We start from the raw sequence: 70,489 nt of genomic DNA, 5'->3' as shown, positions 1-70,489 counted from the left end.
CCTGGGAATCCATTTCCCAACTATTTATAGCCATTTCTGCATTATTACCAATCGTATGAGAATCGTCCATAGCTAATTATTATGCCTTTCATAAGGAATCGATTGGTTCTATTCTAACTGAATTAGGTTTGGTTGTCAACCATGTCCCATTTAGTTTCTGGCTTTCTTGTTTCTTTCAATAGAGGCTATCAGCTTGTGGTCTTTTTCAATTTCATTATCTCATTATTTGAAGTTTCTGGGTTAATTGAAAATCGAATGTTACAAGAATACATTTATTTAATAAGCTATTTATCATATTTGATTATTTGAGACAAGTGTTCTTGGATTGATAGAATTGTGCTTTCGAGCTTTTTTTATTCTTATGATATGGCCTACAATAAATACTATTGTTAGAGCTAATAATTACTTGTTACCCATGTACTATGCAATGGTTGGATTCTATACTATTATTTAAGAATTTCACTGAGCTAGTTTTACCCATAAATCAAATTTTAATTTGGTTGTGAAATGACTAAAACCATTTTTTAATAAAATAAGTTATTATATTATAAGTATGTTTCTATCTTTTTACATTTTTATATTAAAGAAATAAAACCCACATATAATAAGGTTTGAACTTGAGCCCATAAACTTTTAAACTTTCAATTTTACCTTTTAAGCTAAAGCTTCAATTTATTCTTTCTTACAAAATTTTAATAAATGTATTGTATACTATTTTTTCTCACACACATCATGAGTGTGTCATGATCATGTTTGTAGAGTTTGAGCCTTTTAGCCTACAAATTCCTTTTATCTTGAAGCTTGTGTTCTAGAGATGACATTTTAGGAGAGGCAACCACGAAAATTGTAATGTTAGTCTTCATAAATTGTAAATGGATATGAAAAATACCTTATTTTAAAAAAGGTTAAAATATGCTTTTAGTTATTGTACTTTTTTTATAGAAATTGAGAATTAGTTTTTATATTTTAAAAGTTAAAAATTCAATCATCCTACATTTTCAGTTTAAAAATCTTAGCCCAATTATCATTTTCGTTGGTAGTTTCTTTCAAAATTTGTCAACTTAGCATGTTTATTTTCTATTAAGCATATGTCACATAATATGAAGATAGCTTAGTTCATGTGCCAAATTGATAAATTTTGACGAAGAAAATTAACAATGGTAATGATTGGAGTGAGATCAACAAAGTAAAAAGACTTAGCTTTTAATTTTTTAAGTATATGGATTAAATCTCAAATTTTGTTAAATTAGAATGATTGAGAAGAGATTTTAATGAAAAAGAAATATTACAAAAAATTGAAAGCAAGCAAGGCAACATAATCAACCTGTGAAATTTGTGAAAGGTTTCTAGAAAAGCTTTAACCAATGGTGGAATACAAACAAAAGGAAAGGATTAAAAGTACTTTTAAATTAAGGTCTTCGGGTTGCGCGTTGCCAAGTGTCGCTTAAGTGGGCCCCAATGTAGTGACAATTCAAAGCTACAATTTTTAGAGCCTTACAGCCGTCTCATCCCCCCACGCACGATTTTTATCTTTATCTTTTTCAAAATTTTAGAGGAAAATTTGATTACGGTGTTTTATCATATGAGTGAAATTTTATTTAATAAAATTTAAATTTTGAAGTAGGTAAATTCTTATTATATGTGTATTTCGTTAGATTTTATATAAAAATATAAAAAATTATAATAATATTTTTTCTTTTGTTAATTTAATCCAACTTTTAAATACTAATATATTTCATTGAAGTATCGGATAAAAGTAAATAAATGTTAAAATTAGCTTTTACTATTTATATTATTTTTATTTTTAATTAAATTTAATTCTTAATCTTTTAAAAGAGCTAAATTTAATCAAATTTTAAAAAAGATTCGAAATGATGTTAAAATTTTAAATACGTTAGCCTCCATGATAATGGACATATACTTAATGCTAATGTTTTTGAAATTTTATGAACTTTTGTATTTTATTTTAATTTTTATACTTTTAAATTGTTATTTGTTGACGTGATATATAAAATAAATGATGTTATGTTAGGATGATGTACATTGTACATTAGACTATAATTCAATTGTTACGTTGACAACGTTAAAATTAATGTTTTAGTCGTAACTTTTGTTAAAAAGAGAGATTTGACTTTTCTAAAAGATTAAGAATTAATTTTAACTAAAAAACTCAAATTAATAAAAAAATATAAATATTGAGAAGTTTAAATAAAAATATAAGAAGCATTTAAAATAAAAAAGAAAATAATAATAATGTTAAAAAGGTAGAGAGAGTTAGAAATACAGGTGTCCACTACATCATTATGACAAACACGGGACCTTACCTACCTTATCTAAGATAGCTTGGAAACGCTGGCCTGGACTTTGGTTTTTCTTATTTTAACAAAAGCAAACCCAATGTGTCGAACCAAAAGGTTATATGCGTGGCAGATGACGGTCTTGACCAATTAAATATAAGTCAAGACGTCGCAGCATGATAGTTAATGGACCCGAGGAACAGTGGGAGTTTGGCTCATTGACGATACTTTTGGAGTGAATCGTAAGTTTGGAGGGGTACGGTTGAATTGCTACCTTAGGATAAAGAATATGGTTCCATGCAATATAAGCTTTGGAAGGACTGATTTAATCTTTTATAAGCAAACGAGAAGCGAGAAAAGAAGACTAGTGATGAAGTAGGAAGGAAATGGATTTGGACGACAACTCCAGGAATCTTGTTCAAGCTTTGACAAATGGTGATCCCGAGAAGATTTCAACATCTAGATTTTCTTCTCTTTTGGCTTCTAAAGATCGTGATTATCTTCTATCCTCAACTACTCAAGATGACCAGGTTAGTTTTCCTTTCATGGAAGGAAATAAAGAACATATCTAGCATCATCATCATCTTCTTCTTCTTCTTCTTCTTCTTCAGTATCTATTATTATTTTTTAGCTGTAAACTTTAAGTTGTGGTCAGACATGAAAGCACGCAGCCACCTTTTGGTCTAACTCACTTATGGCTTCACGGTAATTTGTACTCTTTCATCATCATAGATCCATTTCTTTTCTATCTTCTTCTTTACCCAAGACTTCTTTCTGGAATTACATAGACCTTCCAGAATATCTTTGCTAGAACTATATATATATATATCATTATTTGGTATTATTCTCAAAATATTTAACTTTATTTATTAGCAACATATTTCAGGAAATTCTATAGGGTTTTAAAATGGAAAGACCCACCTGCTAATACTTTGTTATATATATATATGTATTATGAGGTCCAGCAAACTAGAATTTGGTTATGGTATAATCATCTGGGTATATTATAGCACCAAAGAAAGAATGAAGAAATATATGGGATTTTGTTTGGTAGAACATGTTTAATTGAGTAGATCTTATGTTATTTGTGGTTGTTAAACTCGACAATGATTTGATTTAGTTTTGAAGGGAATTCTTTTTTAGGGGTCTTTTATGTATTTATGACAATTAGGTGATGATCACATTAAATAATTAGATGAAACTGAGAAGTGGAGCATTGTAAGTTCATAAGATGAACAATCTAAGTCGGTTACCTTTCTTGTCGGGAATTCAAACATGTTGGAACACCATTGGTGGTGAAGAGATCTTGTTGTTTTATGTGGGGGGTTATGAATTTTGTTTGTCGGGAAGGGAATTAGAACGGATTCTTAGCATTAATGTGGGATGCATACGTGATAATGTTCAATATATCGATATATCGGCAAAAACTATCGGAAATATGTCGGTGTTCGTCCTTTTAAATTTCTAAGATACTTCTTATCGCGACAAAAACATGCCAAACATGCCTGCCCTCGTCGAATATAGGTTCCCCCCACAGCGGTTGTGCTGCGAACATGTGGCACTATTGTTCTTCGCTTTAGCCTAACAACAAAGCTAGCTATTGCCATTACACACATGGCGTATTATCCTTACAACATTTGAAAGCAGGTGGCACGTCGCTTTCACAAATTTTTTTGTGGAATAGATTGGTATACATATTTCCTTACTGAAAATGTATGTAGGATTGTCCTTTGTGGTGGCTTGCGACGAAAAGGGTATTTGAGGAATAAGCTTGACTTTTCATTAGTAATTGAATGGTTCCATTTGACCTTTACCATTACTGGTTATAGCAGGTGAAAATTTCGGATCTTGAGGGCAAGGCGATTGGACTTTACTTCTCAGCTAACTGGTATCCACCATGTAGAAATTTCAATAAAGTATTGATTGGCGTGTATGAGCAGCTGAAGAGCAATGGGTCTAATTTTGAGATTGTATTTGTGTCATCTGATGAAGATTTGAGTGCCTTCAACAGTTACCGAGAAAGCATGCCATGGCTTTCAATTCCATTTTCTGATTTGGAGACAAAGAAAGCCTTGAATCGAAAATTTGAAGTTGAAGGCATTCCTTACTTAATCATTTTGCAGCCTGATGGTTCAACTTTACATGACGGCGTAGAACTAATTTACAGATATGGTATTGAAGCCTTCCCATTTACTGAAGAAAAATTGGAAGAACTGCGAAGGGAAGAGAGGATGAAGCATGAGAGTCAGACCTTGACCAATTTATTAATAAACCCTGGAAGAGACTATCTTTTGGATCAAACCATGACTAGAAAGGTCAGTGCTTATACCTCATTTCCATATTATAAATTTGCTTTGTTACTCATCGACTATAGTGAACAATATATACATACTTGTGGCATTGATATCCATCTATGGTAATGAAGAAAGCTCTCTTGAATTCTTTATAGCCTAAGTTGATACAAACATTTATTGAGCATTTAGAAATTGACAAGAGTATTATTTCAGGTTTGCTACCTGAGTAGCCCCGCTTGTAGATCATTTTGTCCTTTTACCCTTACATTTGCAAGGTATCCGCACCCAACAATTGGATTCCCATTCACATCTGAGGCAAGGGCGAGACTGTGTTAATCACCAGCATAATGAACCCTCACTTGTGTGGCCGAGATGGATGCATGTTTTGAGATCAATCTATGTATGTTGAGGCTTGATTCAAGCTTATGTATTTGTTTTGCAGGTGCCAGTTGATTCGCTGATAGGTAAGACAGTTGGGCTCTACTTCTCAGCACAATGGTGCTTTCCATGTGCTAAGTTCACTCCCAAACTGATATCCATCTACCACAAAATCAAGCAAAGTTTGGAAGGAAAAGGTGGCGGTGAGGATTTCGAAATAGTTTTTGTGTCGAATGATCGTGACCAAAGTAGCTTTGACTCCTACTACGGTACCATGCCATGGCTAGCGTTGCCTTTTGGAGAACCAATAATTAGAACCCTTGCAAAGTACTTCGACGTGCAAGGCATTCCATGTTTGATAATCATAGATCCCGACGGCAAAACAGTGACCAAGCAAGGTAGAAATCTCATAAATCTGTACCAGGAAAATGCATACCCTTTCACTTGTGCAAAACTGGAGTTGCTGGAGAAAGAAATGGAGGAAGAAGCCAAGAGATTACCCAGATCTAATTATCATGCAGGTCACCGCCATGAGCTTACTTTGGTATCGGAAGGGAATGGAGGGGGGCCGTTTATATGCTGCGATTGTGATGAGCAAGGGTCTGGTTGGGCTTACCAGTGTCTGGGGTGTGGCTACGAGGTGCACCCAAGATGCATGAGAGCTGTTGACCCTGCAACTGCTGCCTCAGTTCAACACACCTGATCTTTCATATAGGCTAAAATGTTGCTAATTCAGCTTTCATATATGATATTGTAGCTAATGCCATGAAGATCACATTTAAGAGTAACATCATAATCCTTTATAACTGATCAATAAATATATTGTCGACTCAGTTTGCAGGTATATTGGTTTTCTTTTTTTTTTTTTTGGAAAATGAAAAATATGAAACGGTAAAACTTAAAAAACTTAATGAATTAAATACTTTGAAAAATCAAAATTGGAAACAAAAGGAAATTAATTGCTGTAGAATTTGGGGTGGAAAGCGGCCATTCACATGGCAATGGCCCATAGACATCAAATTGCAAAAGGCTCCACATAATAAAATTTGTACACGTTATGGGGGGGCTGTCGTGGCAGCTTCATTTTTGTACTGGTAGATATAAGACATGTGAAACTTCTTTGAAGTTTCCATATTTCTGGATTTTTCCTTTTTATTTATTTATTTTAAGATGTATATAGATTGGCTTTTCGTTTTTTATATCTGCAAACGAGCAATTTTTTCTTGCTAAATGATCAAAATAAAATTTAAAAATAATTTATTTAGAAAAACAATAAACATTATTATAATTATATTTTTATCATTTAAAATTTTATATAACTTTTTAAAAATAAAACAACTAAAATATTATAAATTTATTAACATCAACTAATAATATATGAACTTATTGCACCACATATGCATTTAATATATGGGAAATTATTATATTATATTGAATTTATTTCACTCATAACAATATGAGTTATGATGTGTTTATTTATTTATTTTAATATAATTTAAATTATCGATATATCTCAATATTATTTTAATATTATAATTACAATTATTTTAATTTCACAAAATTAATGTAATTTAACTAGCAACACCAAATTTAGTAAAAAAAACTATTATATTAATCTATATTTACTTCTCTAACCCATCACCTAAATTAGTACTTAACTGTAGTTAATTGAGTAATTATATTATGTAATAATATTTTGGAGTTGGAATATGCTACGATGCTAACCTCATCTTTATAGCCACGTTGCATGATATTAAAAAAAAGGGGAAAACCTATTTCTCCATCAATACAATTAGTATGAAAATGACAAGTCAAGTAAGACATTGAATCCTACATATAATTATCTATAATTTTTTTTAACTCATAAAATTATTGAATCTCATAAATGATTTGTCACTTAGTGCTTAATTTCTCCATTTCTTTTCACAGTTCTAATCTTTTACTTGCTCAAATAGAACTGTCCAACTCAAACTAGAGATATCTTGTCATTTTGGGTAATTTTCTCTCATTCGCATTTTCCAAAACATAATCGAGGTAAGAATCGAGTGTTTCAAACCTTTGCAAATTTAGATTCCATCACTCGCCATTCACAAACACGGTTGCTTGTTTGGATCTGAAATAATGTTTCCAAGTTTTTTCTTTTCTTTTGATCTGCTCAACTATTTTATCAGTGTAGACTATACTGATATATGTTTCTGATTCGTTTTCTTCTTAATGTTTATAAAATTTTAATCAGCTTTGAACTTGAAGATGGGTGCTGAAAAGAATTTCATTGACATGGAGGAGGGAACTCTGGAGATCGGAATGGGTAACTTATTCATTTTACATTCGTAGCCTAAAATCTGAATTCTGGCCATTGCCTAATTTCAAGTTTTTTTTTTTAATCTATCATCAATAAATTTCATGATGTTGGAGTCGTTTTGTTTTTAATCTTTTAGTTGACTGGTTATGTAATATGTTTAAATTCATGACATATGTTCGTAATCGTTCTGTGGATTAAAACATACTTTAAGTCGGATATTTTAATTCTTTAATTTTTTAAATTAAACAACTACTTTGTGTTTTATGGTTAATATGATCTAAGGCTAGTGGGATGCTATGGTGAGAATTTATTGTTATCCAATTGGTGTGAAGATTATCTAGAAGATTAAATCGGGGGTTTATGGTTTGCAGAGTATAGAACTGTGTCCGGTGTTGCTGGACCATTGGTCATTCTTGACAAAGTTAAGGTAGGTTTGCTCTTTTATCCCATGATGGTTTTACCTTCAGGGTTAATAGCTAGTTGTTTGATTGTAAAATGCTAATAATTTTGATATGCTTCAGGGTCCAAAGTATCAGGAGATTGTCAATATTCGTTTGGGTGATGGAACAACTCGACGAGGTCAAGTCTTGGAAGTTGATGGAGAGAAAGCAGTTGTGCAGGTATTTTTCCTTGCATTGCAACCTAGAATTCTTTGCACATAGGAGATGATTCATGGCATATTTTATTTAATGATAATCCCAATATTTGATTGTTGTTACTTGTTTTAAGTCCATATTAATGGATCAGGAAATGTGGAGGGGAACAGCATAGTGATAGAAAAGATGCATTTACCATTTACTAAATCCAATAATATAATTTCTGTGAGATATAAACTCCTGAGAGCATTTGGCAACAATTGGTTTGGACTGACTTTAAGTCCGTACTGTGGCATCTTATACTTTTCCCCTTTCTCCATTACCAGGTTTTTGAAGGAACATCTGGAATTGACAACAAATACACAACTGTGCAATTTACAGGAGAGGTAATAAGTCCGCTTTTCTTTGGTGCTATGGGTTTTATTTTACCTAGGCTTGTAAAACTAGGATGGCAGATAGAATGGTTGCCGTTATAGAATCTTTTGAAAGTTAGTGTATTGGAATATTAGTTTTCACCTTGTTCTGTTTGATGCAAAGTATATGTGCTTGTAGCTGTCTCGTAACAATTTTATAGTTAAATATGAATGATGTTGAGCTTTCTAAAGTAGAGAAATTCTCTGAACACACATTAGTTGCATCTTCAATCATCTTTGTCTGTGATTTTTAACTTTTAACAAAAGGGAGGTCAGTTTAGTTATCTTTATGACTGTTGATTGTTGAGCCACTTCTAATGTATGTTTTGCAGGTTTTGAAAACTCCTGTGTCATTAGATATGCTAGGGCGCATATTTAATGGCTCTGGAAAACCCATTGATAATGGACCTCCTATTTTGCCCGAGGCATACCTAGATATTTCTGGTAATGTGTTAGGCAAACTGTCTATTCTAGTCATTTATAGGTGAGAAAGTTTATTTTACCAGTGTTAATTTATGTCCTTTTTCTTTCTCAGGGAGTTCCATCAATCCTAGTGAGAGAACTTACCCTGAAGAGATGATTCAAACAGGCATATCAACAATTGATGTGATGAACTCAATTGCTCGTGGACAGAAGATTCCTCTTTTTTCTGCTGCTGGTCTTCCTCATAATGAGATAGCTGCTCAAATTTGTCGTCAAGCGGGTCTCGTAAAGCGATTGGAAAAGTCTGATAATCTCCTTGATGTATGTCTACATTGCAGCTTACTGTGGTATTAATAAAGTTTGCCTTGATTGTGTGCTTGATGTTCATGGTTTATTTTGTGGATGTCAATGATTTTTGTTTTTGTCACTTAAGTGAGCTGATACACATTCTTTTTGGAAGCTAGATGCCTGTTTATTTCTCTTATTCCACTTTCAGATTTTTTATTGTCCTGTTCTGTGGATTGACTTTTAGGATCAGGAAGAAGATAATTTTGCCATTGTGTTTGCTGCCATGGGGGTGAACATGGAGACAGCACAATTTTTTAAGAGAGATTTTGAGGAAAATGGATCTATGGAGAGAGTGACCCTTTTCTTGAACCTGGTACTTTCCACTAATTAATCTCATTCTCCCTGCATTTTTCTTTTCCTGCAAGTAATTCAAGTTAAGTATATTCATTTCATTTTGAGTTTTTTTGCCCCATTGAAGATGACTTTCTCTATGAGTATTGATTTCAAGAAATTAGTCCCATTCCTCTCCTTTTTTTTTCCTAAAGAAATTATAACTGGTCTATTTAATGTGTTTTACAGGCCAATGACCCCACTATTGAACGAATTATTACACCTCGAATTGCCCTCACAACTGCAGAGTATTTGGCTTATGAATGTGGGAAGCATGTTCTGGTTATATTGACAGATATGAGTTCTTATGCAGATGCTCTTCGTGAGGTACATATGCTTTATAGCTGTTATTGGAGGATATATATGTGGTACACAATTTCTTTGTCAAATTACTGACAAAGAGCATTATGTTGGTGCTTTTTGAACATCTCTCTATTTTTAACTCAAATTTAGAAGGCAAACTGTTATTTCTTAAGACCTTTTTGGAGCTAGAAATGACTTCAGAAAGTGAATGTAATCCATTTTACAGGGACTTTTGACTTAAATCTGACAAACCTCTGAAATGATGCTCTGTTAGAATGTCATGTATGCAAATGCTGGATTCATATCATTCATCATGTTTTGTGTGTGCCTATAGGTATCTGCTGCTCGTGAAGAAGTCCCTGGAAGGCGTGGGTATCCTGGTTACATGTATACTGATCTGGCAACAATTTATGAACGTGCAGGGCGTATAGAAGGAAGAAAAGGTTCCATCACCCAAATTCCCATTTTGACCATGCCTAATGATGGTAAGATGCACCTTCAGCTCAATATAGCATTCGTTTAAGTTTGAAAACTGGCTATCTGATATTATATTCGGTTGATTATCATCTGTGAACCAGATATAACACATCCTACACCAGATCTGACTGGTTATATTACTGAAGGGCAGATTTACATTGATAGACAACTTCACAATCGACAGGTAACTGAAACAATATTCATTATCGTTTTAATCATGGGCGTTGCTTTAGAATCTATTGATACACACAATAGTGATTTAGATATTGTCAATGATGTTGAATTGACATGAAGTCAAGTATATTAATGGAGTTTTAAATTTCCAAATAGATTTAATTTTGATAGGAGATGCCTGTGCTCAAGTTTGAACAATATGCCTAATTAATTATTTTCTGAACAGATATACCCACCAATTAATGTACTCCCTTCACTCTCTCGATTAATGAAGGTATGGCTATTACTTATTTTCATTTCATCAATTCATCTTGTATGGGAAAACCTACCTCCTTATTATGAGTTGACGCATAAGTTAAAGAGTTTGTGCTAAGCTTTTCCTTCTGTTATATATGTTTCAGAGTGCTATTGGTGAGGGGATGACTCGTAGAGATCATGCTGATGTGTCCAACCAGGTATGATTGAGAAGTTCTAAAATGAAATAAGGGTCCCTCTAGCTTAAGTAGTATTATTATTATTCATACTGAAACCCTCCTAACCTTGATTTCAGCTCTATGCAAATTATGCTATCGGAAAAGATGTTCAAGCAATGAAAGCTGTAGTTGGAGAGGAAGCACTCTCTTCTGAGGATCTGGTTTGCATCTCTCTATCTCTCGGTTTCGCATGCATGGGAAAGCTACTTCAAATATAAAGCTCTATATTAAGAATTGCATTTTGATTTTCTGTATTGTTATCAATGATACAGCTTTATCTGGAGTTCCTAGACAAATTTGAGAGAAAATTCGTGACTCAAGGTGCTTATGATACTCGCAACATCTTCCAGTCGCTTGATCTAGCATGGACTTTGCTTCGTATCTTCCCTCGCGAACTTCTCCATCGTATACCTGCAAAGACACTTGACCAGTACTACAGTCGCGAATCGTGAATGCAAGAAGCCGAGCTGGTAAAGCATTTGCCTTTGCTGCATGGCCTTAACCCAGTACTCCGTCTTGGTGAATGGCTTCATTGCGGTGCGCTACATTTGTTTCATTTCCTTTTCAGATACAGTTCCAATCAAGTTCATGCTCTGTGATTATAATTTATTTTAGCGGTTGGGTATTCTTTGTTTTGAGAACACAACCCATAAGCTTTTTCGAGAACATCATTTTCAGCTTGTTATTCTCATTCAAACCTGTTGTTAAGAGTTGGATTGCCAAGGAAAAGACTGGTTCTGTTTTAAGTTAAGATCTGGCAATGTTGGATGCAATTAGAGGTGTTTATGGGTTGTGTCATATTAACACAATTTATAGTTGTTCAAGTCTGTCTCAGCTCAAAATATGGGTTTAAATTTTTTTTAAACTCGACGATATTTATAAATAGCTAATTCAATCGAAGCTCATTTTAGGTTTGCGAATATTATTTTTTAAAGATTTTTAAATTATATTTATATTATTTTGAATTTAATATTTAATATATTTTTTTAATTTTAAAATGTTATATAGAGGTATCTTAGTTTTAAATAGTAATATTATTTACTATTATAGATTTGATTTATATCATAAATTACATAATATATAAAAATAATATAATATAGTATATTATAATTTGGGTTGGGTTTGGGCTTTGAATGTGCAAGCTTGTACCCAGTTTATATTTTAAGTGGGCCTAAATTTTTTGTTTAGTATATTTTCTCAAAGTTTTTCAAATTTTGATTAGACTTTTAGATTTGGGTGGATGACTCATTCTCATGAACAAATCTAAATATATCAATGTTGGAGTTGGTGATTTGTAAAATTAAGTCTAAATAAAAAATTTAAGTATATAATTATATCAAATCAAATTTAAAGTTATATGATTGCACTTGATATTATGTATTTAAGTTCTATGGTTTTTCTTTTCTTTATCTTTTTGGTAATAAGAACTTTAATACTAGAAAAAATCATGTTACAGAAGAGAAATGAGCTCATGAGGGAATTGCAAGAACCTGCTTAGAGGGCACATGCTCCTCTTAGTATTCTTTGCTACCCAATCGGGACCTCGTAACAAAAACGACTAGCGTAAGAGAAAATGACATTACAACGTCCTGTTAGCTAATGAGAGATATCATCTCGAATAGCAACAAATTCCCACAAAGGTTGGCATTTTCCTTTTAAACAATTGATAACAGTTTGGTTATCGGATTCAAGGATAATGTTCCGCCATTGTTGAGTTTTTGCCAACATTGATCCTAACCGAATAGCAAGAGCCTCGGGCACAAGAGGAGATCTAGCAAAGATCAAGGCGTTTGCACCTGTAATGAATAAACCATCGCTACCACGGGCAACTGCAGCCAAACTAGCAATTTTGCTTCGCTGATCAATGGCAGCAAAAACGTTTATTTTAATAACACCATGCGGAGGTGGGCTACTGACATCAATTTAATGACCAAAGACCAATATCTACTTTAACAAAAGTCTTATTGCTTTTGGTCTGATGGAAGAAGAATATTGACATATAATGCTGATGTTGGATATCGCCAAGATGATAGATGTAAATAATCCTTTCAACTATTAAAAAAGATAATTGACATGAAGATTGATGATTTTCCTCGCACATAATTGAAGAAATAAAAAATACGTCTTATTGCTTTTGGTCTGATGGAAGAAGAATATTGGCATATAATGCTGATGTTGGATATCGCCAGGATGATAGATGTAAATAATCCATTCAACTATTAAAAAAAACAACTGACATGAAGATTGACGATTTTCCTCACACATAATTGAAGAAATAAAAAATACATGGGAAAGGTACTTGAGAAGAAAAGCAATAAGGAAGCAACGTGTGGAAGCAACCACATCTATGTCCAAGCAAAAAAGGAAGCAACGTGTGGAAGCAACCACATCTACGTCCAGACAAAAAAGGAAGCAACGTGGAAGCAACCACATCAGGACAAAAAATATCATCAAATCAAAGATGAGACATCATCCTTATAAAAAAAACTATGCGGGATTCAAATGAAATTAAATAGAGTTCAGAATTTCTCCTATAAAAGGAGATGGAGGAAGCCTAAGAAGGGCATTGAAGTTAGTTTTGAAATATTTCTCTAAGTTACTTCTCATCCACCATCCTCCCCTATTTTGTAAAACATTTCCTTTACTACTAGTTTCATTCTGTAAATTTGTATTACCATCTACTGTCTTCGTAATCTCCCTGTGACTAAAGATTTAATTACTAGTTTTTATTTCGGCATGATTTCTAACCATAAAGGCTAGACATAGATGTGGTTGCTTCCACACGTTGCTTCCTTTGTCTTTTCTTTTATCCTTCTTGGATATTATATAGATTCATTTCTTTAATTTCATCCAAATTTAATGAATCAATTAATAATCTTGGCGAGTTCCAACTTTCCCATGTATTTTTTATTTCTTCAATTATATGTGATGGAAAATCGTTAATCTTCATGTTAGCTATCTTTTTTAATAGTTGAACGGATTCTTTACTTCTATCATCCTGGCAATACCCAACTCCAGTATCATGTGTCAATATTCTTCTTCTATCAGCCCAAAAGTAATAAAATTTTTGTTGAAGTAGATATTGGGTTTTGGTCATTAAATCTATTGTTTCCATAATCTCCCTGTAAAAGATAGAAGTAAAGAATCCGTTCAACTATTAAAAAAGATAGCTGATATGGAGATTGACGATGTTCCATCACACATAATTGAAGAAATAAAAAATACATGGGAAAGTTGGAATTCACTAAGATTGTCAATTGATTCATTAAATCTAGATGAAATTGAAGAAATGAATCTAGATAATACCCAAGAAGGATAAAAGAAAAGATAAAGGAAGCAATGTGTGGAAGCAATCACATCTATATCCAGACAAAAAAGGAAGCAATGGAAGCAACCACATTTATGTCCAAACAAAAAAGGAAGCAACGTGGAAGCAACCACATTAGGACAAAAATTATCATCAAATCAAAGATGAGAAATCATCCTTATCAGAAAAACTGTGCAGAATTCAAATGAAATTAAACAAAATTCAGAATTTCTCCTATAAAAAGGGATAGAGGAAGCCTAAGAAAGGCATTGAAGATAATTTTGAAATTTTTGTCTAAGTTACTTCTCATCCACCATCCTCCACTATTTTATAAAACATTTCCTTTACTACTCTTTTCTAGTTTCATTCTGTAAATTAGTATTACTAAACATTGTCTTGAGCATTTAGGAACTCAGAAAAGTTCCTCCAAGCGTCACTCCAAATTTGTATGGGTCAGTATTTTATGCCTTCAGACGTCCATAAATTTTGGCTCCTCCATATTTCCCAACATATCCAAGCTGCCAGACTTGTGGCCGAGAAAGACCCAAAATTTGGAAATTGCTCATTAACCTCAATCCACCAGTTAAAGAAGCTAGAGAAACCAATATTTTTGGGATCATAGTGAAGCAAAGATGCTCTCCAAACCACTTTCGCAATTGGACTGTGAAACAAAATATGCTCAAGAGATTCAACCTCATTGTCGCATCTTAGACACTCATTTGGCAAAGCTCGATAACGCCGGAACAGATTTTCGTTGGAGGCAACGGCATTATTACAAGTTCTCTATATGAAATTCGGGTACCTTGAATATTCCATATCGAGTTCCAGTTTGAGCTTTGTCTATTACTTCTCGAATGAGATACACATTCTTCATTTCTGTGCTTCAGCTTTCTCAAAAGATTATACCCAGGTTTAACTGTGTATTTGCCATCTTTGGTAAAGTTCCAAACAATCTTGTCATCGATTGACGATGGTCCTATAGGATAGCTCTAATGGCTTTCACTTCATGCTCTGTAAATAAAGAAAGAAGTAGGTCATGGTTCCATTGACTATGGTGATTAATCAGGTCACGAGCCAGTGAGACATCAACCCCTCGTTGGAATTGTTGTTGCGGTTTGTAACTTGTGAGAGATGGAACCCGCTTATCTTCCCAGATCAAGATATTCGAACCATTTGAGACATTCCATCGCAATCCTCTGTTAAGAAGAGTGATACATTCATGGAGACTTTTCCATGCCCATGACGATGCTTTCGAAATCGAGGATGTGAGCATTGTGGTTTCTGAAAAATACACAGCCTAACTGGGTTTGACAAGAGTCTCGAAGCTTGCTTGGCTAGGAGGGCGTCGTTGAAATCATGAAAATCCTGAAATCCCATACCTGCTAGTTTGTCAAGTTGTGATTTTAACCGGACCTTCACTTAAAAAAAAAAAAGAAAAAAAGAAGAAGCTATAACCATATAAAATTAATAAAAAAATTTGAATATGGACACATGAGTGTCTAAATTTGAATGGACTTGGACAACATTTGTTCAGGTTCATCTGAAATTTGAAAAAATTATGCTTTTCTATTAATTTATATATTTTTAAAAATTTTTAATTTTTATTTATGCTTATCACATAAACCTATCACATGTTATCATGAGATTAGTTGTCATTGCTACGCAAGTACAAACTAACAGAATTAATGCGAAGTTACTAAATTGTGTGATGGAATACAAGCTCACATGCGAACTAAGCTAAAAAAACAGTTTAGATACCAACTAGGTACTTTAGGACAAGTACATATTAACCTATTATTTTTTCTATAATTTTGTTTAATGATCTAATTTATTTTTAGTCCTTTTGTTATTCTAAAATTAAAATTAAATTTTTTTATTTTAATTTGACATAATTTAATTTTTCTACTTTTATATAATGTTACTAATAAGTTTAAATTGATAATATTATTAATTCCTATGGTTAAAATGGCTATGAGAGTTTTTTTTTTTTTTTAGTGTTTTCGATCACACAATTAAATCCATGTGAAATACAATCTATCATACGATTAACAATGCTTTACAGAGCTTTCTTAAGGAAAAAGGGAGAGGGGTCTGGCAAGGGTGCAAGAGTAAGCTGGCAAGCTATTTGCCTTCCAAACTCTAAGGGGGTCTAGGTCTAAAACATCTTGCACTTCGGAATAAAGTGTACAGAGTTCAAAACTTCTGGGCGCATCTTGCTCAAGCCGGTTCACTCTCTGGGCAGCAAGGGTGGACAAATATATCTTGAAACGAAGAAATGCATCTACTGCAGTTTCATCCTTCTCATAGGCATTGTCTTGAAGCTTAAAAGGACTAATTTTGCAGTTAATAGTGCTTTAAGGAGATAGAATACTCTAGATAAAATGGAGAATTTTCCTTTTAGGACTCTTTATGATTTATAAAATTTTAAACTAGTAATAATAAAATTACACTTTGCCCCCAAAAATATAAAATTATAAATATATAGATTATTAAATTGATGAAATTACATTTTTACTATCGTAAATATATACAATTTAATTTCGTCCTCTAAACAAATTTTGTCTTCACCCCTGGCATATGTTACAAAGCTGTTGTTGTATGTAGCATTTTAAGACACAAGCAGATAAAGGTTAATTGGCATAGAATTGTGTCTACTTTTAACTTATCAAATTCTTTTATCCATTTACCGTTATCTTCCAAATATATTATTACTTTGGATCATAACTAAAAGTGTCTATGGACTGGGTCAGACCCAACTAAAATTTTAGGCTCAATTGGTATATTTAGACACGAAAAATGAGTTTAAATTTTTGTCTAAACTCAATTCAGATTATAAATACTAAACCCGGGTCCAGTCCATATTAATTTTTTGAAAAATATTTTATTATGTAAAATGGTTTTTTTTAAGGGAACACAAGATCAAGCTTCAAAGATGAGTGCCGAAAATATTTCTTGAAATGATCTTTAACAACAGTAGAAAAATGGAAATTAGTAGAGGGTTCAATGTTGCTTGACAGAAAAAAAAGGCATGTCTTCATTGAAAAATAAGATGGAAGCAACGCAAATATCATCGATTAAATTTCTGAAGAATGAAGAAGAAATTCACATCACAACATTTCAGTTTTTTCTTTCTGCAGTTTCGATGACCATTACACACAAAGTTTACAATATTTCTTCAAACATCAATTCAGCAATTACATTTGATATGTTAAGAGTAATGAGTATGGGCTCAATATTGTGACTAGCTATACACTGTTCAACTACCTCCTAATTTATCGCAAAATTAAAATCACCAACAAAAATAAAAATCTTATTGAAACAAAAATCAAAAGAAATAGAGAGAAAAAAAAAGCGTTGAATAGAGACGAGAGTATTGGACGGCAAACTTGGGGAGTAATTTAGAGATATTTCCTATTTTTTTCAATATATATATATATATTAACTTGCTCAATCCTTACCAATGTGATCAATTATCAACCTATCTAGTCACTAAGAATTTGAATTTAATCAACATTCTACTACTATGGGCAACACAACAAGAGGGAATGAAAATTATTTCTATTTTGAGCATCACGAGATTCAAATTTGGAATCTATGGGTAAACTAAGGTCTTATTATTGAACCAATAAATTCATTCTTGCCAATAAACTAACAAGAATAAAATATAACCTATTTGTTAATTGCCAAATGAAGAAATAAGAATAATAAAAATTCAAAGGAAGGGATTTGAACAGAAAACCTCAAACAAACATCCAAAACATTTAACCACTGAAACAAATTATTTTACATGATATTATTAGACCTAGAAATTATAAAATTTAGAGTGTTACATCCATCAAGCTATGAACATGCTTTACTCTCTCATCACTAGGGGCTTTCTTAGTTCCATAGGCAGTCATTGCCTTGGTAATAAAACGAGGGGATTTGCTAGGTTCGAGTAATTTTATTGAAAAAGGTCGCGGCCTCTAAACAAAAGATGGCAGAAAGGAACCATGGGAGCTAAGGCAAGTGGTTTTGGGGATGAAAGGAAGATGAGAACTAAGTGGCTTAGTTAAGAAATTTGTGATGGTAGCCATTAAACTCCCTTTAGGAGTTCTCTCAGTTCTTGAATAGACTTGATCATGGCATAAGTCGGGTTCAGACTGAGTCAATACAAAATTTTAGTTCTGTTTTCTAAGCTTGGGCTAGGTCGAGTTGAATCCGGATTGAGTCAATACAAAATTTTAGGACCGTTTTTTATGCTCAGGCTTGGTTCGGCCTGAAAAATAGAACTAAAATTTTACCCAAGCCCAACCCATATTAAAAATACTAACTTGAGCCCGGTCCGTCCGTATTAATTTTTTATTATTATTTTACATAAAAAATTTAAAAAATATAATACATCAAGTACACTAAAAACATTAAAATAAATGTTTCCCAACAAATTGAAAATAAAGATAGTTACAACTTAGCAAGCAAATACTCTAAGATAGTAACAAAATTAATAATAAAATAAAAGTTATACAATATCCAAACAATAATAATAAAGTAATTGTAATATAATAGTAAAATGATAGTAAAACAATAGTAAAACAACAGACTTGGGTTGAGCTCGAGCAAAAAAATCTTACTCGAGGCTTGCTCATTTAGAAAATGGGCCTTATTTTTTGTCCAAACTCATTTTTTGAGCTTATATTTTTGCTCAAATCCTCTCATATTTGGAGCAAATCTTCAAGTTTGGACGGATAAACAAACTTTTTAGATTGTTTAGGAACAAAAGTGAAAATGGGATTAGGATGTGATCTAAAATTCTAATCGATCAAATATGCTAACCACACTCGTTTTTGGTTTTTTCTTTTTGGGGTCACTTTATCTACGTATTTCGGTCTTTTCATGTCTTGTATTATAATTGGGTACGATGTTTGAGCACTTTTGAGTATGGTTGCCCTTTGTGCAGTAGCAATCATTTTAAGGTTACTATTCAGACCCGAGAGTTTAGATATCTAAAAATCTCCTAGACGGCAATCGATTGGGCTTCATCTACTGGAAAAATAAAAATCGGTTGGACCTGTATGAAATGAACCATTTGGGTTTAGTTTCTAGTTGTAACTTTGAAACTCAAGAAAAATTGCAGGCTTGAGGGTCAAAGTTCATAACACCACCTTAAATTGTTATAACCAATGTATGAGCATGTTGCAAACCATGATTCCAGGGAAGTTGAAGTTCACAACGGCTCAAGCAATTGACATGACTATCTCTTGATTGGAGAGTAAATCACATTGTATAACAAGTAGTTGTTACTGATCAATTCTACTATCAGAATGTACACTGTAAGACTGAGCAGCCAAGGTTGCTATCCCAAAAATTGGCCTCTGGTCAAATTGTATGCCAGCAAAGTTAGTCAGATGCACCAATGAGCATCAATTGGGTGGTTTTGTTTAAGGATTTGAGATTTGGTGTTTGTATAAAATATTATTTAATATTACAATCTTATTTTAATAATAAAATTTAACATTGATCAATAAATGCTTTTTTAAGAGTAATAAATGTTTTATAGTATAAAATATTAGTATTTTAATAATATAAATATAAGGATATATTTAACTATTACTTAACTTCATTTATCTCCTCTAAGTTCAGTGTATTACTATACACTTTCATATATGTAATATATACATTTTCAAATTAAGTTTTAATTACGCATTGATTATTATTAAATCTATATAAGATATTAGTTATTTAATAACTAATTAATATCTTATTATAAAATAAATTTTAGAAAATAGTTATATAATATTTTGTAACATGGAAAAACAACTTTCAAAAATTGCTTTAGGAAAATTTACCAATGAAAAATATTTTACCTAAAATCATTCTAATGTCAGAAATTTTATATAAATTACATGATGCCATTTTATTAAAAATTTGAAAAATAAATCTAAAAATAATATAAAAAGAAGAAGATTTGATTAACTGTTTTAGAAATATTCTATCCATAGCATATAGATGGGACCTATCAGGGACTTTGTTCAACTTGGAATTTCTGGTTTCTATAATGAGAATCTTGCCTTAGTAGATTTTATCATATTTACGATAAAATAAATAATAAAAATTATTATTATTATTAAAGTGACAAGAGCTTTTTATTTTATATAAATCCAGTGATTTTGTGTTTGATTCTCAATTAATGATTTTAACTATTTTGTTTAAAAATGAAATAAATTAAAGTATGAAAATATGGAAAAATACTTTTATAATAATATTGATTATCCTTTAAAATAAGAGTATTTTAGTAATTTCACAGCGAGTTGACTCGTGACACCAACTCAATCAACCACTTTATATATAGCATAGATTTGAAGATTATATAAGAGTATGAAAAGAAAAGAAAAACCTTTATAGTAATATTAATTATCTTTTAAAATAATAGTATTTTAATAATTTTACAGTTGAATTAGTATCGATTTGATTCGTGATATCGACCCTGTCAACCATTTTATATAATAATAGTGATAATCTCTCAAAGGGATTGATTTAGTTGATACTATGAATCTCTTTTGATGAGCTATACATAGCATGTGTCAAATGTTAATGTCAAAGCCGGTTAAGTAGTTAGAGCGAGTGCTAGCATGATTTAAATATTTGGTATTAGGTAACTAGAAATCCGATGTACTTGCAAACAATAAGGTTAAAGAATTTTAATAAAAGTAAATTTAATTGTTTCGCTGAAAATAATAATAAAAAATTCAAATTTGAAAGGAATTTAGATTCCATCTAAATGATAAGTTTGTTAAAATCACTCATAATCTAAATAATGACACTATAAAAAACATAAACTTTACTTAATTATAATATATAATTTGATGTTTTTAAATTATGGAATTGTAATAACTTAAATATTTCTAAAAATATAGAAACACAATAAACACAAAACTTCCTTCAGATTTTCATAAACTCAAAATATCCTTGAAACTTGGAAGAGGCAATTACTCAAAAGCAATTATAGTTGATGTAAAAGGTACTTAAAATTAGAAATACAGCTTTTCACGCACTCTGGATTGGGTAATCCAACTCAATCACCCTAACTCAACCTTGCACGCTTTGAAGCGTCAACACTTCTAAACCATTCTTCCACGCCTTTGCCTATACTACTTAGTGATCAAAAAATTATGTAACTCTATCATAAAATATAGATTATGTTTATTGAGTAAATTATCTAATTAATTATCCAATTTTTACTATACATATAAATCGGTTTACATTACTAAACAGTATTTTTTTTAATATTATAGTAACAAATCAGTTAATATTATTAAGGATGTCAATTTTTCAACAAGTTATTTTGATATTTTGAAATTTAAAATTTTATATTAAAAAATTAGAATTTTTGGTGATGGGATAAACAAGTATAATTTGACCATTTTTTAGTGCATTATTTTAGTTTTTACCTCCTTTCACTTTAGTCATTAATGTTTTTTTTTACCTCGATCAATACTTAAAAAAATATTTTTGGGTGACCAAAATAAAAGCAACCTAGAAGTTGGATGACCAAAATGAAATTCTAAATATGATGTGGTGTGTATAGTTTACTGCCATTAGAGATTTAATGGTTGGGTGACTAAAATGAAAACACCCTCAAAGTTGAGTGACAAAATAACAAGGATTTCATTTTGGTGAAAACACCCTAAAAATTGAGTGACCAACCGGGTAGTTTATCATTTTTATTTTTTCCCTCAATATTTTTCCATATTAAGCATAAAAAAATTTCATTTTCTTTTGCATTTTTATTTTTATTTTTATTTTCACTTGAACTTTTAGTTTTTCTTCCTTATTATTTAAGTAGAGAATTTTTACTTGAATATATAGATATATATTTATATATCTATGACAAACTTATTTTTTTAAAAGGGGTACCTTAACATCCATGTTATGTAACACCCCATATTCAACCTGATCATTGGATCTCTGCTACGAGATGCCACATTTGTTGCTAGAGCAACTACCATCAATTACAATTCAAATTCAACAACTCATACATGCTATAAGTTCATTACACAACCACAAAATGTTTTACAATCACATTTGGGTCTTATACGAGTTTATAAAAGCTCTTTTGATAACTCAAAGTCAAGTAAGGACTAAAATGTAAAATTTCAAAACTATCGAGTTGACATCGCGACATCAAGGGTTCTAGGTCGCGACGCCACTCACTATCCATTCCTCATCGGAATGTTAAGGGTCTGATGTTGAGACATGACTTGTTGTTTCATAAGGTCCATATGTACATTACAACACCTGAAATAAATGCTCAAATGCCTTATTTCACCCAAATAAGCTAATATACAATTCTCATATATACTTAACCCGCTATATGTTTAATTCAATTTAACATTAACTAAACAAACTTTAAAAAGATCATTTACAATACAAAACCGACTCAAAACTTAAGTACATGCCATTTATCGAAAACATAAGGAAACTATACAAACATTGCTGAGTCGAGGGTTGCAGATTAGATGTTGAATCATTTCTCGGGACTTCAAGATCTACCAATACATGTGCATGAAAATAAACAAATAGTACGCTGAGCGATAAAACTTAGTGGTACTTCCATGATTCAAATAATAAAACAAGCATAATCACAATAAGAATTCAATCAATGTATGTTAAGTTACAACCATTTTAATCCTCATGTTCATTACTCAAATACTAATCACATACACCATATCATTTGATAACTAATTTAAACATTCTATTTCATAATTTATGTTAACAAATATACAATTATTTCCCCTACAATTTCATGCATACATGTATATACCAATATGATATTCAATCTCATTTTCATCCAATGCTAATTAATCATTCATTTTACGATTCCATTCTTTCTCTTGATCAATTGGCTCGTTCATATTCGATTCGGACCCAATGCTTGTTTCTAATCGGTTTACATGATCATTCACATGTTGTCTTTAGTCACATTTCACATTTATGCACATATAGTAGCGTTTCGTATTATCATTTAAATCTAATATAATTTATCGAGTTCATACTTTATAATCTCTATTAACTAAACTCGAACTTAGGACGGATACATGAATCATCTGACCATCATACCAGTCTAGCACCTAATGCCTCATCGAAACGTCTGAAGTATAACTTGTGCCAAACTCTCATCGATATAACCGAAGTAAAATGTGTGCTCAACACTCATCAGAACTGTAACAACTCGATTTTCAATGGTGTTAAAAATGTCAATTTCAGAACCCCATTTCTGTAAATCAAGTTTGTAAATATTAATATTTAATATTTACGATGCTAGTATAAAAGTTTATGAAAGTTTGGTCCAGTAATTTTACCGAATTAATAATTAGTTAAGGTACAATGACTAAATTATAAAAATTTTATTGCTATGGGTTTTTTAATTAGATAAGGTTCAAAATGGCGATTAAACCATTTTATTTTATTATATAGTGGAGAATGATGTATATTCCCACTAACTTTAATTAATTGTGATTATAGTTTAATTAATTAATGATTAATTAAGTTAATTTGGATATAATAATAAATCTAAGTACATAAGATAATTTAAGTGTTGTCATCTTTATTTCTCCATATTCTTCTATCGAAACAACAAAGAAAACCTAGGGACTAGGTGATCGAGTCGGACAAGGGGTGTTACAGGAACGTTCGAAGTAATATGCCCTAGCACTCATCGATATATAACTGAAGTATAACTTGTACACAATCTAATCCTATGGCATGCCAACAATATTCAAATTTGTTTGAATAGTTAATATGGTATCAATGATCCAATTAAATTTTATAAACCAATTCAAATATCATGATCCCATACCATTTCATCATCAACTCACATCACATGCCATTATCAAGTTCATATCTGATCGTTTATGATATGCACATCTTAATTCAATTAACGACATATTATCATTCAATACGAATCAATTCATATAATCAATATAAGCTTACCTTGAAAGCTAATCATGCAATCGACATGTATATATATATATATAAGTATAACGATCCCGAATCATAAAAGTACAAACCACAATTGTCTGCTACTCGTCTACAATTCTTGACTTTCCCTTCTCTCGCGATGGTCTGCGTCGTCTTAGCTATGTTTGATAATTCAATAATAAAAACACTATTATTTTACATCTAAATACATAGCCAATATATATTTCATTTTATTCAATTTAGTTCCTATACTCAGGATACACATATTTTTCGATATTTAACATCGGATCAAAATTTGATTTCACATTCTTTCATTAGGGAACTTATACTTTTCATCTACAACATAATCTCATGATAGTTTTCAATTTATTTAATTTAGTCCATCATGTTAAAATATTATCTAACAAGTTTAACTTGCTTTCTAATTTAGTCTTATCATAATCTAAGCTTACTAACTATCAATTTCTTCAATTCAAACTCAAAATCATCAATTTCATTTCAATGGAAACTTCTTAAATATCAACTAATTAAACAAATTGATACATGAGCTAGCTAATTCAGCTTCCATGATAGAAAAAATCTATAAAAATTACAAGAAAAAGACTTGGTTATCTTACTCAATTGAATAGCTGCATGTAAAAGGTTAAAAGGTTGAAAGCTTAAAATTTTCTTCTTTCTCTTTTAATGGTGGACGGCAAGAAAAGAAGATGATGAGCTTTCATCTTTCTTTCCACTATCTTGGCTATTTATACTAAGATTACAAGCTTAATTAACTTATTACTGCATTAATTAAAACATTTTTATTATAAATTAAACTAATTGTCGTTCATCACCATTTTCCACTAACTTTAAAAGAAAAATGATTCAATTATCATTTTGGTTCTTTGGGTAATCGCTATTTAGGTCCCTAAGCATTTTCTAAATTAAAACTCAATAACGATTACAAGTTAGTTCTTGAGCTTTAATTAACTATTTTCTCGATTAAATTACTTAATCGATCTTCAATATATTTCATGTTAGCTTAATTAATCTTTATATTTCATCCTTACAGACTCGGTTTACGGAAATAAAGTTTCGGAACCACATTTTTCGACGCCACTTAAAATCGGGTCGTTACATGTTATGTTCCCTTATAGTTTAGAACAATTAATATGCCATTTAATCAATTGTTGATGATAAGATGACACCACTATGACCTTAACATATATGGATGTCAAGGTTCATCTAAAGACTTTAGAATTTTTTTAGGGATCTTGTACTTTGTTGTTACAGATTTAGCTTGATGTAGTAAGAGCTCGACACCCATGGATGTTAAGGTATGATATTTTTTACATAATGACCTTGACACTTATGAGTGTTTGATGAGTCATCATTATATGATTATTTTGAGTTATGTCTTACTTACATTTCCTTAGTTTCTTGAGTATTTTTATATTTTTTAGATTCATTTTAGTTGATTTGGCTTTTTTATGTTTGCATTATAAATATTGTGTGTTTTTCATGTTTTTCATGCATTTAGTTTCAATAAAACATTTATTGTGGCATTTGAGGGTAAAATACGTTTGGGAAGAAGATGTCGATACATGGAACCATAAGATCAAATGCACTAAGCCTAAAGTTTATGCAAGATAACAAGTGATAGTCCAATGTTTAAAGATTCAAAAGTTGTAATTTGGACACATTTACAACTTCTAGTTGGAACACTTTTTAGTGTTTTGATCATATCTCAAGCTTCATGACTCCATTTTGGGTGTACTTTATATCGTCAAAAAAAGAGTTTGAGGATCTATTCAAATATTGGAAAACCAATGCCAAAATGCATCAGGAAGAAATCCAAAAGTAAAGAGAAAGTTACAAGTTTTGAATTGATGGACAGTTTTGATGCACTTTCGTGTTTGGGTCATATCTCTTAACACACTTGGAGTTTAGAGCTAAAATTTTTACAATAAATGTGCAAGATGCATATCTTCAATCAACTTCTTCTTCTTTTTTTTACTTTTTCCCATTTGGATCCATTAACTTGGGCAAAAGAATTCCTCAAATAACATGTGAAAAATGATTCCAAAAGAGGACAAAGAAATGAGCCTATCAATTTATCACTAGCAATACCTTTGCATTTTCATTTTTCTCGTCTCAAATGTCTATAAATAGCCTTTAGTTTCAAAATAAGAAGCATCTTGGAGTTGAGATCAAGATCATTTTCTTGTTAGTGAAAATTCAATTTTCTTACTTTTTCAATTTAAAAATCTTAATTCAATCATCATTATTTTTGGTAGTTTCCATTAGCATTTGTCAACTTAGCATGTTTATTTTTCATCAATCATATACCATGCCATATGAGATTAGTGTAATTAATAAGATTATTATCCTATACAGTACTACTAGTGGAGTGAAAAACTCTACAAGCGGGTTTGAATTGATGCCATTTACTTTTAAGGTATAATAAATAATAATAAAATAATTAAAAAAACACTTGCATCATCCTAGGCTCCCTTGTGAAGTCTTTTTACTCCAATAGCTGTGGATAGAATAATTGCCCTAATTAATATGTCAAGTTGACAAATTTTGACAAAAAAAGATTAACAATGTTAATAATTTGGTTGAGATTTTTAAATTACAAAAATAGAAGGATTTACTTTTTAACTTTTTAAGTAGAGAGACTAAATCTCAAAATTTATCAAAATACAGGGACTAATAGCACATTTTAACCAAAGAAAAAAGAAGGGTGGTTAAAACTCCAAGCTGTGAAATTTCCCTTTTTACTTCGGCATCAAGAAGACAAATCAACCTACACTAGACCCCGCATCGAGTTTGTTCTGATTTGTCTGTCATTTCTATAAAGTCGATACACCAATGTGTTGTGGGAGTATCGAAATCGACTTGCGAGAAACATTTATATGTGAATAAAACGGAAAGGTTTACACTTCACTTTGCCTTTAAACTGACGTCTTCCTTGACCACTTTCTTGCTTTGAAAGTGTTTGCTTGTAGATTGAGAGAGCTAGCTTTAGATTTTTTTTTCTTTCTTTTTTTAGCTTTTCGTGCTTCCTCCCATTATATATAGCTTTAGCTGGTGTGACAAGTTGAGAGAAACAGAGCAATGGAGAAGTTGTCGGGGCTGAGCCACCTCTTTATGACAATCTTCCTGCATAACTTCGCCGCGTTCATGGTGATTCCCGCCATCACAGATGTTACAATGGCGGCGCTTTGTCCTGGAAAAGATGAATGCTCTATCGCAATTTACTTCTCCGGTTTGCAACATGCGGTAACAATATTGTCATGCTTTACTTTTACTTCTTTCTTGCATATACTTAGGTAAAAGTACGGTCAACTCCTGTGCTAAAAGTCAGATTGCATTTTACATCATTTATTAAAAAATTGAGTATGTACATTAAAATAAAGAGTAAATTGGTCATTTCTTTTAAAACTTTAATTTATTCTTATTATTAAAACTTGACATGACTGATAAAATAACTAGACAATTACATGCGGTGTGACTTGTGCACCTCATGTTGACATACAAGAATCAGTTTTTAACAATAAAAATGAATAAAATTTTTAACCAAAAGACTAGTTTACTTTTTTATATAATATATAAAGTTTAATTTATCTATTTTTTAAGTCTCTAACTTATAATACAAGAGCCTCCATAATACTTTTATACATATATTTATATATACTATGTTGAAGCTTCATTGCATCCCAAACCCAGATATTCAGTTGCATTAGATTCCAATTTTACCACCTAATTAGCACAATAATAAGCTGAGTTGACTCAGGATATAGTTTAGTAGGTAGAATTCTGCTCTTATTGTCGTTGAGTGTCTAAATGTCTAAGGTGTTCTTAATTACATTTAATTGAAGGTCGGTCTTGGGTAATTAATGTTAATTGGAAAGTGATATCTAGATTGTAAAGTAGAAGTGTAGAATATTGGTGAACTGCTATGTTAAGCATTAGCAAACAGTAAGCTCATCCATGGAGGATATGAGCAATGGCAAAAAGTTAAAATCTCTACTTGTCTCACTCACTCTACGAAATTTCCCTTCAATTTTAATTTTCAAGGATATGCTTCTTTTCTTTTTTACCTTTTAGTCTGTGGACGACCAAGTTTTCTATCCAACTTTGTTGTATCATATATAATGATTTTTTTCTCTCTAACTTTATAAAAATATGGCATATACACGTTAGTAAATAATTAAATTTTTAAAATATTTTTTATAATTTCTAATTTTTAAAATATATTTTCATATTTTATTTTTAAATTTTAAAAATTAATTAATGGTTGATGTTGCCACGTATACATCATGTTAATAAAGTTAACAAATGTTAACTTTTTGCATCTATTTTAAGTGATTTGACAAAAAATTACAAGTTTAAGGGCTAAAATAGGTGAAAATGAAATGGAAGACTAAAATAACTATTTTTATAAAGTTGGAGGGCAAAAATTCATTATACCTATAATTAATTAACCCTAATCTAATTTCTGATTGAGAATTAAGATAGATTAACATTGGTAAACATAAGGTCCAAAAGGACAATTGCTTGCTTTGAGTGGAAACCCGGGTATTTTTGTTTTTATCTTAATAAATATTAGGTACAGAATTTGCTTTTATGTGGCTTCCTAAATTCATTCATTGTCATTATTCCTTTGAAGTGTTGCCAACCAATTGGAATTTAATTTCATTTTTATTTAAAATAAATAAATTTATATATATTAAATTAAAGAGTAAGTTGATTTTTTTTTAAAATTTTTATGATTAAGAATTAATTTTTGTATATTAACATAAAATACATCGTGTGTAACCATTTAATTATTTTAATAATAAATTTCGATAAAATTTTAAACAAAAATACCAAGACTAATATAATCTGTGATTTATGGCCAGTTAAATGAATCTTCGCCCTTTTGGGAATCGGTCGATTCAAGTTTCAACGGCGTTAATACTTAACAGAGTGCCGCTTGGCGCAAGAATCTTGATTTCCCTCCTCTGTGCTGTCACTCTAAAATTATTACAACAGTTAAATAGACATGCACCAATGGGCGCTTACGTTATTAAGTTTGAAAGAGTTAACAAGTGAGGTGTCCAACATCTCCCAACTCCCAAAATACTCTCTTCTTTTAACCTTCTCTGATCTCTGAGCTGCCTGACAGAGAAAGAGATATGGTAAAATTACCGGTTTTGACCCATCTTTGTTTCACATTCTTTCTCTATAACTTCGCAACATTCATGACGGCTCCCGTCATCGTCGATGTTACCATGTCTGCTCTTTGTCCTGGGGAAATCGAATGCTCCCTCGCTATATTACTCTCTGGATTTCAACAAGCGGTACTCCGTACTATTCCCCTCTCTTTCTGTGTTCTTCTAACCTAATTGCATGCTGTTTTGGTAATGTAGATACATTTATCAGAATTTTCATTTCAACTTTACTGTAATATTCAATACTAAATTCTCAAATTCCAACCTTAGAATGACATTTTTTGCATCCAAATCAGTATGTAATCTTTTCTCCATTTTCCAGGGGTAGTTTTTATTTATTTATTTAAGGTTAAAGTAAAAGATGATCATAATTAAGGGCTTAAAGTTGGTGGTTCCTAGCTTGTGACTGATTAGCATAAGGACAAAATTTATTGAGATAAATGAAAGGAAACTTCCCCTCGGTTTCAGGGAAGAAACTCTCAGTTTTGTCTTTGTGTGGGGGAAAGTTTTAGAGTAAATGGAAGGGTCCGCCCGACACACACATTTTTGAGCCGTCTTTCAAATGTCGGATATGCTGCTTTGCTTTGTTTCTTTCTTCCCCTCCCTGAATATCGTCTTTTATGAACCGGCATTTATAATAAAGTAACATATGTCATGGTGTACTTTTGTTTTACAAATACACTCCCCATTTTGTGGGGTTAACGAAAATTGTGTTTTGTCTTGCGCCACAAACCAAGTTAGAATTTTGATAATTATGGGTAGAAGTTGGAATTGATTTTATGAAAATACAATAATAACATCTCCTCGTAGTATAAATTATAACATGAAGGAAAGTGCGGTTTATGCAGATCATTGGGCTTGGATCCCTTGTGATGATGCCTCTCATTGGTAATCTCTCGGATAAGTATGGACGGAAGGCTTTGCTGACACTCCCTATCACTCTCACCATAATTCCATTAGGTAATTGCAGACCCCTTTATTTTATCACTATCAAAATCAAATTCAAATTTATATCCCACTTTGGCTATGTCGAAACCCAAATGCGGCACAGTAATTTAACACACCTATATTATTCATCAATCAAATTAAAGTAACTCTGCTGTCGGATTAAATTTTATTGGTTTCAAGGAAACTCAATCCAGTTCGTTGGGCTTTAGTTTTTTTTTTTTTTAATATTTTCAAATAAAATTAAATTGGGCTTTAAGAGAAAGCCGACAAAGGAAAGTTCTATAAGAAGTTTTTGGTCATAAAATTAGTGGTCGATTTTCGAAATTGAAAAAGACAGTGGCAAATGTATTACGTGCCGGGAAATTAAACTCCAAGAATGGGTGATTGCCTTGATATGAAATCAAAATCTATTTTAAAGTAAAAGAGGGGGAACATGGAGGAGTGGCAACAAAGCATTAACCATCCCTTTTTGTTTTATAAGTCAAAAGTTAAGTGTGTGTTATTATATGAGAATGATGAGTGGGCCTCCTTGGTGCTGAAAGATCATTTTCTAGTGACCTCTTACCCCTGTTCATGGAATATGAATCCAGCATTATTACATCCCAATTTCGCATACCAAATTGTAATGCATGTTGTTGAGGAAAGCTGGATAACTGTAGTTGTCCAAGATAATGAGAAATTAAATGGAGATGACGTATTCATTTTTGTTGGCAGCCATATTGGCTTACAGCAGAAGCAGGAACTTCTTTTATGCTTACTACGTCTTCAAGATTCTGACTTCAATGTTTTGTGAAGGAAGCGTCCATTGCCTCTCTCTTGCTTATGTGGTAAAACATCTCTTTCCTCTCTTTTCCACACTGACTAACCGAAAACTTAACCTTGGTTTAAATCCAAATAACACATTTTAAAATCACAATAGTCTTTTACTGTTTGATACGGATTATCCAAAATGTTCCTGGCCATGCAGGAGGTTGTTGGAGCTGCTGGTTAATGAAATTTTACTGACCAAACTAAAACCAAAAACTCATTCTAGCCTTCTATTTAATTTTTTATTTTTTTTAACACTTATTGTTTGTTAAATCACCCAAATGGAAGGAAAAGTTAATGATGTTAAGTAGCATACACGTGAGTTGTCACATGATTATCTTGTCTCTAGACATCTAAACTTCAAAGCTAGAGGTTTGAAATAAGGGAATTAAGTATTGAGACTTGTCTCGAAATAAAAGAGGTCAAGTCTCGAGACAATGTCTAGACATAAGCTCACTGTCGCAAGACATCTGAATTTTGAAGTAAAAATAGAAAAATAGAAAAAAATAGACACTTTAAATGAGATAATTTGACATTCATTAATCATGCTTATGTTCATTGAGAACGTATGAGATTGAATGCCCAATTACTTAGTGAAATGTTTTGAAATAGTCTAGATTGCTCTAATAACGTGATGCCGCGCATTTAGATTCGGCAACCGAGTCAGATGTAGGGTGTCACATTTAATAGTATCAGAAAAAATTAATTAATTTTTTTTACAATTTAAAAATATAAAAATTATAAAAAATTAATAATTTTAAATGTTTAAAAGATAATTGTTAATCGGACATACACGAGCACTACCACGTCCATTTTGAGATAATTTGACAAACAAGACAAGTTTAAGACCTAAAACAGAAGAAAATTTAATAAAGAGTTAAAATTTTTTTTTTGTAAAGTTGAAAGGTCAAGTAAGTTATTGTTGCAATTTACTATATATATTTAAAAAAAAGAAGCCAGTTATTTACACTAATAAATGAATGGGGGTATGAGATTACCATTGGTCCCTCTGTACTGTAGACTGACGTTGAGTACATACCAGATCCAAGCCTGGCTATGTTGATTGTTGTCCAAGAAGGATAAATTGGAATTTGGGCCTCAGATTCCTTTTCTTCTTTTGCTTGCCACATCTACTAAGCCCAAGATAGGCTGAGACAAAGGGTTGGAACAGTTCCAAGTCAGGATTTGTTTTTGGGCTTAGTGAGGTTTTGTCTGCTAACGGCGGTTTCAGTTACACAGTTCCCTCCATGATTCCTATGCCATCTAATTGTTTTGTTTTCAGGCAGACAATGTTCCGGAAGGTCGACGAGCATCAGCTTTTGGGATTCTTTCAGGCATCGGGTCTTCTGCCTTTGTCTGCGGAACTCTGTCTACCCGTTTCCTCTCTACTGCTTCCACTTTCCAGGTTTCTGATTACCTTCTTCCTCCTTTTTAATGCAAATCTCTTTAAAATGAGCGGCGTTTGAATATCTCCATTTTGACTAGGTCGCGACAGCAATGGGGATGCTGTCAGCGGTTTACATGAGGGTTTTCCTCCCGGATTCGATCGTAAATGATAATCTTTCTACTCCAATTATGTCAGAAGGAAAACTTGATGGCATTGTTAATCAGGATGAAGAGTCAGACAAGAAAATTCAGATGTTTAAAACCCTACCTTCAATAGAAGATATGCTTGTCTTGTTGAAAAGCAGCTTGACGTTTTCACAAGCAGCAATTGTTTCTTTTTTCAGCACTCTTTCCGATGTCGGCCTCCATGCTTCTTTACTGGTACTTTTCTAATCCCATTCTAACTGTGACTCTCAATTTTATAAAGCATTTTAGTACTCGACTCCAATTGAGAAGATGAACCAGTTGAACTTCTGTTTGCAGTATTATTTGAAGGCCAGGTTTCACTTCAACAAAGATCAGTTCGCTGATTTAATGGTCATCACTGGAATTGCAGGGACTGTATCCCAGGCATGACTCTTTCTTTTTTTTAGTCATTTGATTCTTGTTTTAATTGCAATACTTTTCTGTTGATCTAAAATTGAAAGCAATCTTTCAGCTTCTTCTCATGCCCATACTAGCTCCTGTTCTTGGAGAAGCGAAATTGCTGTCAATAGGGCTTTTCTTTAACTGTGTACATGTAAGCTTACATGTTCCTTTGATATTTCATAGATTTATTGTTGATCATTTGATTATTATGACATGATCTTATGCATAAACTGTTGTAATTGAAAGTTTCTTAAATTCTTTATTCAATGATTTACGGGGTTGAATGCAGATGATCTTGTACAGCATTGCGTGGTCTTTTTGGGTAATTCTTGAAACTTAAAACTAACATTCAAAACTTTATTTTCCTTCAATTTTTAATATGATTAACTGCCCCTTTTGCTTCAACTAGATTAAGTTATATTTTAATATGGCTGATACTATGGTTTGTAAAATGACAGGTACCTTATGCAGCAGCTCTGTTTTCCTTATTATATGTTTTTTCACAGCCATGTGTAAGTTGGTTTTACTTCATTTAATGTTACAAAATCTTCAACACATCCATCATCTACCATATTTTAAACCCATTTTTTTACTTTAAATTTTGCAGATAAGGAGCATCGTGTCTAAACAAGTCGGACCCTGTGAGCAGGTATTCTTTTGGTAGATAAGCTCCTTTTCGACAGCATTTTAACACAAGTTTTGTGAATATGAATCTTGTTTTTATTAAATAAGTAGAAGTCTTTTCCTTTTTCATGTTTTCATACCGCCTCTCATGTATTTGGTGGATCCTTGGAGGACTGTATGATATGACCCCATATGCATATCAGAATATGCGTTGAATACGGTTACTTTAAGAAAAGGGAAGAGTTCAAGCAACATAGGTCTAAAATATTTTACAGGCAAATCAAATAAACACAAAGAAAATGGATAGAAATGAAATTTGATGCAAATATGCAAATTATGTATAGTTTCCCTTGATAAGAATTATCTACCTATTCTGATTAGTTACTTTGGTTTTGTTTATTTGTTTGTTAAATCAGACTAATGCCTTTGTCCTTTTTGACTCTTTTTCTCAGGGGAAGGCTCAAGGGTTCATATCAGGCATAGGTTCCTTCGCTAATGTTGCTTCTCCCTTACTTTTCTCTCCTTTAACAGGTTAACTAAAACTCCAGTCATTTCATCCTTAGGCTCCTTCTAACTTACGACTGACATACTTTACTCAAATCTTCCAGCTTTGTTCCTGTCGGAAAGAGCACCGTTTAATTTCCCTGGTTTCAGTATCATGTGCGTTGGGTTTGCTTCGGTAAGAACATCATTTGATCATAGTCGGTATTCTTTTCCTCTATGCAGAAAGTCGACTGTGGACATGTTATGGAGTAATATAAATTCAGTCCTTCAGTCTATGTTAGTCAAACTTGGGTGCTGGTGTTGGGATATTTTCAATTTCTTTTTTTGTGATTTTTGTTGTTGGAGGGTCATATCTCGTACTCATGTACTAATAGAAAAATTTTGATGCAGATGATAGCGTTTGTCCAGAGTCTAATGATAAGGGCATTTCCTCCAATTTCAAGTGAAAGAGTTAGCAACTTGCACTAAATGGAGAAGGCAAGCAAGGTCTGAATTATTCCTTACTGAACTTTGCATTACTCTAAAAGAGAATATACGTATTAGCAACCACTGGAAATGTTCAAATATAACTTCTCAAGTTGAAATGGTGTGGATCAGTGCTGCTGCAAGGAGCCTTGTTTCAATTGCATTCGCAAGAGGCACTGCATGGTGGTTCTTCGTTCTATAAAGCACATGATTTATGAATTTTTTTTAAATTCATTATGTACCATGTCTTTATTTGTTTAGAATTGGGAGTTATGATCCCTTGAACTTTGTATTATATAGTCAGCTTTTAGTTTGTAGGTAGGGAGAAAAAACAAAGGCATGTTTGGTTGGCATGAAATGAAATGAAGCTTTCCTGCAGGTGAAACTGCAAGAAATTTGGGGGCATAACCAAATTCAAGGATACTCGTCTGTCTTCTTTCTTAAACCAATGCCTTAAAAACAGCAGGGTCTAATGTCTCATGTTCATATATTTTTATAGGTCATGGGTTCGAATATAATGTTTTTATGCACTTGCTAATTTTGTCTCTCTTCAAACCTGGACAGCCCAAAGTAATTGGATGAAAGTGTAATTACATCGTAATCTCATGTGATGTTTGGTATTACAAATTGCAAGAAATTTGAAAGGAGTAACAAAGATTAAAATCAAATCATCATATGTAATATGTTAATCCAAGAAAGTAATTGATAATACAATTGCTAAAACATCATATGCAATTTTATATAATTTCTCTAGCATTCTATATTATTTTCTTAGTTCTCCTTTTAACATTTAACATCCACAACATCACTCTTTATTATCATCATCCTCTATTTGTCATTGATAGAGTTCATCATTATCTAAATTTAAATCAGTATTCGTGTCATTAAAAATTATCATGATCTCTCTTTCATGCATACAATAGACCATCCCAATTTCACCTACAAATGAGGTAATAAAAACTGCAATATGTTAGTATAATTCAATTTTGTTTCTTTTTTATATTATACTGAGTTGATATTGTTAATGTGAAAAAATTAAAACAACAAATATCCTCTCAACAATATTTGGAAATTTTGAATACCTCAAATTAAAGTATTCACCAGTCAAATTTTGTAACACTTTTTATAAATAAGCATATTTCTATAACATATAGCATGGACATGTAAATAAATTATGGTCATATTTTTTATTTATAAATAAGTATATTATAACACTTTTAGATTTTTATAACACATAAATTATTTGTTGAAAAATATGAAACTAACAATTTGGTGTTAGAGAGAGTATCCACTCCCTTGCTTCCATATTTAGGGTGTTGACAATTTATTGAATTGTTTAATTGGATTATATTGATCGTATAATTGATACTTAGCCATTATGGAAGATCATATTGCTTGGGAAATAGTATATAGGTGATTGAATTGATTCAAAATTACTAGTGCAACTTTTGAATCATGGATTTTGAATTGGATCGTGATTTTGTTGGATGAGCTGTCAAGAGTTCATTTGTAATTGTTAATTAGAGTGTACTAAATTAGACTCTACAAATATAAGAAAATGTATTGAATGGTTGAAAGAGTGTTAGAACATCTTGGTTTCAACATATTGGTGAAAGATGAAAAGATTGAGAGGTATGAATGATGTTTGAAATGGATAGAATGAGGGAGTTGAGATTAGGTGAAGGTGGAAAACAGCCACGCGCAGCTTATGATTTTAATAAATAAATTAGATATAAAATTTGGTTTAGAAAACTCTTAGATCTCGATTGCGGAATCAAATAAATTTGGCACGGGACCTTGAGAAACGTCCGCCATCACGTGACTGACAACTACGCAGCGTTCCAGCCCCATCCTCAACTTTCCCCTTTTAACCTTCCATTGAATCATGTTTTGTTTTAAGACGAGTAATGGCTATGAAATGAGGTCAAAATGGGGTAGCTTATACAACGGAAAATCCAGGCGTAAATAACTGTCACGTGTATCTTAAAACACTACCTTTTTTCCCAGCATAAATAAGAAACAGAACCACATTAGCCAAAAAGAAACAAACCCGTAATCTTCCGGAATTCCGCTCCCTGTTACAGTCTTCGGTTTTGGCCGTTGGCTTTAGTCGGAGAAAACAAACTGGGATTCTGCTGTTTCGGAAACAACGTCCCTACACGGCAGTGACTTTGTTGTTCTCCGGTTATTGCCAACACCAATATGAACACTAATTAATTACTAAAAACAAAAACAATTTTATTTTCAAGCTGCTGTAACCTACCTTGCCTACCTTTTACATTGCTATTTATCATCTTCATTTTTCTCATTGACCGTCTTTGAATAATTTTTCTTTATTTCTCGATTTGATTCAATGGGGGAAGATGTTTCGGATCCTGTTGTATTTTTGCATGGCGACCTTGATTTGAAAATCATCGAAGCTCGATGTTTGCCAAACATGGATTTAATGGCGGAGCGTCTCCGTCGATGTTTCACGGTGTTCGACGTGTGCAAAGCCCCGTGTACTAGAGGAAAGAAGAAGAACCACCGCCACCATAATATCATCACCAGCGACCCTTACGTAACGGTTTGCCTAGCCGGTGCTACGGTGGCGCGCACGCGCGTGATTTCGAATTCCCAAAACCCGATTTGGAACGAGCGCTTCAAACTAGCCCTCGCCCACCCCACATCTCAAATCGAGTTTCACGTTAAGGATAATGACTTGTTCGGCGCTGATTTAATCGGAGTCGCAACGGTGCCTGCGGTTAAGGTTCTCTCCGGTGAAACCATTAGCGGTTGGTTCCCTATAATTGGTTCTTATGGAAAACCGCCTAAACCTGACTGCGCAGTTCACCTGGAAATGAGATTCATCAAATGCGAGGAAATGCCTTCATACAGATATGGAATGGCGGCAAACCCAACGGAATTCGGAATAAGAAACTGTTATTTCCCTGTTCGGCACGGGGGTTCCGTTACTTTATACCAAGACGCGCACATCCAGGAATCGATGGTGCCGGAGATTGAATTGGAGAATGGAACCCTGTTTAAGCACGAGTCGTGTTGGGAAGATATCTGTCACGCAATTTTAGAAGCGCATCATTTGGTTTACATAGCCGGATGGTCGATTTTTTCGCACGTGAAGCTTGTAAGAGAGCCGACACGGCCATTGCCAAACGGTGGGAATTTGAGTTTAGGGGATTTGCTGAAGTACAAGTCGGAAGAAGGGGTTAGAGTTTTGCTGTTAGTCTGGGATGACAAGACTTCCCATAGCAAGTTTTTCATTAACACGGTACGGGTTTTCTTTTGAGATATCCTTGGCAAACTTATAATCTTTTATTCGTTGTTCAATTTTTCAACTATTTTTCTCGTCTTTGGTCTTTACTGATGTTAGCTTTTGCAAAGTCATCGTTTTTCTAGTGGGAATTTTAAGATTTCTTTGTTTCTAGATTCTGCATTAGGCTCTGTAAAGTTTCTGTTTCAAAGTCTTGTACTTCAGTTCAGTCTAAAGAAGAAAACTAGTCAATGATGTTTTTGGCTTTTGTTCAAAGTGCTAGCCTTTTGTTTTTCCTGACGTTGCCGGGCTGCTTCTAAAAAAATCAATGCAACAGCTTGAGAAAGTGACGTTTTAGTTTAATATTAATGGAGATTCCTTTTGGGGACCAGGCTATATTGTAGTTTATGCTAGGTGTTCAAATTTTTTTAACTTTGAAAGTGTTTAAATTCAGGCAGGAGTGATGCAAACTCATGATGAAGAAACCCGGAAGTTTTTCAAGCACTCATCGGTTTCATGTGTATTGTCACCCCGTTATGCCAGCAGTAAACTTAGCATTTTCAAACAACAGGCATGTTTTATACACTCTAGTTATTCATATTGCACATTTTTCCATCAAATCTGCTGCTGACTGTAGTGAATTAGCAATGCTAAGGATGTGGTGTGGCATGTAATCCAGGTTGTTGGAACCCTATTTACACACCATCAGAAATGTGTGATTGTGGATTCTCAAGCATCTGGAAACAATAGAAAGATCACTGCTTTTGTTGGAGGTCTGGACCTTTGTGATGGTCGCTATGATACACCTGAACATAGACTGTTTCGGGATCTTGATACTGTATTTCAAAATGATTATCACAACCCAACATTTTCTGTGAGTATATCTTTTGTACGAGTATTTGATTTAATGTGAGTATATCTTTTGTACGAGTATTTGATTTAATCTGCTAAATTGAATTTGGATATGCTTTTAATTAGCCATATAACCTTCAATTAGCATCAAGAATTTTTAGGTCATTGCTCTTACCGGTTTAAATATTTTGTAATTATTAGGCAGGAACCAAGGGCCCAAGGCAACCATGGCATGATTTACATTGTAAGGTTGAAGGGCCAGCTGCTTATGACATTCTTACCAATTTTGAGCAGCGCTGGAGGAAAGCTACAAAATGGTCGGAGTTTGGACTTAAATTCAAAAGGGTTTCTAGGTGGCATGATGATTCTTTAATAAAGTTAGAACGGATTTCTTGGATACTAAGCCCTTCCGCAAAAATTGCAAATGATGATCCTTCATTATGGGTTTCCAAGGAAGAAGATCCAGAGAACTGGCATACTCAGGTAAGTACCACATGCCTCTTGAAGCAAAGTGCGTAAGTTTGATTTAACCTTTTGCTAAGGGGTTCTTTGAATTGGCAGGTTTTCCGCTCTATAGATTCAGGATCTGTGAAAGGGTTCCCGAAGAATGTGTTTGAAGCAGAATCCCAGGTTTTTATTTCTATTTCCTTTTTCTTTACTCTCTTTATGATTAAACCACAGTAAAACAATATTAATCTTTTAACTCACTGTACTTCGTTTTCACTTAAGTCTTACTTTATCTTACTGCAGAATCTTGTTTGTGCAAAAAATCTGGTGATAGACAAGAGCATTCAGACAGCATATGTGCAGGCAATTAGAGCTGCTCAGCACTTCATATATATTGAGAACCAATATTTCATTGGATCGTCATACGGTTGGCCATCTTACAAAGACTCAGGTTTAGGAAACATTCTGTCTATTCTTTACTGCTTTGGATTATTGTGAAAAGGTGTTGCTTTCTGTTGCCGAGAGCTGAGACATCTTTTTCTTTTTGGGGCCTATTGTTAGGTGCTCAGAATTTAATTCCTATGGAATTGGCCTTGAAGATTACTAGCAAGATAAGGGCAAAAGAAAGATTTGCTGTTTATATTGTTATACCAATGTGGCCTGAGGGTGACCCTACTTCAGCCTCCGTGCAAGAGATACTCTGTTGGCAGGTAATCTGATTTTAGTTTCTCTTCTTTTTTTTCCCCTTTCTGAACTGTTTATTACTAGAATGAAACAGTGATTGTGCTTTACACTAGTAGTTATGTAACCTAGAATCGGAGAAGAAGAGTGTAAAATCAAACTCATTGACACTAACAGATTATTCATCATTATTTCTAGTCACTGCTTAATATTTCATTATTTTATTGCTTAGTTTAGTTTTCTTTTCTTTTTTTTTCAGGCACAGACAATTCAAATGATGTACGGAGTCGTAGCACAAGAATTGAAATCCATGGGTATCGAGAATTCTCATCCACAAGACTACCTAAATTTCTACTGCCTTGGTAATAGGGAAGAAGTTCCCAAAAGTTCTGGGCCAAGTTCATCCCAATGTAACCATAGTGAAACGGTAACCAAACAGTGACACTACCTTTGTCATTTGTTTATATACTTGGTTGATTGCTTGTTAGAACTTGATTGTGTTGGCTCTGTTTGGTCCCAAGCCAGAACTCGGACAAGTTTACTTTTGTTATCAGCTTTAAGGGGACACTTGAATTGACTTTTACAACATGATTTGAATTGAGGTTTTTTATGGAGATGTGAAGGTAAATCACTATTTTCAGGTTTCAGCTTCACAAAAGTTCCAACGGTTTATGGTTTATGTACATGCAAAGGGAATGATAGTAGATGACGAGTATGTGATATTGGGGTCTGCCAATATTAATGAACGATCTTTGGCTGGATCAAGGGACACTGAGATAGCAGTGGGTGCATACCAACCCTATTACACATGGGGTGAGAGGAAAAGACATCCACACGGTCAGGTTTGAATTTTCATCCTTGCCATCTCAGTTTTTTCTCTGATGCCCAAGACCTAAAATTGCTGACAAATAGAATGATCTTTGTTTTCTTTTTCTTTCATTTTTGACACCTGAAGGACCTTGTTTTAGTTTATACCTAGATGATAGAATTTAATCCAGAAATGTGAACATCATAAACACAATCTCGTGTTTGGATGCAATTATAAATCTGTCTATTGGAGAAGTGATGTTTGATCTGATTGATGGATGATGATGCAGATTTATGGATATAGAATGTCACTGTGGGCTGAACACATGGAAAAGGTGGATGATTTGTTTAAAGAACCTGAAAGTTTAGATTGCGTTAAGGCTGTGAACAATATTGCTGAAGAAAACTGGAAAAGCTACACGAGCGAGGCATTTACGCAATTACAGGGACACCTACTCAAATACCCCATTGAGGTAGATAGCAATGGTAAAGTAAGCCACTTGCCTGGACAAGAGACCTTCCCGGATGTCGGTGGCAAGATACTTGGAACTCGAACAACACTTCCTCGTTCTCTTACCACATAGGTTTCAATGTTTTCCATGTTCATATCCTTGTATGGGTTCAGTTCAACACCGAAGAACGGGAAACAAGGTGGGGGTAGGCCTGGTTCATCCTACATATATATATTGTGCAGATAAACGATTGTTTGGGTTCAATTCAAAAACAGAAGGGGGACAGGGCGGGGAAAGTCTAGCTCTTCCTATATAGACTGTAGATTGCAGAAGCATCCTTGTGTTAACAGAGGACTGGGTTGAATTTCATGTACATGGTCGGTTTAATGTGAAACCTTAGGCATTGCAATCACCAAAATCTATACTAATTGACAATTTTTTGTAATTCTTCCAACTAATTTTGATGTAGCACATATCCATCAGAGAAAGGGAACATAATAAGAGGATATCCACGCAATTGAATATCAATATATTAACAGTCAATTAGCAGTTTAGCACCGTCATACGGGCAAAACAGCCTTGAGGAAATTTTACACAGAGTTACTAGTGTTTTCACGCTAAAGAGCGTTTTGTTTTTTATTTTTTATTTTTTTACAACTACCCTGGAAATACAAAGTGTCTAAAGTAATTAACTTCACCAACACAGGCAAAGGGCAAAGCTATATACAAACATGACCGAAATCAGTTTCCCAGTATGAGCAAAGAAATGTACGCTTTATGAGCCATCAAACACATTACCGTCACCATCGTCTTCTTCATCGAACAACTTGAATCCAACATCCCATTGGCCATCCCTTTTATAATTGAAGCTGGGGTTGACATAGCATTTCATACCATGGAACAGATTCAAATTATCCACCAGCTTGTGGAAAACATTGCATCCACAACACTGCATTCATCCCCATCACCAAATCACTTCCAAACCCAGAATTCAGAATACCCAAATAAAAGACTCCACCTTGATACTGAAATTCGATTCTCTTACTTTAGACAAGTTACCTGAACAAATACGGTGCCATCGGTGTACGCATGAGGATTGATGGCTCGAGTGGTTCGTTGACCGCAAACATTGCAAGTGAAGGCCACACGCATCCGTCGACGTGGCGACTTGGTGAAGAGAGACCATGGAAAGGTGGAAACTTGCTCCGTATTAGATTGGTCATCGTCGGTTCGGGCGGGTACAGATGGACCCTCCATGCCCGATCCTGTTGTCCATCCTCTTACAGACGCCGCGCTTAGAACCAACCCCATCGCTGCATCCTAAATTGAAATCCACAAAGCAAAACCCGATTTACTATTTTGTCCTTGGAAAAAAAAATACTAGCTTTATTTGTTTTTACCTGGGAGAAAGTTTGATTGCCGACGAGAGGAACGATGCTTGTGTTGTTAGGATCATATTGGATATCGGAATCGTTACCGTCCTCTGATAATTAAAAACAGAAAAAAAAAAAAAAAAGAGAGAGAAAGAGGAAAATATTGGAGTTAAAACGATTATTACAGCCAAGGGAAGACATAAACAAAAAGAAAAAGAAAAAAGAAAGATTGAAATTAAAGGATGATATTAAGTACTTTTGGAATGGGTGGGAAAGCGGATGATTCTAGCCGGGAAATCTTTTCGTTTAGGAGAGAAGATGGAGAGAAGGGCGAGGGGTTGAGAGCTGAGAGCTTCCATGGTCGAGGCGGTGAGTTAAACTGTGTGGTCGATGGAGACCAAAAAAAGGAGCTTGAAAGAATGGCTCTTTCACGATTTCGTTTGATCTTCAACACAAAAATTCAGGGTCAGAAGTTTGAAGGCCATTGCCTTCGAGACACGTTACGGAGTAGCTTAAAACCATTCATTTATTTTACGGAATTTAGTGAACAAACAGCCCATTAGAACCAGCGAATCGGAGACAAGCATACTCGAAATCCAACCCAACATGACTTGCGGTCTGGCCCTTTCTCAAAGCTTTTCTGCTGTTTATAGATAGTTAGGTTAATATACAGTTTGGTACCTGAGATTGATTTTAATATTCAATTCGGTACCTGAGTTTGGCTTCGATCTTCAATTTGACATTTGAATTGTTTCAATTTGATACTTGGGTTTTTTATTTGCTCAGGTACCAAATAGGACATTAACCCTAAACATTTTTTATTTGCTCAAACTTTTCTATTATGCTATGTGTATGTTGCGAATTTAGTCTATTTGTCCTAATTTGATTATTTTTAGTCCCTATACTTTCATATTTTGAAATTTCAATCCTGATGCAAATGGTTATTGTTAAATCCATGAAGTAAAATTTTGTTAGTAGTCTTATACCATGCATAAGTTGTAGATTGAGTTTTTGTTCTCCAATTTGATCATTTTTTTAGTCTTATACTTTATCGAGCTTAATCCAAATTTAAACGATAATCGTCATGACTTTTTTGTCAGGATTATATGAAAATAACAAGACATTATAATGGTTATACATTTGCCACGTAGGATTTTAAAAATAGTAGAATGTAACTGCTAGTTATATATCAATAGTCTAAGTACAAGGATGATATAGTAATAGAGCCGTTTGCTTGAGGTAGATAGATTAAGTGTGGGTTTGGATGGGCGATTGGGTGCGGTGCGGTGCGTTTAGCTTACTTTTTGTCTCACGCTACAGTATCTAATCTCACCGCCACCGCTGTTTTTACACTAACCGCAGGTAAACGTACCGCTCATCCAAACTCATCCTAAATCTAGGATAGGATAAGGGGTAAAACTAGAATTGAACTATCATCACTTTGGCGCCATTCAACCTTGATTCTTGGGACGAAAGAAACATGTCTTTTTAAACTTATGGTTTGGAGTTGAAAATTGGGAGATGAGAAAAACGGGTTTTTGTTCAGCATTCTCTTTCTTTCTTAACCCGGGAGCTCTTTGTAATGCCATTCCTTGTCTCTTCTACTTCACTCTCATTTAAAATTAGACTCACTTGTCTCAGCTTTAATTGCTGTTGTAAACTCTTGCTGTCGTGTCTCCTACTGTCAGGCTTTTCATGCTTGAGTTATCAAATACGTGAATTACCTCACGGATTCATTGGCGAGCAGTTGGTGACTAAGTATGCAAAATCAGGATTTCCTGAAGATGCACAGAATTTATCTGGTGAAAAGCCCGAACAAGATTCGGTCTCCTGGAATTCTTTAATTTCGGGATTATCTCGAAGTGGGTTTACAACTAGATGCATGAGTGCGTTTTGTAGAATGAGATTTGAAATAGATATGCAACCAAATTTTGTCACTTATTTATTTATTTATTATCTCAGATAAGGGAGCTTTATGTGAAGGCTAGTGCATTAATGGCTTTACAGTGAAATTGGGCTAAATGAAGTGAATATCTTGAATGCACTTTTACGTGAAGCTTGTTCGTTATTTGAAGCAACTCCATTTCTGAATTTGGTGTCGGGGAATTCAATGATAGCAATTTACGCTCAAAATGGGCTTGCCGAGGAAATTATGGGAATTTTCATAATGATGAGAAGGGCTGGAATTGTGTTTGATCAAGCTACCATGTTGACTGTTCTTCAGGCTTGTGGAAACATGGGCGTGAGAAATATAGTTGGGAGTATTCATGGTTTTGTTTCAAGGTTTGGTTTAATTGCTAATGTGACCATTGCAACTGCACTTTTAAACTTGTATGTGAAGTTAGGGTGTTTAGCTGCTTCAAGTAAAGTTTTTGGAGAGATTATCTATTTAGATAAAGTGGCATGGACTGCCATGTGCGCATGGCTATGGAAAAGATGCAATAAAGCTCTTTAAAGTTATGGTGAGAAGTGCACAGCCTGATCATGTTACCTTCACTCGCTTGTTAAGTGCTTGTAGTCATTCAGGACTTGTCAACGAGGGGAAGCATTACTTCAAGATTATGTGTGAAGTTTACGGGGTAGAGCAAAAGTTAGATCATTATTCTTGCATGGCTGACCTTCTTGGCAACTCGGGACTTCTCACTGATGGATATGATGTGATTAAGTGCATGCCGAGAGAGCCAAATTCTGGTGTATGGGGTGCTCCTCTTGGTGCTTGCAGAATGTATGGTAATACTGAACTTGCAAAGGAAGTTGCAGAAAGATTATTTTCTCTAGATACATCATATGCCAGAAACTACATCATGATGTCGAATATATATTGTGCAGCTGGAATGTGGAGAGATGCCTCAAAAGTGAGGACATCAATGAAAGAGATGGGTCTCAACAGAACAGCTGGATGTAGTTTCATTGAGCATGGAAATAAATTCCATCGCTTTGTTGTGGGTGATAAATCTCACCCTGAGGCAGATGGGATATATAAGAAGTTGAAAGAATTAATTGGAAAGATAAGGAAAGCCGATTTCATGTCTGAAACAGAGTTTGTTTTACATGATGTTGATGAGGAGCTTAAAGAGAACATGATCAAAACATAGTGAAAAGTTAGCTATGGCATTTGGGCTTTGCTTCACTGCCACTGATTATAACAAAAACCTTAGAATATGCGGTGATTGTCATAGTATGGTAAAGGCTGTAGCACTGATTGAGAAGTGTACCATCATAATTCAAGATTCAAAGCGGTTTCATCACTTGTCATGGATTATGTTCTTGTAGAGATTACTGGTGTAACATTGGAAACAGAGGAGTCATGTGTAAAGAATTCTTTGATTGATAGGCTGATTTGTAACTTCATATAAACTACTAGTTGCAATTGTAGTTGTTGCATTGAAGACAGAACTATAATAACTCCACTTTCGGTGTTTATGAAGAGTATAACGAGGAGCGCATGTACAGCTCCAAGCTCCACTGTACTAAATACACAGAGACAGCATGCGTTCGTAGATTTTGCTTGATGAGAAAAGCAGACAAGTTGGAACATTCTTCTCTTCCCTTCGGGTCTCCCTTGCCAATAAAATGAGCATTGATATGAACATATCAGAGACCAAGTGGAATTCCTTGTCTTTCCTGCCATGAAAGTAAGACATTATGCCATCACCCCCAATGAACCGTGGCTCGTGGTAGGCAGCTTTTCTGGCACCCACTTTTGAAGGTATTGTTCTGAAACATAGAATTCCAAAGAGAATTCATGCAAGTTTGAATTTCATTGTTCTTGTTGCTGCAGCTAGAAATGATTGAAATTATATAACGTGATAGAACTTTGATGCATGGATTGATTTTTCGCTGCGAAGTAGAACAAGGAAGTTAGGTGTTTGCTAGCGCATAACTTGTAGTACATGTACTTTTATTTTGTGGGATTTAATTTCTCAATTTAAGTCTAACAGTTAATACTGTTAATTTTTTTAAAATTAAAGCTAATTACAAAATCATTTTTTAAATTACATGGCTATTAAACAATTTTTATTTCAAAAATGCCATAAATTAAATTAAATTGGTAGTCGAACTGGTTATAATATTTGGTCATAAATTGATCGATTCAACTGTCAATTAAATAAATAATTAAAATTTTCATAAAATTTTAAAAATCATATACTAGTGTCCTTTTTTTCCTCAGATTTTATTTTTACCAATTTCAAACAATTCACTCAAAAGTTGATACCGATGTATCCAATTCAATCTCATAAAAGTTAAATGATTTGAATTAAACAAGTATAGTATTTTTTTAATATAAAATCTGGAATTACTCAAATCTTTAAATAGGAAGATCATGTTCGAACTCACGCCCTCCTATTTTAACAATAAATTAATATTTGTAAATCAAACATTAAACAAGTTTAAAGAAAGAGAAAGATGAAATTGGAGATGGCTCCTGGTTTTAGAGACAATCCTAATATCTTCATTCGCTGCATTGAAAGTAAAAAACATTTTTATCAAACAGCACTAGGTAGTACCAGTGTTTAAGATCACGAGTTTTTACAGAGAAGATATAAATAAGCAACATCTCACCTCTTCGTTTTTCATGCTCAACATATATAAAATTCAGCATCGGAATTTAATTATAATTACAACCCAACATTATTAAAGAATTGTAGACCCCTTTACAAAATCATGGTGTCTGCTAAATCTTGGTTTCTTTATCATCCATGATTTACTCTTTCTGGATTCAGGATTTACTATTGGATTCTTTGCATTTACCATTTGAAGAGAATAGGAAAAAAAGATATCTGCTACGATCTTCTGACAGTCCCGCCTGACATATTGGCAGCACCAGACTAAAATGTGATGATCTAAAACATTGCGGCGGCACCGGACATTCAAAAAAGTTAAATTTCTTCATAAACCCCTCTCGTTTATTATTTCTTTTATTCTCATTTAACACCAAAAATATAGAGGCCTCTTATCAACTAGTCCAAAAAGTTTTTTTTTTTACCAAAATGTATTTTTGTAAAAAAAAAGTCAATTCCAACTAGAAATAAATTTCATTTAGTTTTCAAAAAATAATTTTTTTGTTCAAATTATGTATTTCTTTCACTCACATTATATTTGGAAACTATAAATTTAACTAATAATTATAATTTATAAAAATAAAATATTTCTAAAGCTTTTATAATTATAATTTTATATCATGTCCGTAAATTAAATTGATAATAAAATTATAATTATTTTCAAAAACAAATAAAAGTTATTTCTAGTTAAAATTGAATTTTTATAAAAATACTTTTGATAGAAAAACTTTTGAACTAATTGCTAAGAGGTCTCCTATTTTGATGTTAAAAGGAAATAAAAGAAAATAATAATCAAGGGAGTTTATGAAGCAGTTTGCCCTTAAAGCCTTTTTTTCAATTGCCAATTAAAATAGTAAATTTACATATTAAGTCCCTGAATATTTTAGGTCATCACATTTCAGTCTGGTGCCATTAATATGTCACACTACACCATTAGAACATTGTAGCAAATGTCTATTTTCGTAATTAGCCTATTTTTCATACATTTTCTGTAATTAATTAATATTTTTATATTATTTGGGTAAAAAAACAAAAAAGAAAAGAAAAGAAAAAGAAATTCATTTATAATTTTACTTAAGTGTTATTAATCAGACATCCTCCAACTAGGTAGATTCCTTCTTTATCAACATTGGTATAGAATATGTTGAATGGATGGTATTCGTTTATTTTTTATTTGTGTCATTATGTCACATCCATACTGACAGAAACGTCAAAAAAAAAATTCGCTTGACAATTCATCCCCCATTTTCATCTTCCATTGAGTTCAGTTTGCCCAACCACCATCAGACCCTTTGTTTCAAAAAGAATATCACTCAATTGCAATATTACTAACATGCAAATATATATCAAATTGATATTAATTTTTGATCAATTGATATAATTTTCCCTGTATATATAAATTGTGATGTGCATTTAACTTTGGACCACATCTTCACAATTTAATTGTATATATACTAGTGCCGAAAATACTAAAATGTATTCTCTTTATTAACCTCACAAATATCCCAACCTCTATTGTTGCATAAAAAATCCTAAATTAATAATTTGGAAATTGATAAGCATACACAAATACAAATAACAAAAAAATCATTTCACATAAATGTTATAAATTACATAAAGTTCTAATCACTGAACCCTAAAAAAATACATAAGTGCCGTTGAGATTGAAGATGCATTCCACAACCTGGTGGATGTTGATTTTGTGCTAGTTTTCATGGAAGTGGATCCTAGATTAGTGCATCATCATCTACCAATCATCCATTTCAAGCGTCGGTCAAAAGAACTTGAAGTGTACACTTGGCTTCCCTATTGGAGATAAATGATGCAAGGGATGTAGGCGTTGAGATGTGTTTAGGCTCATTTGACTGAAGAACTGTGTAAATTATGGATTCATCAATGTTATTTCCATAATCTAAACCACAAACAATGACTAAGAGACTTTTTCACGATTGGATCCCTCACCAAATGGAATGAAGACCTACCAAGATAGTAGGTTAAAAAGGCATAAGGGTTGATGTTGCATCGGTGGCTCCAAGTTTAGCTAAGAGATTAGGATGCTCAGGGATGACCTTGATAATGAGCTTTTTGATAGCTTGATGGTACACTTCATTCCTGTACTACCAGATACTCCGTCGCCTAGTAAAACTGCTTATGGCTTGTCAGACTAAACAATTGCATATATACTTCAGGGACTTAGAAATACCATTATGGATAGTTTTATGGTATATGTTTAACTCAACTTGTCGACCTAAAAACTACACTTACTTGCGTGCTCATTCAACCAATATTGATCTTGCCTTCTTAGATCTATCATCCAAAAGTTGCTCAATATGTAACACCCTATACCCGACCCAGATATATCGAACCCTGATATAGGGTGCCACAATACTTAACTACTTAACAAAAATTTTACAACTGGAAAAAATCATATAGAACATACTTCTTATCTATTTATACTCTTTTCTAAGTCAAAAGATGTTGTAGGAAGCGTTTATTAATTTCAATAGATTCTCAAAAATAGTATAAGACATTACAATTTAAATCTTTGTAAACAAACTTAATTGTGGCGATAAAATTTATGTTCATTATATTCTAAAGAATGCCCCTGTAATGACCCGAAAGTCAGGGGTTTCAAAAATGATGGTTTCAGAATTCTATTTTCCAATGATAAAGTCAGTAAATATTATTTTATTAATACTTACGAGGATATATTACCGTATTAAACTGAAGTTTTGTAACACCCCTAACCCTTATCCGTCGCCGGAATAAGGTTACGAAGCATTACCAGACTTTTCGAATTAATTACGGACATTTCACAACCTTTGTTATTCATATCAAGAATCAATCATATAACACTCATATTTTCCCTTAGATGGGCCCTCGAGGCCCAATATACTCCTTAGAAGTGAATCGGGACTAAGTCGGATACACAGGGATTTTTTCCCTAAATCTCAATATTTTTCTTAGAAACAGGGGACACAGCCTGTGTGGTTGGCTGTGTGGCTCACACGGCCAGGTGACACGCCCGTGTCTTAGGTCGTGTGGGCATTCAATGTGAGGCACACAACCATGTCCTAGCCCGTGTCCTTACCCGTGTAACTCTCTGACTTGGGTCACATGTCCAAGCCACAAGCCCGTATGCTAGGCCATGTGTAAAAACTTAGGTATTCTGTTTTGAAATTCAAGGTGCAGAGGACACACAGTCAGGTCGTGTGTCACACACGGCTGAAACACACGTCCGCGTCTCTGCCCGTGTGGACAAAAATAGGTCATTTTATGGTCACTTTTCTCACCCTGTTTTATATCAACCTATACACAACATTTTAATATATCAAATAACCCTAATCAAACATTCAACACAAACCAAAAATCATGTTTTAAACATAATATATCAACACAAAACTCACTTACCTAAACATACCAAAATAACTCCATTCATTGATTTACCAAAATCTACTACTAAACACATGCATACAAACATATATATATAATTTACAACAATACTTCAAATTTAGCTCTTTTCTAATCCAGCCCTAGACATGCCATATAAACCATAAAGTGTATAACAAAATCTACCGTAGTAGCTGGATAGTGTGACCCGACGTGTTGATTCGATCCTCTGAACTTCTTGAAAATCTACAAAGAACATTAAATGACACAAGTAAGCTTAATGAAGCTTAGTAAGTTAATTGGCTTTAACATGAATATTACCAAACATACTATAATAATTCATTTAGGTAAATCATTTTATAAACATTTCCTGCTAATCACAACTCAATTGATGAATTCATTTATTTGAGCTCAATATCAATAATAAATTAAATTCTTCCACATTAATTTCATGTAGCACTTACCAATCCTTATCAAACCAGAGAACGTCTTACGGATTTGAGTACATCATAAATAGAATCCCGAAGGTTGCACAGAAGCACATAAGTACTAAATGGAAACCCATAAGGGTTGAACGGAAGCTCATAGGAGCTGAACGGAAACCCATTAGGGTTAAACTGGAGCTCAAAAGAGTTGAACTAAAACCCGGAAGGGTTAATCTGAAACTCATATGAGTTAACTGAAGCTCATGAGAGCTAAACGAAAAGCAAACACGAGAGTTTGCAACTAATGCTGAACTCCGGTTTACTTGGGTAATTTACTGTCAATTCCTCTTTACATTGAACGACTGTACTTAATCCTGCATTCCATTCACTTCGAACACTTGATTCAATTTCGTAAATTTAATAATAATTTTTTTCAATAAATGTTACAAATAAATACAAAATACCATTTATTATTTAACATATAACATTAAAATTTAACCATACGAACTTACCTGGGCTAAATTGTAAGTTTGTAGTAGTTAAGGACTACTCTGCTAATTTTCCTTTTTTCTCATTGATCTACGGGCTCTAGATCTAAAATATAAAATTATTCATTTATCAGTATATATTTCAATTCTAATTCACTTCACAATTTATACCCCTCAATTTTTGAAATTGCACAATTACCCCAACTTTTATAGTTTTTACAATTTAGTCCCTCACCAATTAGCCCATCAAATAAGCTAATTTTTTTCTCAATTAACATTTTATATAAATATTCTAAGCTAATACACAGCCTTTGATAAATAGAATTTAATAAAATAACCCTAAGATTTAATATTTTCTCAATTTAGTCCTAAAATCAATTTCTATTGAAATTACTTGATAAAATCATCATATAACAAAATTAGAACTTCAATTCCATGTGAATTCATCATAAACATTTAGCACTCATCAATGTTAACTTTCAAAATTATCCATGAAATCAAAAACTAATGAAATAAGTAGTTGGATAAAAGTCTTAAAAACACAAAAATTTCAAGAAAAAAGCAAGAATTGAACTTACATGAAGTAAAATAAATAAAACAAGCTTAAAACCTTCTCCTATGGCGTTTTTGGCTGATAAATTGAAAAAGAATAGCCTAGAAAAGTTTAGAATTCAATTTATTTAAGTTAATTTCACAAAATTTACAATTTTGCCCTTTAATCACATGATTTTTGTTTTCTTTTCTACTTATGCCGCCTCATGCCTTTATTTTAAGCATAATTGCTCCTTAAGTCCTTTTTTCATTAATTAAGCCATTTAATCACTATTTCTTTAATTAGCAAGTTTTGCACCTTTTTTAATTTAGCCCTTTTTAGTTAATTAATTATCGAAACGTTAAAATTTTCTAACGAAACGTTAATACTACCTTAATGACACTCCATAAATATTTATAAAAATATTTATAGCTCAGATTATAAAATTGAGGTCTCGATACGTCGTTTTTAAAACTAATTAATCTAGCAAATATTTCTAAAGCATAATTCACTAATTCATAAGCCTTCCTAAATTCACAATCGACTCATAAACACTATATAATAAAATTTACGAGCTCACTTGTTAGATTTAATGGTCTCGAACCACTATTTTCGACACTACTAAAAATTGGGCTAATACAAGTTTGGTCTAATAATTTTGGTTATTTGGAAAGTTAGACAAGGTACAAGTGTATTGGTTCTAAAGTCAGTGATTTTTGAAGTTGAGGTATCGAGACCTCGTTTCCATAAATCGGGCCTGTAAATATTTTTATTTAATAATTAAAGAGTTGTATTAGAAAAGTTAAATGAAATTCAATTAGGTAATTTGGTGATTTAGGAATTAATTAAGGTATAGGGACTAAATTAAAAAAGTGATAAATATGTAATTTACTTAAGGCTCTATAATTAGAACTCATGTTAGGGATTTATTTAGAAAATATACCCTTGAATCAATTATGGTGGCCGGTTATAACATAAAACATATATGTATTATATATAATAAAACATTAATAAAACATCATGTATAATGATGAAATGGTAATATAATAAACTAAGTTAGTGGAGAGTAAAACCAAAAACATTTCTTATTCATTTTGGGCAAAGTTTCGAAGCTTAGAGAAAGGGGAGAATGCACAGTGAAAGGTTTTCTTACTTTCAAGTTCAATTGGTTAGTCAATTTAATCTATTTTCTTGTAACTTTTATGTTTTTTGAACCCCGGTAATACAAGCTAACTAACCCATATAGTATTTTTTTTGGTTTTTTTCAAGATTGAAGGTGTTTCCATTGTTAAATTATTAAAGTTTGAGGTGTTATTTTGATAGATTTTAATGTTAGAAGTGAAATAAGACTAATTTGTAAAGTCAATTGATGATTTTGTGTAATAGGAATTAAAATGTATAAATTTCAAAATTTGTGGTAGAAATGAAAAATGGAAAGTTAAATTAGGTCTATAGTGAAATAAAAATTTGAGGCTTAAATTGAAAGTTACGTTAGTCCCAATTTTAGGGACTAAATTGAATAAAATGAAAAATTTGCATAAATTAGCAATTGAATGTGAAAATGGTTGTGTGTCGATGATTTGGTGTATTTATATTTATTCATAGATAACGTCGACCAGGATTCTTCAAGACGGAAATGAAAAGATAAAGTTATCGACAAATAGCTTGGAGTTTATGGTTTGTGTTTTTATAATCCGAACTACTTCAGTTGTTGCATTTATGAATTGTATTGCATGGGAAGATCACAAGGTAAGCTAAAAATGATAAAGAGATTTGAATTGATTCGATTCAGATTTATTATTTGCGGGAGAGGATTAAAGTGAATAGTTTTAGAAATATCGTATAATTATATAAATATGAAATTGAATCTGTTTTGAGATATGATATATATATTATTGCGTTCATGTATTGAAGTATGATGGATGAAATAACGGTATGGACTTGGGACATTGATTATAAATGAAATTGAATAGAGGATCTTTGGAATTAAGTCCGAAATGTGTATATATTATTGAAGTGATGAAATTACTTTAATTGTTATAGGAGAAATATATATGTGTTACAACTATTTTATATTGAATTATTATAAGTAAATTGAATTTTAATATTAAATGGTGCATTATGACATGTAGCTCTCAATATTAATTTGTATTAGATCTTGTTGTTAAGTTACGCATTACATAATTTATATTATAATTCAATGTTGGATACAGAAATACCACTGAGTTATACTTAGCGTACATTTTCGTTTGTTCGTGCCCAGGTTAGGTATTATTCAATTTGTATGTCAACTCAACATCCAACGACAATCTCAAACTCAAGTGTTGGTGATGCTCTTATTTTGGTTTTGGCATGTACCTAGAAAGTCTTTTGGTTATAAGTTCATTTTATATCTTAATGGTTTTGCTTATTATGTTTATAAAGTATATATATAAGTATGTATATGTGAGAAGGTAATGGTATTTGGTTGATGAAATGTCAAATTGCTTGAATTGTATGTTTAATATCCTTATAGATGAGAGAAATGTCTTGTTATGCTATATGTTCTTGGTTGATGTTTAGATGTGGAAGGATGATTGATGTGTTTTGATATATTTGATGTTAAAGCATGAAGATGATTTAAAGGTTGGTTGTGTTTAGGTAAGTGATTGAGAAAGTGTCTTATAATGTTAATGAATTGGTATGTTTGAGTATATTCAATTTGGTTGTTTTAAATAGTAAATTGAGGTGCCTTTGGGGCATATTGGTTAGGCACTTGGGTTGAATAGTATATGACATGTTTTGACATGAATTGGTGTGCTTTAAAATGGGTAATTATAGGTGCAAATGGTATGGCTTGGTAACCAAGCAATGGTAGATGAAATGGTTTGATTTTGAAGTTATTTTAGGTGCACATGGCCTAGGGCATGGTCTACTACACGGCCATTTGGCCTATTACATTTTGGTGCAAGTTTGTCCCATAAGGTCACAGGTTGTTACACAAACTGTGACATAGCCGTGTGACCCTTTTTTGAATTGCACACGATCAGACACACAATTATGTGACCCTATTCTCGAACTGTGCATGGTTTGGCCACACGGCCATGTTCCTGAGCCACACTGCTTGGGCTCTGTCACACAGCTTGGCCACACGACCGTGTGATCCCTTTTTTTAAATTTTTCTACATTTTTTCTATTTTATTTCAAATTAGTCCTAATTGGTTCCAAATTGATTTTTAGGTTCCGTAAGCTCAATATAAAGCATGTATTTGTATATAAATTGATTTTGGACTTCTCTTGAGACTTTGACAGATACTTTTCTGATTCCTGATGAATAATTATATTCCCATCTCTACACTTAATCACTTTATACACATTTCGCCCCAGGAGCGTATCATAAGCTTCACACCATAATGCGGATCCTATTTCACAATTCCTTTAAGATAGAATTTAGATACATTTCTCAAAATGTTATACATGCAAATACTGCTCTTGGCAGATTCTTATACTGGCTTTAGCGATTGACAGAATTTCAACCACACTGTATCTTTAAGTCGATCTAGACAACGAACTTGGTTCGATGTAGACAATATTTTAGATCATCCAATAAAAGCTCAGATGACTTCGATACAAAATGTGAAAACTTCCAAGTTTGGCGGACACTTACACCATCCATAATTATATATGTGCCAAGTTCTCTCTCTCTCTCTCTTTGACTTAGCAAGTTACTTATAGAGGATTTCATTAGTCAAATACATTGCTAAGATATTTTTCAGAAAATGCCTCAAAGGCATACCCAAATCTCGCCACGAAGGCAGACTAATAACTCGTCACTTAGGTGTTACAGAATTCGCCTTACAGGCTTTCCGGATAACTCGTCACAAGGGCTTCCTAGGTAACCTCTCCACGAAGGCTTCCCAAACAATACGCCACATAGGCTTTTTAGGTAATTCACCACATGTGCTTTCCAGACAACCTCGCCACAAAAGGCTTTTGTAAACTTGAAATTATATAGGATTTTTCTAGCAATTTTTATCACCTTTTGACTTAATAATTATATTAATCTTGACTAATTATTAATAAATTAAGGATTTTGTTTAAATGTTAATATTGGACATGAATTTATAAAGTATGCAAAATTATGCTTTATTACATGATTTTTGTGCATAAATTATATTATTTTCATGTTAATTATTAATATGTTAATTTTTATTATGCAGTGGGTCCATGGGAGATTAGATTATCATAAAGTTGCATGGACATGAACACATCCACCTTACTTGGACGATAAAACCATGTAAAATTGGGTCAAAAGAATGTTAATTTTATCCAGCTAAAGTGTTATTACAAAGTGGACATGTCTAGTTATTCATTGGATCATGAAATAGTCCAACAATGGAGAGTCAAGCCTAATTTCGACACAAGCATATGGCTGTACAAAAATCAGCTTTAGGATATTTTATTGGAGGTCCATGCAATTGCAATTTAATCAGAAAAGACCCTTGGAAGATTGCCTTTGAAACCGTCCACTCTATGTCTAATTATAGCATAATTTTATGCTCAAAATAAGCGACCAAATCACCTCCCTTTCCACATATTGTGGCCCGGCAAGTAATGGAGAAGATGGAGGGATTCTTGTAACACCCCTAACCCGCATCCATCACTGGAACGGGGTTATGGGGTATTACCAGACAAACAAAATAGTAAACCATTCAAATCATACATTGATACAATCATAATCAAATTTCATTCAAATACATTTATAATATCCCTTAATCGAGTCCTCGAGGCCCTAAAAATGCTATAGAAACAATCCGAGACTAAATCAAAAACATTTGAAAATTTTAGGAAAAAGTTGTAAAGTTTGGACTGCATGGGTCACACGACTGAGACACACGCCCGTGTCTCAGGCTGTGTGGACATTTGAAATAGGGTTACATAGTCGTGTCCCAGCCCGTGTAACTCACTGACTTGGGTCACACGGCCAAGCCACACACCCATTTGCCAGGTCATATAACTCTCGAAATGACCTCACACGCCCGTGTGTCAGGTCGTGTGCTAGGCCGTGTAATAGTTTGACTTGTATGCATGGAATCTACAGGGGACACACGGCTGAGACACATGCCCGTGTCTCAGGTCGTGTGGCCTAAAAATGAACCTTAAAACACAAGTTTACCATTTCAAAATACATTGTTAAGAAGCTCAAATACCAACCAAAATACCAATTCAAAATGACATTGTTCAAGCCAAAAACACATCAAAACCAACATAATAAGTGTCTAACCTATGTACCCTCATTGGTACCACAATTATATACAATTTTACAACAAAATAAACATTGATTCAATTCATCAATTCACTCAAGCAATACCTAATCAAAATACCTATCAAAGGTACCACAATCACAACAATTCAATTATATATTCAATGTACATATTAGCATAACATCTATACCTCATTCTCATATAATATGTAAGTTGGTTATTTGTACAAAATATTATTCATAATATTTACATAAGTCAAACATTAACTAAAATCGCACAAGAACCTATACATGCCATATAATCTGAATTAAATGTTTCAAAAACTACCGAGATAACCTGGATAGTGTGACTTGAGTGCCGATCCGATCATTCAACCTTCCGAGAATCTACAATGACATTAAACAACACAAATAAGCTTAATAAAGCTTAGTAAGTTCGACAAGTTAAACGATAAATCTTACCGAACTAACTATAATAATTCAAACAATAAAAATCATCCAAGAGAACTCCTTGTCATTCACAACTTCAATCAATAAATATATTCGTATTCAAATCAATACAAAATAAATAACATGTCTTTCAAATTCATTAAACAAATTACCTTACCGAGATTTTTCATTCAAAGAATGACTTACGGATAAGAGTACATCGTCAACAGAAGCTCATAAGACTTGGTCATCTCAAATACGCCAACAGAAGCTCAAAAGCTGAACAGAAGCTCGTAAGAGCTGATCCACCCGAATCACGCCAAACAGAAAGTATAACGCAAGAGTTCGTAATAAATACTGAACACCGGTTTACTTGGGTAAAATGCCGATATCTCCCTCCAATACCATCTCCACTCCAAATCCCCGTCATACACCAAATCACGAATGTACTCAAATCCTGCGTTTAATTCAAACTGAATATCAAATTCAATATTATAATTCAATCAATAATTCATTTCAAACAATAGAATACATATATAATACCAATCAGCAATTAATACAAATGTTAAATTTTAACTGTACGACTTACCTAGACTGAATTGTAGTTATTGCAGAAGTTCAGGGACTATTCCGCTATTTTTTCTTTTCCACGAGTATCAACGGGATTTTGATATGCAAGAGTATAAAGTGGCTGAAACTCCAAGTTAAGCTCCCATGGTGTTTCGACAATGAAAATTAAAAAGATAAAGAGAAAATGTCTTTTTCTTCTTTTAATTTTGTTTTAATTTCTTAAAAATTACTATTTTTCCATTAAAGTATAAAAGGTTTAATAAATTAACTACATAATGCCGTCCAAGACCACTTCTAAGGACTATTTATTATATTGGTCCTTTCTAATTTAATAATCAAGCTATTAAATCACTTAAATACTATAATCTCTATATTTTGTCCCTTTTTTATTTTAGTCCTTTTTCTTTAATTAACTAACTAAACGCTGATATTTCTAAACTAAATTTTAATACGACTATAATGACTCTATAAATATTCTAAAAATAATATTTACGAGTCGATACGATAGAAATTTATGGTCCCGAAACCACTGTTACTTCACCACTAAAAATTAGGCTATTACAATTCCAATCCCTATTTTTAGTAAACTTCACCCTCAACCTCACCCATAAATACCACACTACTCTCACCTCTCAAATCATCCCTCATCCTTTATTTTCACAAACATCATTCATTCTCTTATTCCCTCTCTTGCTCTCTTCGACCCACGCATAGCCATTCCATTTTCCCTTACATTTTAGCCAACAAAAGCCTTGAAAAGATCACCTCTTGGCTAGCCACCTTGAGGAACCATTAGCAAAAGAGCAATGGGCAGATCGATGGATCACTTTCAATCCAAATCCGAAAGGTTGCTGAATTGAAATAGAGTTTACTCTTTCCTTACTAGTTGTTTAATTTAATCATGTTTGCGATATGTTTTATGATTTTTTTTCATCAACAATGATAGCTTAATTTTGTTTAGCCAGGATGATTGCATTAATTCAATAATATTTGTTTGAATCATGTTTAAAGTGTTTGTGCCTCAGTCGATCATGTTTTCAATTAAAATCAAGATGTATTTCATTCATATGTGATTGGATGCATTCAGATTAGCTGAGCGATCCTAATCAGACGACGGCTAGTAGGCACAATGATTGAAAAGTGCATGCTTAATTTAGATCATTAAACCCAACTAAATTGAAGGTTCATAATAACTTTAATTATCTCTATTATTTTCCACAGTTTTTAGGTTTATGTGATTAAACTGTTTCAAACTTAACCCGTCCCTATTACCTCACAAAAATACTAAGAAACCCTTAGTTTAATATGATCAGTAAAACGCATATTTCACTAAGTAAAAGATTTAAGAATGACTTAATTTGGTTTCCAAACTCATGAAAGATCGAGTTTCCATAGAAATTTTTTCGAACACTGTTAAGCATGCTGGAAATGAATTGATTTGATTAATGTAATTATCCTAGCCTATACATGTTATTGATTGTTGAAGTTGTGCTTCTGTTGCTAAAATCCATTCATACATTTAGATAAATTTTGCATACTTAGTTTAAAATTGCATTAGAGATCGTCTTGCATTTAGTTAAATTAATCTAGTTTAATCATCATCACTCAAATTATTGTGTATGTGATAAAAGTGTGAATTGCCAAAGATTCATAATTAAAATTTAATGTAAGGGACTTAAATGGAAAATAAAACTTACTTATAAGATATATTGTCGGTTAACTAAGTGTGATACATGTGTATATTATATAAACATTAATTACTTAAAAAATAAAATAAAATAAAATAAAATTTAATTAAATGAAAAAGATGATAAACTAGTGGATGGACTTTTTCTCTTTCCATCCCAAACAATTCGAGAATCATCAACTGATTAAATGAAATCTTAGCTCTAGCTTAATGAAGAAAAAGAGAACGTTTAGTTTAAAAAGAAATACCAGAACGTCTAACAGAAAGAAAAACCATCTGGGATGTCCCTCTTCTTTTACTTTATATACTCCTATTACCTCTGATTTCCCTACCAAATCCAGGGGTAGGTAAAAGAAAATCCGGCGAAGATCTATTTTACTGTTGACCAGTTATGAGGAGGATCAAATCAATCCAATTAACTCCCAATTAATCCTGTTATAAGAACCAACTTGAATAGTGCTCATGTAAATTGAGCGTACTATACCTTGGTGGTGACTTGCGTATGGCGTAGTCTTAAAGATAATTACGTCCTACGGTTTTCTCATACACTTGGTAGGCTCTTCGTGTTCAGCTAAAACTCTGGGGTGTACTCTCCCTTAGGCGTCCTATTTTTTGGGTGTTTTCTTTATTCACTTGAAGATGTCCTATAATTTAATCCTTAGATACCGCCAACGGGCGGATACTTTAGTGCTAGTATATATCAATACTCTAACTCGCCAACAAGTTAGTAGGGTGACGGATTATACTACCATAGTGCGCCAAAATAGTTTACATACATACTTTACTCACCTTTTTGGATCCACCGTTTTTGGGTGTGACATAATATTTTAGGGATCCCTTAAAATTTCTTGGACAAACACGAATTGGCTTTTCACTCGATTAAAGTGTTGCCACTTCATAATGTGATAAAAGATAATAGGCACCAGTGCCTTGAATGACGCATACCGTTGGAAAAAAATCTCTAGTATAGTGGCAAACACCTTGTTGTCTAAGTGCAACATTTGCCAAAACTGCAAAAATATACAAATACATGTATATTCATTAACAAGAACACTAATTTTCATTAAATTCTAATGCTAATGCAACATTAACATACCTCTTCACTGCCTTTCCAATCGATTTCTTGATACATCCTTGTCAAGTGCCTCTTATAGCAAGTATGATCCCAACGACCCTAAATCTATTTCATTGTTCAATGTAATAGGAGATATTAAGTAGTGGTGCTAAAACAATTTTAAGATAGTAAATAATGTGATATTTTTTACCTTATAATAAGAAGGAACTACCATGGATGGGAAAGGATGGACATTAACCAAAGTGTATTTATCCATTCCCATGTTTACAGGAGCCATTAGTTCACTTCGTCAATCAGTTCACGAACCACCAAGTAAAGCACCCTATATAGGTATGCCAGAGTAGCAAAACCCTTGCTAAGCTACCGACTTCCTTAAAATCCTCCAATAGAGGAAGATACATGGTATATACCTTGTTACCAAACAACATTCCTTCGACCATTCAGAGCCTCCAAGTATTGACGTGTTGATCCATGTCTTCTATCATGGCATGTGGTGGAGGGATCAATTTAACAACCTTTTCCAACCATGTGCACTTCACTCTGCACCCATCTATATCATTTTTCAATTTCTCCCTAAATAGCACGACACCCTACAACTATTTGCATTCATACTCCAGATTGATGCCTCTACTTGTGATTAACAATTCTCCAACGATTGGAAGGCTGGTTATTAAAACAACATCTAGTGTAATGGTTACCTCCCTGCATGGAAAATGGAATGTAAATCTTTTTTCTTTGCCTACATCTTTTCAACAATACGATAACCAAATTTGCAATGATATTAAACATTGCCATTGATGATGCCACATTTAAACTAACATCCTTTTGGTGTTCTTCAATACACAATCGGGCTTTGTGAATTTTAAATCATGTCAAATTCACAAAACTCGATCTATTGACTGTTAAAAAAAAAAAAACTATGTTATATCTTGGAAAATCTTAAAAATATTTTCGCAAAAAAAGTTGAAAAGATTTGAGTTAAAGATTTCACCATATTGATGATGTACTTGGCAATGTGTTTGATTATTTTTCTCGATTATTGAATTAAAAAATAACAAGTTTTTCTTGCAGAGTTGAAGAGTTTGAGTAGATTTTGGGTAGGAAAAAAAGGATTGATGGCTGGGTTTTATAGGGTGAAAATCAACAACTATGGTAGTCGACTTTCACTATTTTTAATTTAGTTGGTTTGGCCAACGACCAAATAAATTATCTGGTCAAACTTTTTAACCCTGACCTCGACTTCTACAATTGTCGAGGTACTTTACATGTACTTTTAGTATTACCTCTTGGTATGCATTACATGAATTAATATGTTGATTTAACATCACCCTTAACTTAATACCTGTAGATATTGATGTATTTTAAAAAAAATATATATATTATAAAATTTTTTATATAGATATTAAATTCTTACACAAATAATAAAAAAAGGTAAAAATTTATATTATAAAAGTGAGAAAACAGACGTTAGCTTTCCAACATCAGTGGGCCACTCTAAATGGTAATGTGATAGGCCTTTGTTTCCTTCTGAACCCACTCTTCCATATATATTAAATTCAGGTGATTGATTTCTTCTGAAGGACAGGTCATTTATTAATTGGTTTTTTAAGCACTAATTAAGGGATTGTTTCATATTTTAATACATTAATTATATTCTTGTAAATAATTATTTTTACACATGTAAATCTGGACAAGGTTGCAGCTTTTTTGTGAAATAATTGGTGAATCTTATCTTTAAAGACAAAAAGGATATAAAGTGTTTGTGGAAAGGGAATCACTTGCTTTGTATTTATTGGACCAATTATAGCCCCTGGATGTGTGGTGAAACCACCAGTGCACCATTATTGGGAATTTTTGTAGCACTTCTTCGACCAATTTGTACTTCCGTCTGATCATATTAACACTCTATCAAATCTCTTATTAATCACAATTTAATATCTAAAATTAAATAAACGTACTCAATCATCCATTTCTTTTTTCTTTATCATTTTGGGTTAATCCTTTTGCTTACCAGTTACTTTATTAATCTTTGTTCTCCACCATTTCTTATAGACTTGAATTCCAGCTTCAGAAAATGGGGTTAAGAGAAAATTGGTTTAGATAAAACAGAAACGCGATTCATTAAGGTTTAGATAATGGATAATTAGAGATATATATATATATGAAGGAACAAAACATATATAAAAGCATTAAGTTTTAGGTTTATTGTTTGAGTTTCAAAATATTCTCTTTCACTTATATTTAAAATTAAAATTTAAATGCCCTTATTAATTACAAAATTCAAATGATTAAACAATTTAAATAATTTCTCAACACGCTTTTTTGTGATTAATTACCATAATAATAATAGACAATAAATATATTGACTACTTATAAAGTCAACAATTCATCTAATATTAAACCTTATTTGCCCAATCAAAGTGAGTTAATTTCACGTACAACAATAAATCATTAAAAATAAATGTAAAACGTAATAGAAAAATCATTAATATTGATTACAAAATTAGGAGAAATAAATCATAATAATTTGTATCAAATAAAATCAATATTCAAAGTTCACCATTCTTCCTTCCATTTCATGCATCTGCCTGTAAATAGGATTCGTGAGAATTATAAATCAAATCAATGGTAGTTTAAAGTTTTTAACATTATTTTTCTATTTTAAAATTTTCTTATTTTTAATTCTATTTTGCATCATTTCTTTTAACCTTATTTATTCTTTAATTTTTACATTAGGATTATGGAAGGAATCATCCAAGAATTGAATAATGAATTCAATGATAGAGTGATCCAACGATAGAAGTATGAGGCTGAGATGTAGGGAATATTGTACAACGAGCAAAAAAAAAAAAACATTGAAGAGCTTGAAATGAACAATACTATTATGAATATTTATCAAGGATATTTCACTGATTCAACCAATCGATGGGTTGAGCAATATCCAATAATTTATACGGTATTTAAGCTATACTATTCTATATTATTTGTGAAAATATACAAATTTTTAAAATTAAAAACAATTAATATATTATAATTAATGCATGCACACTTAAGAAATTAGTTCTCTTCTAAATGATGGAATGAGCTTTATTTAAATGGGTAAAGTATACCATTAGTTGCTAATTTATGGGTAAATTTTTATTTTCTCACTTAACTAAAAAAGTTATAATTTGGTCATTAGAATATTTAAAAGTTTTCATTCACCGGACCATTAAAATTGATGCTACATGGCTTTCTTTGTTTGCACTGTCTACATAAATCGAAAGGTTTTTTTTCCCCTTCTCTTTTATAGTTCAGTTCTTTTTTTATAAAACAACTTTGGGCGCCATAAATTTATGAACAAAAATTTTAAATTTTTTTTCTCCAATCTCCAACACTGACTGTCAGAATGACTTGGATATAAGATATGTTCTACTTGTTGACATGTATAGATCTATCATACCCATCGTCGAATTGTTGCTTGGAGCTTGTTGGCGGAACTTATTTTAAAATAAAAAACTTAATAACTTAATGACTTAAATAAAATTTTTTGAATAGTTTAATAACTTAAATGGAAATTTTTGAATAATTTAGTGACCAAATTACAACATTTTTTAATTAATTGATCAAAACAAAAAAATTAACTAATTTACCCTATTTAAATTTACTCTAGGTATTTGATAGGACCAGGGGTGAAGGCAGAAGAATTTTTTAGGGGGTTGAATGAAATTTTAATTTTTTATAATCTATATATTTATAATTTTTTAAAAATTAAATCGAATTTTTATAATTTTAAGGGGGCCAAAGTATAATTTTACCTTTACTAAATAAAAATTTTTAAAAAAATTGAAGGGCTTAAATAGTAATTTTACATTTTATGTGGCTGGGGCAGTAGGAAAGTCCAGATAGAACCATGGGAGGCGGGTGGACCCAAACGTGTCAGTGACTCAAATCACAACTCCACCGAGTTAAGACAGACTCACTTATATCCAAAACGGAAGATTCTTGGGAATATACCGTCTTCATAACCCAATCTGTCGCGTAAAAAACTCACGTTAAGGATAACGTCGCCGCCCCACCCCCCTTTTTCCTATATAAAACCTGGTCTGTTCTTCCGCATTTCCCCCACACTTTTTTAATTTCTCAGCAAACAAACAAGCCGCCAGTCATGAGTAACATCTCATCCTCTTTCACTCTCTCCCAATCCCAACAACAACATCTCTTGGAAAAACTCGATGTCTTTAAGGTCAAAGGCAGAGATAAACGCGGTCGTAATGTTCTTCTCATCATCGGCAAATACTTTCCTGGTACCTTTCTTGGTTTTTTTTGCAAGTTTTCTGACTATTTTTTTTCTTAATTATGTTTTTCTAATTGGGGTTTTGTAACAGCTCGCATGGTTAGTAGTGAGATTCTGAAGAAGTATTTAGAAGAAACGATTTACCCCAAATTAGGGGCAAACCCGTTCTCGGTGGTGTATGTACATACAGATGTTCAAAAGAGTGAAAATTTTCCTGGAATATCAGTTCTTCGATCAGTCTACGATGCTATTCCGATGAACCTCAAGAACAATCTCGAGGTTGTTTATTTCTTGCATCCTGGATTACAGGCCAGACTTTTCCTTGCCACCTTTGGCCGTTTGTTTTTCGACGGAGGGTGAGTGAGGGCCTCTTTCCCTTTTTGTTTTCTTTCCGATTAGTTGGTGAAGGTCTCTTTCGATTTTTCTATAAAATTATAAAATTTCAAACAAGGATAACAAAGCCACCCCCCTCTGGCCCACTTTAGCCACTGAAAAAGGATGATAAATTGATAATGACAAAGGATAACAATACCCATAGTGCTTTTTTTCCGGCTTTATTGTCCATCCTCATCCACCTTTTAGTTTAAAGGTCATTTTAAAGGTAACTGTAATGAATGATTGAATTGAATGGCAGGTTGTATTCGAAACTTAAATACGTGAGTAGGCTTGAGTTTCTATGGGACCATGTCAGGAGGTTGGAGATGAAAATACCAGACTTTGTGCATGATCATGATGAAGAGCTGGAGTACCATCCCATGATGGACTATGGGTTAGAGAGCGACCACCCTAGAGTTTACACTGAGCCGCCCTCCATGGATCCTATCTCGATGTACTCTATGAGGTGCATAGCTTAAGCTTTAAGCCCGTGCTGAAAGGTTGAAACTGTAGATTTGTAGTTGATACGTTATGGGTTTTGCTTTTTGATAGAGGAGAGTTTTGGTGTTCATATTGTATAAAATGGGAGTTTGTAAATGGAACCTTAAGACTTCATTGGCAGAGTGAGCAACTGAGTGATCAAAAAATCTATTCGGCAAAATGGATAAAATCAAACTGTTAAATATGAAAAAGATCCTCAACGAAGCATACGTATGTTGAATTGCTAATGGCATCCTACAGCATTCCTCATCTAGGCCTCTGCCTATAACAAGTTAATAGCAGAAAAGGGGACCTGATTTGCAGAACCTGAAACTTCTATATATCACAAACTTTTAAAACCAACTTGATCACATGGGTTTCTACCTTGAAGGATTTCTAGCATGCAATAAGGGACAAGACGATTAGATAATGTAATATGTTTGCATGTGCCACTTTTAAGAACAGATATAAACCCTGATGTTGAAGCTGTGTTACCATATTGAAAACTATGTGGGCAAGAGCTGACCAAAGAATGAAATATATTATCACGTAAAAGCAGCGACTAGTTCCTCATCATTACAAGTATTTGCAGAAACTGAATCAGGAGGATGGTAACCTTCATCCTTAATTTGCTTGCTTAAGATTCGTAGCTCTTCACGTATCATTTTTATCTCTGGATGCATTTGGTCTCCGACGACGAACACGTGAACACCGTCTTTTAGTTCAATCCAGCTGCATCCAGGTTCCTTATTTACTCCTCTAAATCTCATCATCCTCCGGACTCTCTCCACATCTTCCAGCCTGCCCAAGGCGATATAGATACTCGATAATAACACATAAGCGGATGATTCTTGAGAGCCCAACTCCATGAGTTTCTCTCCAGCATATGCCCCTAATTCATAGTTCCGGAAATTCCGGCAAGCACTTAATAGAATACGCCATAGACACATGCCATGATCTATGGTAGCTGATTCAATAAATTCCTTGGCTTCATCGAGCTTTCCTGCACGGCCCAGCATATCAACCATGCAAGCATAATGCTCTACTCTTGGAACAATTCCAAATTTGTCAGACATCATATCGAAATAAGCCCGACCTCTTTTCACCAATCCCATGTGACTACAAGCTGAAAGAATGTTAACAAATGTAACATAGTCTGGCTCGGTTCCTTCCAGCTGCATATCCTCGAAAAGTTCAAGAGCTTCATTACCATGCCCATTCTGAGCAAGCCCTGATATCATTGCATTCCATGACACTATATCTCTCCTTGGCATCCTGCTAAAGACAATGCTACCATCTTCTAGACTCCCGCACTTGGCATACATGGTTGAAAGGGCACTTCCGATTGGGATTTCCAGACCAAATCCATGCTTAATGGTACAGGCATGGATTTGCTTTCCTTGTTCCAAAGCTGCAAGACAAGAACAAGCTTTTAGAATACTAGCCATTGTGAGCTCATTGGGCATAATCCCCTCAATCCGCATTCTAGCATACAAATTCATTGCATTTTCGTTCTCCCCATTTTGTACATATCCTCCAATCATGGAAGTCCATAAGACCATATCAGGTTCTTGTAAATAATCAAACCCCTTCCGAGCATCTAATGTACTGCCGCATTTTGCATACATATCAACCAAAGCCGTCATTATGTATACTTGCGATTCATATCCCAATTTCAACAAGTAACCATGAACTTGCTTTCCTTCTCCAACGGCAGCTGTATCACTACAAGCATTAAGAACCCCAACAAGGGTAAACTTACTAGGTATGATGCCGGCAAGATGCATATTCGAGAAAAGCTTGAGAGCCTTACAGGAATCCCCACTTTGTGAATAACCAGTGATTATAGCCGACCATGTAATCGAATTTTTATCACCTGATAATTCAAATGTCTTAAGTGCATCATCCAAGCTCCCACATTTAGCATACATGGTAACAAGAGCATTGCCAACAGATACAAACACCAGTAACCCATTTTTAACCGTGAGGCAATGTATTTGACTACCGGTGCTAAGAAACTCAGGATCCGCCAATGCACTAAGGATGCTAGACAATGCATACTCATTCTCTTTCTCATCTTTTAGACGCATTAATTTAAAAATCTCAAAAGCCTCCACAGCAGACCTTTGCATTGCGTACCCAGAAATCATCGTAGCCCAAGAAACCGAATTCCTTTCCGGCATTCCATCAAACACCTTACGAGCCTCAGCCATAGCACCCGATTTACAGTACATATTCAGAAGAGAGCTCCCGACGAAGACATCACCAAAGCTGTCGGTTTTAATTGCAAGCGTATGAGCTTGCAGCCCACTTAAAACATCCGACAAACTCGATGCAGCAGTGAAAACGCCCGCAAAGGTGTGGGAATTAGGCAAGACATTCTCTGCTCGCATTCGCTGAAAGAGTTCCATAACAAGAGACGATCCTGTTAGACCCTGTTGAGAGTAACCATTTATGAGGCAGTTCCATGAGACAACATCCTTGTCCTGTATATTATCGAATACACGTTTGGCGTGGAACAAGTCCCCGCATTTGACGTACAAGTTAACGAGGCTGTTCGAAAGGTACACGCAGCAAGCTGAACCATCTTTTACTATTCGAGCGTGTACGGCTCGACCTCGCAACAGGTTTTTCTGTTTGGTACATTGAACAAGTTCTGAAAAACAAGAGCGATATCGAGGCGAAGTCATCAAATCTGTAAAGCTTGGGTTTCAGCTTTCGTTGATGAAACATGATTCAACTGAGAGCAACAATGCAAAAGCATCAAAGATCAAAGCTCAAAACCCCAATACTAAATGCGCTCTCGGCTAGCCCATAAGACCCAAGAAATAGCCCAAATTAGCTATGGACCTGGCCCATGTAAACCCTTTTCGATGCTTAAGTTTTCTTGTTTTCAGTCTGCTTAATGCTCGAGCTTTCCCATTGACAATGGCTCTCTGCGATATATATGCAAATTTTAAAAGATTGAAGTATCCGTCTTTGTACATCAGATTCGAGAACCTAATTATAAGAGTAAACTGCCAGAACAGTGGCTTAAAGGAGTTTCCAGGGCTCAGATTATCAATTACTAGTAAAATAATTAATGTTATATGTATAGAAAAATGTAATGATGAAAGTACATGAGAATTGGGAGGTGGTCCGCATGCATCAAAAGTGAAAAAGGTAGCTCTAGCTTTGCTACAGTGAGCCAATAATCATGGATTCATGCATGTCCACATATATATATATATAAATCCGACTGCTACATGCTAATTGATTTTCAACCTCTCATCAAGATTATATATAGCTTGCATCAATTACCAGTAGTTTTTATGCTTATTATTATCGTAAAAAAGCCATTGTCCCTACAACTGCATCATAGCATAAAAGCTAGCTTTCTAAAAAGGAAAACATAAAGTATGAGAATAAAAGTTGACACTTTGAAATATCACAAGGCGCAGTGAGCAAAGCGCATGAACTTTTCTTTAACAAAGCTAAGATTAATGAAATGCATTGAAATAAAAAGAGACTGAAAAGTTATTTCAGTTTTAGTATATCAAAATGTTTTTATATGATTAGCCAGTTTTCAATGCTTTTGCATGCACCATCCTGGATACTGCCATCCTATGATACTGCTTTTTCTTTCACCGATGAATCCTTTTTTTTACCTTACTGAAAAAGTAGCGGACAGAAAGCCTAAACTACCCATTTTGCAGTACTGAGTGTTTTTTTTTTTGTTAAGTCAAAAACTTCCATACCTTGTTTATTCAAATGTCATGCACTTTCCTTTTTCATTTCTTTTCATCTTTTTTGATATGACGTGGGTTTCCTTTTTCATTCCAGTTAAGCATTTCAATTTAAAATAGTTTCCTACCATACATATTTCATTGGGTGAGTCTAATTTCTTAAGATCAAACTCCATTGTTATAAGAAATTATTACTGAGTTTGCTGGTATATGTACTCCCTCTGCATGGCTTGATATGAAATTGACATGACATAACATTTAATATTGTCATTCATGTTTGTCTTAGTGACAACTAAGCAATTCTACATTTCAGTTTGGTCACCAATATATTAGCCGTATAGTTTCATTTACAGCTACCGACAGGTTGTGTTGTTGGGTTGTTTGACAGAAATCCAATAGGACTTGCATTTGCCCGGTTTTATTAGCACAGCTGTACATAATGCATGAGCTGAAATGTGGTAGGAGCTTGCATCATATACATGAAAGTTGATGCAATGAGACTATTTCAGTGCTACATTTCAGGAAAAAAAGAAGTAATGAATATTAAACGTTTCAGTGTCCCAATGATTCAATCATGGCTCTGACAGTAGCTGGGTATGGCAACTAGTATGTTCCTAGGGAGGGGCTAATGGGACGTTGAGAGAACAAAGTCAGCAAAGCCAATATCAGTCTGCAGCTGGCTTTCTGAAACAGATACTAATTCCCTTTTGTCTCACTTTGTATTTTGAAAATTTGAACTGCAATTATGTAAAGCAATTAATTGGATATTGTTGGGGGGT

At 33.2% G+C, this 70,489-nt stretch overlaps 8 protein-coding genes across 15 annotated transcripts; 6 read left to right on the top strand and 2 right to left on the bottom strand.

Moving 5' to 3' along the window:
* Nucleotides 1-2,428: 2,428 nt before the first annotated feature.
* LOC105784057 (probable nucleoredoxin 2) lies at nt 2,429-5,813 on the top strand. 4 transcript variants are annotated; one of them, XM_012609838.2, is made up of 4 exons: nt 2,429-2,827; nt 4,127-4,612; nt 4,805-4,906; nt 5,034-5,813. In XM_012609838.2, the coding sequence occupies exons 1-4, from the start codon at nt 2,684-2,686 to the stop codon at nt 5,670-5,672; spliced, it is 1,371 nt and encodes a 456-aa protein (XP_012465292.1). In that variant the 5' UTR covers nt 2,429-2,683; the 3' UTR covers nt 5,673-5,813. The 4 variants fall into 4 exon arrangements, with proteins under 4 accessions (XP_012465292.1, XP_012465301.1, XP_012465310.1 ...); XM_012609847.2 differs by having other exon boundaries at nt 2,431-2,827; nt 4,130-4,612; XM_012609856.2 differs by lacking the exon at nt 4,805-4,906 and having other exon boundaries at nt 2,435-2,827.
* A 1,026-nt stretch (nt 5,814-6,839) lies between these two features.
* On the top strand, nt 6,840-11,559 carry LOC105784049 (V-type proton ATPase subunit B2). The gene is made up of 15 exons (XM_012609827.2): nt 6,840-7,003; nt 7,206-7,277; nt 7,643-7,698; nt 7,793-7,891; nt 8,194-8,253; nt 8,613-8,724; nt 8,816-9,024; nt 9,236-9,364; nt 9,571-9,708; nt 10,019-10,169; nt 10,263-10,345; nt 10,562-10,609; nt 10,737-10,790; nt 10,886-10,969; nt 11,081-11,559. The coding sequence occupies exons 2-15, from the start codon at nt 7,220-7,222 to the stop codon at nt 11,258-11,260; spliced, it is 1,461 nt and encodes a 486-aa protein (XP_012465281.1). The 5' UTR covers nt 6,840-7,003; nt 7,206-7,219; the 3' UTR covers nt 11,261-11,559.
* A 15,381-nt stretch (nt 11,560-26,940) lies between these two features.
* On the top strand, nt 26,941-35,015 carry LOC105784028 (uncharacterized). 4 transcript variants are annotated; one of them, XM_052632240.1, is made up of 14 exons: nt 26,942-27,336; nt 30,119-30,230; nt 30,933-31,045; nt 32,308-32,430; nt 32,511-32,792; nt 32,895-32,981; nt 33,070-33,150; nt 33,289-33,321; nt 33,458-33,511; nt 33,607-33,648; nt 34,076-34,154; nt 34,232-34,302; nt 34,518-34,613; nt 34,725-35,015. In XM_052632240.1, exons 1-13 carry the CDS (start codon nt 27,172-27,174, stop codon nt 34,593-34,595), a joined length of 1,320 nt encoding a protein of 439 aa, XP_052488200.1. In that variant the 5' UTR covers nt 26,942-27,171; the 3' UTR covers nt 34,596-34,613; nt 34,725-35,015. The 4 variants fall into 4 exon arrangements, with proteins under 4 accessions (XP_052488204.1, XP_052488200.1, XP_012465240.1 ...); XM_012609786.2 differs by having other exon boundaries at nt 34,518-35,015; XM_052632239.1 differs by lacking the exon at nt 26,942-27,336 and adding an exon at nt 28,982-29,399 and having other exon boundaries at nt 34,518-35,015.
* Nucleotides 35,016-36,569: 1,554 nt separating this feature from the next.
* On the top strand, nt 36,570-42,033 carry LOC105784021 (phospholipase D delta). 2 transcript variants are annotated; one of them, XM_052632234.1, is made up of 10 exons: nt 36,570-37,860; nt 38,297-38,413; nt 38,522-38,716; nt 38,896-39,177; nt 39,256-39,324; nt 39,445-39,592; nt 39,703-39,851; nt 40,082-40,208; nt 40,438-40,664; nt 40,920-42,033. In XM_052632234.1, the coding sequence occupies exons 1-10, from the start codon at nt 36,946-36,948 to the stop codon at nt 41,211-41,213; spliced, it is 2,523 nt and encodes an 840-aa protein (XP_052488194.1). In that variant the 5' UTR covers nt 36,570-36,945; the 3' UTR covers nt 41,214-42,033. The 2 variants fall into 2 exon arrangements, with proteins under 2 accessions (XP_052488194.1, XP_012465229.1); XM_012609775.2 differs by having other exon boundaries at nt 36,587-37,860; nt 40,082-40,249; nt 40,464-40,664.
* Nucleotides 41,590-42,958, bottom strand: LOC105784042 (uncharacterized). The gene is made up of 4 exons (XM_012609813.2): nt 42,711-42,958; nt 42,482-42,564; nt 42,141-42,401; nt 41,590-42,030 (listed from the first exon to the last, which is right to left on the bottom strand). Exons 1-4 carry the CDS (start codon nt 42,811-42,813, stop codon nt 41,857-41,859), a joined length of 621 nt encoding a protein of 206 aa, XP_012465267.1. The 5' UTR covers nt 42,814-42,958; the 3' UTR covers nt 41,590-41,856.
* Nucleotides 42,959-44,450: 1,492 nt separating this feature from the next.
* On the top strand, nt 44,451-46,291 carry LOC105786809 (pentatricopeptide repeat-containing protein At5g40410, mitochondrial; the record flags this gene model as incomplete). The annotated part of the gene is given in 4 exon segments (XM_012613284.2): nt 44,451-44,869; nt 44,871-45,539; nt 45,541-45,705; nt 45,707-46,291. Coding segments are annotated over 4 exon segments (1,332 nt in total), but the record flags the coding sequence as incomplete, so codon positions are not given.
* Nucleotides 46,292-64,952: 18,661 nt separating this feature from the next.
* Nucleotides 64,953-66,126, top strand: LOC105784014 (uncharacterized). Its single transcript, XM_012609762.2, has 3 exons — nt 64,953-65,140; nt 65,222-65,486; nt 65,765-66,126. The coding sequence occupies exons 1-3, from the start codon at nt 65,002-65,004 to the stop codon at nt 65,982-65,984; spliced, it is 624 nt and encodes a 207-aa protein (XP_012465216.1). The 5' UTR covers nt 64,953-65,001; the 3' UTR covers nt 65,985-66,126.
* A 381-nt stretch (nt 66,127-66,507) lies between these two features.
* LOC105784005 (pentatricopeptide repeat-containing protein At2g33680) lies at nt 66,508-68,899 on the bottom strand. The gene has a single exon (XM_012609751.2). It carries the CDS (start codon nt 68,673-68,675, stop codon nt 66,531-66,533), a length of 2,145 nt encoding a protein of 714 aa, XP_012465205.2. The 5' UTR covers nt 68,676-68,899; the 3' UTR covers nt 66,508-66,530.
* Nucleotides 68,900-70,489: the final 1,590 nt, after the last annotated feature.

The sequence above is a fragment of the Gossypium raimondii genome, chromosome 1, assembly GCF_025698545.1.
Source record: "Gossypium raimondii isolate GPD5lz chromosome 1, ASM2569854v1, whole genome shotgun sequence".
Taxonomy (NCBI): domain Eukaryota; kingdom Viridiplantae; phylum Streptophyta; class Magnoliopsida; order Malvales; family Malvaceae; genus Gossypium; species Gossypium raimondii.
Note: the sequence above shows the minus strand (reverse complement) of the source record. Positions and strands in the feature narration are given on the sequence as shown.

Excerpts from the sequence above, each read along its gene's own strand:
- LOC105784049 (XM_012609827.2), top strand. The coding sequence starts at position 7,220 with ATGGGTGCTGAAAAGAATTTCATTGACATGGAGGAGGGAACTCTGGAG. Across the intron at positions 7,278-7,642 it reads AACTCTGGAGATCGGAATGG|AGTATAGAACTGTGTCCGGT; the intron begins GTAACTTATTCA and ends TATGGTTTGCAG. Across the intron at positions 10,170-10,262 it reads TTTGACCATGCCTAATGATG|ATATAACACATCCTACACCA; the intron begins GTAAGATGCACC and ends TCTGTGAACCAG.
- LOC105784057 (XM_012609838.2), top strand. The coding sequence starts at position 2,684 with ATGGATTTGGACGACAACTCCAGGAATCTTGTTCAAGCTTTGACAAAT. Across the intron at positions 4,613-4,804 it reads ATCAAACCATGACTAGAAAG|GTTTGCTACCTGAGTAGCCC; the intron begins GTCAGTGCTTAT and ends GTATTATTTCAG. Across the intron at positions 4,907-5,033 it reads GATTCCCATTCACATCTGAG|GTGCCAGTTGATTCGCTGAT; the intron begins GCAAGGGCGAGA and ends TTTGTTTTGCAG.
- LOC105784042 (XM_012609813.2), bottom strand. The coding sequence starts at position 42,813 with ATGGAAGCTCTCAGCTCTCAACCCCTCGCCCTTCTCTCCATCTTCTCT. Across the intron at positions 42,565-42,710 it reads CTTTCCCACCCATTCCAAAA|AGGACGGTAACGATTCCGAT; the intron begins GTACTTAATATC and ends TTTAATTATCAG. Across the intron at positions 42,402-42,481 it reads GCAATCAAACTTTCTCCCAG|GATGCAGCGATGGGGTTGGT; the intron begins GTAAAAACAAAT and ends ATTTCAATTTAG.
- LOC105784014 (XM_012609762.2), top strand. The coding sequence starts at position 65,002 with ATGAGTAACATCTCATCCTCTTTCACTCTCTCCCAATCCCAACAACAA. Across the intron at positions 65,141-65,221 it reads CATCGGCAAATACTTTCCTG|CTCGCATGGTTAGTAGTGAG; the intron begins GTACCTTTCTTG and ends GTTTTGTAACAG. Across the intron at positions 65,487-65,764 it reads CGTTTGTTTTTCGACGGAGG|GTTGTATTCGAAACTTAAAT; the intron begins GTGAGTGAGGGC and ends ATTGAATGGCAG.
- LOC105784028 (XM_052632240.1), top strand. The coding sequence starts at position 27,172 with ATGGAGAAGTTGTCGGGGCTGAGCCACCTCTTTATGACAATCTTCCTG. Across the intron at positions 33,151-33,288 it reads TTTTCTTTAACTGTGTACAT|ATGATCTTGTACAGCATTGC; the intron begins GTAAGCTTACAT and ends GGTTGAATGCAG. Across the intron at positions 34,303-34,517 it reads TGTGCGTTGGGTTTGCTTCG|ATGATAGCGTTTGTCCAGAG; the intron begins GTAAGAACATCA and ends ATTTTGATGCAG.
- LOC105784021 (XM_012609775.2), top strand. The coding sequence starts at position 36,946 with ATGGGGGAAGATGTTTCGGATCCTGTTGTATTTTTGCATGGCGACCTT. Across the intron at positions 39,852-40,081 it reads AAGAGATACTCTGTTGGCAG|GCACAGACAATTCAAATGAT; the intron begins GTAATCTGATTT and ends TTTTTTTTTCAG. Across the intron at positions 40,250-40,463 it reads AATGTAACCATAGTGAAACG|GTTTCAGCTTCACAAAAGTT; the intron begins GTAACCAAACAG and ends CACTATTTTCAG.
- LOC105784005 (XM_012609751.2), bottom strand. The coding sequence starts at position 68,675 with ATGACTTCGCCTCGATATCGCTCTTGTTTTTCAGAACTTGTTCAATGT.